Source organism: Chroicocephalus ridibundus, chromosome 5 (assembly GCF_963924245.1).
Source record: "Chroicocephalus ridibundus chromosome 5, bChrRid1.1, whole genome shotgun sequence".
Taxonomy (NCBI): Eukaryota; Metazoa; Chordata; class Aves; order Charadriiformes; family Laridae; genus Chroicocephalus; species Chroicocephalus ridibundus.
In genome coordinates, this window is record NC_086288.1 from 76,879,943 (window position 1) to 76,952,031 (window position 72,089).

The window sequence follows — 72,089 nt, forward strand, 5'->3', positions numbered from 1 at the left end:
TGTTTTCCCGTAAAAGCTGCTAAGTCAACGGTGCTGCAGGACCTGTGCAGGGTGATGGCAGCAGGTTCGCATTGCGTTGCCCGGCGGAAGAAAAGCTTCCTCATTTAACTTCACTACAATAGATCAAGGCTTAAGTCACATACACATCCATGGAACAGCTTTTAAACCAACAAATTTGCAATTGCACTACAAACACGTCGGCATCCCAGAGTAATGGGAGGATTAAAAACAGGCTTCTACACACGGCAAGCCAACTAAGCTGCTCTTAAAACTTTTATTCTTGCTGAGGTATTTTATTTTGTTCCTTATATTATTACTGTTGAGCATTGAATGGGTATACTTCTAATAACTGTTATAATATAAATTTATGTAAAATGTATTCAAGGAAAATAGCTCTCTCCGTAACTGAAGAATTCCATTAAAATGTATTTGATTCTTATGGCTTCAGATAAAAATGGTCTTTATAGATTTTCTACAATTATTTTTTACTGCATCGTAAATTACTTTGAGGCTTCTTGATTTTAAGTTTGATTTAAATCATGCCAGTTTTACCACTGTTACGGGTCACAAATACCTCCTTTTCTTGGAAATTTCAAACCAAGTGCCTGTGCTTTTCTGTGTCCTAACTGTATTTTGAAAGAGCAACTTCCCCCTTAAATTATCTGATGATACATAAGCAAGGTAAAAAATAATTAGCAGTTTTGTGGGTTCAGTTTACCCGAAGCTTTTGGAGGACACCTCAAGGTATCTGTGGCATTAAAAATTCAGCAGACTTGGTGAGCACATTGTTCCCAAATCTGAATGCAACCTGACCGGTGATCGGCTTGGAGTTGCCACAAAATGGGCCAAGCGTTTAACAAGCATTTCCAAGAGGTAGTACATGGCTGTTAGAGCCTGAAGAATCATTTGGTGGAGTCTCCATCTCTGGAGACATTCCAAACCCGCCTGGACGCGTTCCTGTGCAACCTGTTCTGAGTGACCCTGCTCTGGCAGAGGGTTGGACTGGGTGATCTCCAGAGGGCCCTTCCAACCCCAACCCCGACCATTCTGTGATTCTGTGGTTTAGATTCTGCCAACAGGGAAAACTGCCCATAGGCACTTTCCTCAGAACCGACCTCTGTGATCATTTGCGGATCACCAGGCAATTTTAGTGAGGCCCAAGCATTTATCACTGGATATTTCTTTTCATAATGGGATACAATACAGAAACATCAGCTCCAGCCCTGCTGGGGAGCCACTTTGTACCCCTCTCACAGCTGGTAGCCGCAGGGACATACTATAGCTCCTCACTGAAAGCACAGGAGAGTGGTGAGAAATACAGGATTTCCTACAGGAACGACAGACGTTTCTTACCTCCAGGACTTTGGCAACACCCAGGCAAAGCCTCCATGTAGTTCATACCTGGATTTGGCCAGCCTTTGGGTGAGGGGTTGTACTGGACTGAAATTACGTCAGCCCAAAGATTTTCATACGTTAAAGATCTTGGCATTTAAGCAGGTACATACAGGACACTGCTTTGACTGGCCTTTAGATGTGCAAAGCGGTACCACCAGAGAGTATCAGAACAGGTTGTGTCTCGTTACGTCCTTCAGCTTTTTCTCTTTGATCCTCATTGTGCCCTGGTAATTTCTTTTTGAGCTGTGGTCCCTGCTCCAGTCAAACCTGTTGTGTCCAGGCACCATCCGCTATTTTAGCAAATGTTATTGGCTCTAATGAAGTCGTCCTCTGTAATGTAAACACTTCAATGCTTAGAAGGCACACAAGTCTTCTGCTCCTTTAATAAAATGCTCTTTAAAAACCCCGCAAAACAGCCTGCAGCCTTTTTTTTTTTTTTTTTTTCCTAAATTTCTGACTTTGCCCTTCTGCCTGCTGCTTTTTCTTCAGCGTGCCGAAGTCTGCCCTTTAAAAGTTCACTGCACGTCACTGCTGGAAGAGGCACGGGCAGCTGTTACTAGGAGACTAAGCTTAACTGTGCAGCGGGCAGTGTCGGCTGAAGACACGCAGACGTTCACCTCATCTAGAGGTGCCCATCCTTTGATATTCACGTGGGCTGAAGACATGACTACGCCACTGTGTTTATGGTTTTCTCACTGACTACAGGATGCGCCTCAAATTTTTTGGTCTTGTTGTGGCTGCCTTTTTACGGATTATCATCGTCCTTTACAATACCGTCTACACTGCAAAAGGAATGTACCTAGAAGTGTTAGAGAAGCCCTCACAATGCAGAAGGAGGGGATAAAACAATGCATGAATAATTTAGAAAACAATACTTATTGAGAAATGAGTGCCAGAGAGACTACGGTTTGTGGTGGTACAATGTTAGATAGCACAACCCGCAGCATTCCTGCAAAACATTGTCCAGCTCCCCCTCATCTCCTGGTGCCATCTCTATTTGCGCTATACTGTCCCTTCAAGGCCCCAGTGGAGGTAGGGGTCATGCTATGAAATACGTGGCACAGAGGTATAATATGGCAAAAACGTATTTTATGAGGACATAAAGGAACCCAAGCAGTATTCCCAGAAGACTTCGGGATTCTGAGACGTCGCAGCATCTTTGCAAGGTGGGAGAGGAACTTCTACTGCCTGGAAAATAGGCCAAATGAATTGATTAGATGCTTTACCTTTGATAAAGCCTGTAACAGAGCTAGGAAATGAACCCCCAATTTCCAAATCATAGTTTTATGCTTCATCACCAAATAATCCTTTCTTCCAATGCTACTCCAAAGCCTGTTTACATGGAGAGGCTGATATTTGCGAGGTTAATCAACCCCATCCTCTCATTCCCCAGCAAACACTGCAATGCCCAAGCCAGCTGTAAAGACACTGTTAACCTGCATCCTTCAATTACTCTTAAGGGTGGCAATAACTGCAAGCTATATAACAAGAGATTATCGCTCTCCTTGCTGTTTTATGTATCTGTGTATCCAACAGATAGACATGTTAATTAAACCTTACTACTTTCTCTCTGACCATGAATATTTCAGCATAACTCACTGTAAACAAATACTTTAGAGGTTAGACCAGTCATGCTAAAGTAGTAACTTATATCTTAGTAGACACCATACTAAGATTCACGTAAGGAACATTTCATATCAAGACCCACATATCTGTGTCTGATCTTCTACAATAAATATTTACACTTAAATTATTTCCAATTATTTAGTCACCTATTTATTTCCTGCGATGTGTGATGCTTTGCCCTTCAGATATTGGGGGTAAAGGTTAGAGTCTTTTATTTTTTTCTTTCTTTTAGTTGTCTAACTGTAAGATGTGCTAGTGCAGGAGGAATATGTGCATTAGGCGCTCAGCTCCCTGAGCAGCTGCAGGTCAGTTTGCCAAATGTAGACTCCCTGACACCTACTGTCTGTACATGTATATTAAAGTACATGCCTGGCAGCAAACATAAATCAGCGTTTAAGTAATTTTTATAGAGTTGAAAATGCTTTTACTAGTCAGATAGTGACCATACAATCTTTCAAAGAAATAAGGATATGCCTACATATATGTACACTAACATCAGTTGTACAGTTTGGTCAGTGGAAATGCTAGTATTATTCCAGGTTCACCTCTAATCCTTTGGTTTAGTTCTGTGCTATCTATACTCAAGGCAGTTGTTTCAGAATTGCCTTTGCTACAGTAGGTACGTGACACCGACCTTTCCTACACAGTTGAGGAAGAGACATCACTGGCTCATGGGCAACCAGGCACAACATCAGTACTGGCTTTGTGCATCTTTATTATAAAAAAACGTATAAAAATGTACTGCCTCTCAAGAAGACATAACACCACGGATACAAGGCAGGGGTTCAGCAAGAGCTGATTTACGTCCTGCAGAGTGGGAGTTACCAAAACGTTGGTATGTGAGTGACCATGCGGACTTGCCTACTGAAGTTACCAGTGCCAGAGCAGTTCACACAGTAGATGACAGATGTCACATAAACACGGAGCATTAAAAAGAGGAAATGTTATCAAATGAGCAAACCCCCTTTACTTTGCAGGGTTCTACGGGAACAAGAACGGGCAACTCTGCACGCACAAACAGGTCTTCAGTTAAACATTTTATGAAGAGTGAGGAATAAAGATGCTATTCCAGAATGAGAGAGGATAGGAGAATGTATCAACATGGTGTGGTATGTCACATCTAAACTAGAAATGGTTTACGAGAACCTGAAGTGAGAACCTCAACCTGTGTTAGAGAGGTTAAGCAGCTAGAATGACATGCTGAAAGTGTAAGTCTCACCAGGGTAGTCCCCATCCTTGAGGTCTACTGGACACTAAGACGACAGCTTTGAATTTGTCCTTGCAGTTTCCTACTTGAGAAGGCCAATGAGTTGAAGGACCATGTCAGGAATGGCAGCAAATGTTAATAGCAGGGCCTTAATGGCACCAAATGTGCTATTACGCACAGTTGCAGTAAAGCAACTGTGAGCAGCTTCACGTAGGCTAGTTCAAAGTTCCTAATTTGCAAAATCTCTTAAAACCACTTCAGTCCTCTCCTAACCTGATTACCATCCATTATGCCATCTCATTAAAGCCTACAATTCATGCCTTAAATATAGTCTGTTAAGTCTTAAGTGTAATTTCGGTCTACATTCTCATTGCAATTAGACAGCAATGGCAAAGCTGCCAGCTGGAAACTGCTTGTTATTTATGAATTCAGAGTTAGAAATTCTCTTTATATCCCAGTGATGGCAAGAATATCGAGTATTATGTTTGCTACACTTGTTTGTTGAGGGGTGGTGGGAAGAAATAAAGAGAGAGAGTAAGAGCCTACTGGCCAACAAATGACAGGTATTTTATAAAAAGTAGTCACAGTAATGGCACAAATACAAAACAGAAGTGTAGAAGTACGTACCTCGACAACGGCACTCCATTTTGAAACTTCCAAGTGGCTTTAGGTGTAAGAATGAGGTCCGGTGGTGTGGGCGCTGTCAAATTGTCAGTACAGCCTACGGCACAAAACATGAATTCTTTGTGAATTAACAATGTCACCTTCTTTCCAAAAGAGGTGTGGGTGGACATTCAATCACTTGGAAAGTGAGAACAGTGGGTTGCATGGAGTGCAGCATTTGATCTATTTCTAAACTGTTATAAATACTCTTTTTCCACGGCCATTGCACAATTTCTAAGGAGGCCTTTTCCTCAAAGGAACTATGTGATCAGAACAAGGATAGCACAAGCCCTTCCAGAAATTCTGCAGTCTTGGCTCTGCATTTAGGCATACTGTGAATACATGTCGAAATGTCATTTTGAAAGAGAAAATACAAATTTATGCCACCTCTGGAGACAGAATCAATTTTGGTGCACTGTTTGTAGGGGGGCTGATTCTCTTCCCTATTTCCCCTATAACTAGTGTTATACAAGTTCTTCTGTTTTGTTGACTTTGGTCTATATTTTAGCAGATCACTAATCCTTCACAGATGTAATAGGAGCTTAATATGAGAAATTTTTTAAGACTTATTTCAACAAATTTGTTCTACTTGTAAACAAAGGATTGAAAACTAATTACAGTATGCAGATTCTTAGTTCTAAAAGAATCTAATATCAGCCTAGGCAGACGTCTTTCACTCAATAATTTAAGAACTACTAGACAGATGAAAGACTCTCCCTTTCATAATGTATCAGTGGAAACTTCTAATATTAAAACTAGTATTTTTTTTCCAACCAAAATATTAAAATAGGTCAATTATTTTTCCAGTGGTTGTAGTCCTCAAACCAAAAAGTCACGTCATTCTAAGGGCTGTGTTCTAATCCAGCCACAAGCTAATGAGTGAATATTTTTTTTTTGCCCTGGATTACTGTCTTAATGGTCCATTCCATTCTTTCTTCACAATCTCTAAGAAAAAATGATGAAATGGGTCCAGTTTCTGCCTGCATCGTTTATTCTAAAACCATAATAACTCTCAAATTTAAAATTTCATATTGCAGTTTCTCCCACACTTCTATTTTGCAATAGAAGCAGCAGTCAAGACTTCAACTGATTGTCAATGTAAAACCCTGCTGACAGTACTAGGACCATACGTGGTTGCACTTGGTAACTCCAGGTCTGTCCAAGGGATGTTAAACTAATAGATGCGTTGGAGAAATTTAAGAAATAACTAGTTTCTGCTATGAACGATAGAAAAAAGCATATCAAATTAACAACTAATCAATAAAGAAATTGGCAAGAGTCAGACAGGTGGCAAGATTACATTCAGGTGAATGTGAAGGAAAATTCAGGTTTAGCTTTTCAGAAACTGAACAGAAACAATAAAAGAGCTAGAAAAGGCTTGTTAATATTGCCAAGGTAGAAAACTAGTAAATACTGCCTTAGTTGTGGGTGTTAGATCTGCTTCTCAATAGATGGTCTAAGTCTCAAAATCAGGTCCGGATTCAGACCTTGAAATCTCACTCATTGCAATGTATAACGCACCACCATGTATTGTAATGGCTGGTCAGAGTATATTCCCCTCTCTCCGACACCCTTATTATTTATTAATAAAAAAGTTTATCATCTCCTGAAATAAATTTTCTTATAAAGTATTCTTTGAAGTAAGGTAGTCATTATTATTCCAAATTTCAAATGCTACAAAGATCACCCCAAAACACCATTAATGTGTTGCATCATATTATCTAGATTTTGGCAGTGTCATTACAGATAGATCACAGAAATTGAATTATGTTAAGAATTTTAAATGGATTTTTCATAAGATAGACTTGTCAAGTTTAAATTCTCCCTTACCGTGATTATACAGCTCATAATTATTTTTTTATTTTCACTTTTTTCACTGTTTTCACAAGAATCGCAGCCCCACTCCATCTAATTTACCTGCAGTCGACAGTTTAGCTTTGTAACAGTATCATCAAATCACATCAGGAAGAGTAAAAATTTGAATACATACCATGCTCTGCTGTGCACTATTTCCAAAGAAAACTGTTACTGCTAATTCTTCAGCTAAACAGCATAGTTACTATCAAAAACGATAAATTTTGGCAGCAGGAAGTCTCTGTACTTTTATACAGTTTACATTTCCAAGGGAGAAAAGAGGACAAAAAAAATATTAAAAATGCTTGCAAACAAGTATCTTTTAAATAATTCATATATAAATGAAACTATCTTTGCAAAATCTATTCTTTATATTGCTTTTTATTTCTTCCCACCATTCTGTGGCTCATCAATAGACCTTCAAAATTGCCAGCTGCCTTTCAAATAATTTATAGATGCTGTGATGAGAATCATGCAGGCGGTCAGAGCTAGCTTAATTCTCTGCACAATGGCTTTACTATAACATCATATCTGCAGTTATACAATTTTTTAAAATATCTTAATTTTTTTGCTTATATAAGTCCTTTTTACCAGACACATATATATGTATATTTCATAGCTGCAAGTACAGTAATGGATTGACAGGGGGTTTTTTTGTCTCTTTTCCATTCGAAAGAATTCCCCTCCATCTAACCCGGAGGTTATACCTTGGCAATATTCAGCTGGCAATACAACCACAATGGGTAATCGTAAGTACAGACTGAATAATGAAGTAAACTAAACTGTTTCCAGAAATTAACTCTCCAGGAATGCTTACTAGAAGCTCTTCCACAGCACTCAACAAACGACTGATTCATCCCCTAAGAACTATCCTTACGCTAACTTAACACTTCACTTAGTAGTGGAATTCCGGTGATAGTTTGCCTGTATGTACAAAGAGCTCCCAGTTCATACACTTAAATCAAAAAGGTCACTATGTTCAAAACCTCCAATAACTTGTTATTTGACTCACACACTCATGGAAATGAGCCAGGGGCCAAGACATCCTATCCGTGGTCATCCCTCCTCTTCTTGAAACTATCTAATCATAGAATCTTCATGGGTGGAAAGGACCTTTGAGATCATCGAGTCCAACCATACACACACACACAAAAAAAACCAAACCCCTACAATCTCTGCCACTGGAGCATGCCCTGAAGTGCCACATCTAGATGTTTCTTAAACACCTCTAGGGATGGTGACCCAACCACCTCCCTGGGCAGGCTGTTCCAGTGCCTGACCACTCTTGCAGTAAAGTAATTCTTCCTAATATCTAATCTAAACCTCCCCTGCCGCAATTTCAGACCATTTCCTCTGGTCCTGTCATTATTCACCTGGGAGAAGAGGCCAACACTCACCTCTCTCCAGCCTCCTTTCAGGTAGTTGTAGAGGGCAATGAGGTCTCCCCTCAGCCTCCTCTTCTCCAAGCTCAACATGCCCAGCTCCCTCAGCCTCTCCTCATGTGACCTGGTCTCCAGACCCCTCACCAGCCTGGTAGCTCTCCTCTGGACACGCTCCAGCACCTCAATGTCCCTCTTGGACAGGGGGGCCCAGAACTGAACACGGTACTCGAGGTGAGGCCTCACCAGTGCCGAGTACAGAGGCACCATCACTTCCCTGCTCCTGCTGGTCACGCTATTCCTGGTACAAGCCAGGATGCTGTTGGCCTTCTTGGCCACCTGGGCACACTGCTGGCTCATGTTAAGCTGGCCGGCCACCAGCACCCCCAGGTCCTGTCCTGCCGGGCAGCTTTCCAGCCACTCTGCCCCAGGCCTGTAGCGTTGCTTGGGGTTGTTGTGACCGAAATGCAGGACCCGGCCCTTGGCCTTATTAAACCTCATACAGTTGGCCTTGGCCCATTGATCCAAGCATTAGGATAAGAGTGATGGAGCCCTCCTTCTCCTCCCCTTGGCCAAGGAAATTTTAATTATAAAATGCAAAGGTCAACAGGAAAGATAATATATTTAAATGCCTGATAGGTGTGCGTGTAATTTAGATATGTGATAAATTTAAGATGGGTGCATTAGTCATTTACCCAAGATCATGGGAGGGGTCGTCATCAAGCCTGGTGGCTAGGCTGTCCTGATGTTCTACAAAACAATGTTAACATGGCATGAAAAAAACAGGCTGAAATCTCACAAGCAAAGAAAAGATTCAGTTTTTTTTGACAGATAGCTATTTCTGCCTGTATTTGTTTTACAATAATCCAACAAATACATTTCAGAACCTGAGCTCAGATATTAACCTACCAGTGTACAAACGATTCAGTATGAGCTTCTGTAACCTCAACCTAGCCTGAGAGCATACCAAAAAATATGAAGCTCTTTTGAAATTCCACTTCCCTTCAGTCGTTCCGGAGATAGAAGAACATGGGGACAAATGTTGCAGGACACTTGTGAGCCAGTTTTGCAAATTCACTTCCTAAAGATGAAGGAAATATATATGGGTAAACTGATTTGGGAACCTGTGTCCACAGCAGAGATAATTTACTGAGAACATGTACCCATACACACAAATACTTTCAATCACAAAACTCACTATGAACTTTTGGATGAGCTTGAGGAAAGCTATTTAACTGACAAGGTAGCATAATTCCCAAACACTACATTAATAGATGGGGTTTTAAGAAAAACCAAAAAACTATGATTTTCTAACATTATGTGTGCTAAATCCCCTTCTCTTGGAAGACTTTTTTTTTTTTTTAAAGGGATTTTTCAAGGATACTGCAAGACCGAACCAATTAATGGAACTATTCTTTCTAACTTGCTGATGGCGAGTTAGAGGAGCCATGTTAGAGTCATACCTGTCCCGCAATAAAACCCTGCTCCCTGGGCAACACAAGATGTAACAGAACCCATCTCCTAGCCCTGAGATCACAATATTTTTACTTTTAAGAAAAAAAAAAAAAGTGTGTTTAAACACCCTACGTATTTACATATTATTTTACAGTGTGGAGTTGAAGTTTACTGAGGAGCTTCAGGCAAAGAGATTTGATTTTGGGAACCTTAATGACTTGTCTACATAAAAAGCATCAGTCTGAGCCCCCAGACTAAAAACTAACCTCGTATCCTACCTCTGAAAGCAAGGAATAGAAGTTGTTTTAGGGAAATGGTATTAGAAACAGGCCACGCACATTCTCTTCCATATTTTCCCCCATCCCCCCCAAGGTATGGCAACCACAGTTTAGGTACTTTGTGAGTCATCCTCCCTACTGACACATCTATTTATATATCTTTTATAATTTTATATCTTTTATAATTTTGACCTGTATAAACTGAGAAATTACTTAAGACTTCTATTTCTGCACTGTGCTGCAGAAAAAGTGCTGCTTTCCCTTCTAAACCTTCTGCTCTTTGACAACCGCAACCTCCTGTGCTACAAGCAGGTAAATTAATAATTCCCTATTGATTTTCTTCCCATGGTACAAAATTATATACAAGCGTATCGTTCTTCTTCTGCATTCCTCCCCTTTGAAGGCTGTGTGTCTTACTCAGTCTAGCTTACCTGATGTGGAAGTTTTTCTCTATTTCTGACCGTCCTTCTTAAAATTCCCTGTACCTCACCTAGTTGTACCGCACCTTTTTGAGAAAGGACGCCCAAAAATTAATTCAGCATTCAAGCTACGAAGGCATTATGAATTCACAGTGTCATTCTCACGTCTTCTGTTTAGCATTCTCTTTCCATCTAATTCCCGAGTGCTTTTTTGGACTGCTGCTACGCACCAAGTTGATGTCCTCAGACAGCTAACCACAGTGACTCTGAGATCTTGTTCCTGATTGTTTACCGCTTCCACCCAACCTCCTGGGCATTTGCCATCTTTAAATTTCAACTGAAATTTCTCATTCACTCTGTTGAGCTTTTCAAGACAGTTTGGCAACTGCTTACACCCTGAGCAATCTGCTGTTATCGGGAAATGATGGAACCTTACTTGAAATGATGTAATTTATGATATCAAGATTTATTGCATGATACAGACCCCCCTCCATTGGGAAATATGTCGATTCAATCCTTGTCTTTGTTTCTTACCAACTGGTACCCAGCGAGAAATCCAGCACTGTTATTTCTTGCCAGTTTAAAAGTCGTTGGTTAATAGCCTTTTCCAAAGCTTTTTGGAAGGACTTATCAAATGGATCACACTCAATCACATGCTTGTATGCTTAGTGGCTCCTTTGCATTTCTTTTATCAATTTTATGCAGTATAATAGCTCAAGTCTGGATCATTAATTGCACCTTAAGCATGACAAAATGAGGCGCTGGCAGCCTGTACAAGCAGTTTATGCAGTTGGTCAGATTTATACATGCTGAAAGTATATTTTTTACTTACATTTGGTACAAAAGGAGGCACTGGATATTTTAATCTCACGTCTCTCTGGTACTTGTACCCAAATATCATCTTTAAAGATGAATCAATTAGCCATAGGAGTGGCTAAAAGTCTAATTGTCTCTCATAGCCCTTGCTCAAGCATAAAAGAAACCCACAGCCCCTTGTTTGCTGTTCAGAAATAGCTATAATGAGGGGCCCAGCCTAGCCTTAGATTATCCTAAACAGGGTTCATCTGGGCAAGAAACATATTTGCCATATAATGCCTACAGTAAAGTAATGATATTGAATTTTAAAATGAAACATTTTGGGATTTTCTATATACAGACTATAATTACTCAATACATGTAGTGGAATTAAATTGTGTTAATCAAACAAAAAAAAAATGTTATTGCAGACTGCAAATAACACAGCTGTTACCACATTTAAAAGTATCATTTTAACAGAAGAAACAACGATATAAGGACGGAAAACGCATGGTAAGAGCGAGAGAGGACATGAACTGCTTTTAACCCTTTAAATATCTGCACCAACCAGCCCTTCACGCCCACAGACCGTATTGCAGGTGGGAAGAGCAGAGATTTTAGGCCATTGTTTAGCAGTGCCTGTTGATTTTCCATAGTTAACGTAAAGAAAGAACTGATTACTCTTTCCTTCCTTTTTTAGTGATGGCTCATCTCTTGCACTTTACCTTTGAGCAGGTCTGTGATGTTGTGAGTCTGCATAATGAGTGCACGTGAGATCCAGCAGTAGCTCCTGACAGTGCATCCTAAGACATAAGCCTGGTCAAGGCTCATTTTTGTGGCCCTTTGCACCAGAGAATAGAGTTTATGACACAATATGAAAGATGTTGGCGGAATATGCAGAGCTGGGAGCACCATCTGGTTGCCTTGTTTGTCTAACCTCATGGGTTCCTCACTCCAGCTGCTAATTGCATTATGATATTTTCAAGATAGATCACTTCAGATGACATGTGTGTCATAATACTGTCATAATACTCAATAATACTGTCTTAAATTTGAAGTTTGGGCTTTCAGTGCTATATTTACGTCTTCAAATGGAGAAGCATTAGATGTGAAGCAAGGGCCGTGGCTTAGTGTAACCGGCTTTAGGTTGCTGTCTTATTATCTGAAAACTCTATAAAGTGGTAAGTGTGAGACTTACAGAATTTATTTGATGTAACGGCTACCATTCTCCAGCACACTCTGAGCTGCCTCAGAAATACTAAACTGGGGGGGAGGGGGGGATCTGTTTATAAAAAAAATGCCTTGAGCTTGATTAAGGAATTCTTCAGAAGCATTAAAAGAACAAAATGAGATTTTCTATTTATTTTCAGACCATTTATGAAGGTTTCTAAAGTTTGAAGCCACATTCTGCTCTCACAGTAGAGTAAGAGGGATTAACTTTGCAAAAGGTTTGGACTGAAAGCACTGTGAAAAAATATGATAGACATGAATCAGTCCCTCCCTGAGATTTAGAAAAAAAAAACCAAAAAAAAAAACCAAAAAAACCCAAAACAAACAAACAAAAAAAACAAACCCTTGGGTTTTTTTTGAAAGACTATACGTGACTAGAACGTCGCCATAGAACCTTGGGCCAAAAAGCAGAAGCCTGACCTCCAAAGCCTGAAGGGATTTAGGAGGAGGTTTTTACTTAATTATTCAGTAAAAAATAAACAATAATATTGCTGTAATCTTTAAATAACACCCCACTATAGGCCTTGTAAAGGTCAAAATTATTGGATTATTGTCACGCTCTGCAGTTATTTACACGGGAACTGGAAGGACAGTTCAGACCAAGAAATCCAAAAGTTCAGGCGGAAAAGTCTTTGCTCACAATTCACAAAACAGCTTTTTAATTGTGAAGTTAGGTTGCTTTGAATTACCTCTATTAAATGTCAGCTGCATGAATTCTAGTCGGGCATGAACTAAGAAATGATTCTGATTCTCCCTTTCACAACCTCGTGTAGTGAAGATGTAACATGTCACATCAGGTTGCGTCTCTGCTTGGCCCCAGGGCACCGTACTGGGCTCAGGAGAGCTACAGTCAATGGCTGGCTTAGACATTGCCTTATTGTGGAAGCTTGGTTAAATCTCTTAGTCAATTTTCTGGGAATTAAGCACCTGAATGCTTTTCAAAATCTGATCCTCTCTGTAAAATAAGAAGTAAAGAAATTCATAGAATCATAGAATGTGTTGGGTTGGAAGGGACCTCTAAAGGCCATCTAGTCCAACCCCCTGCAGTCAGCAGGGACATCTGCAACTAGATCAGGTTGCTCAGAGCCTCATCCAGCCTGGCCTTGAATGTCTCCAGGGATGGGGCCTCCACCACCTCTTCAGGCAACCTGTGCCAGTGTCTCACCACCCTCAGTGTAAAGAACTTCTTCCTAATGTCTGATCTAAACCTGCCCTGCTCTAGTTTAAACCATTACCCCTCGTCCTATCGCTGCCTGCCCTTGCAAACAGCCCCTCCCCAGCTTTCCTGTAGGCCCCCTTCAGGGACTGGAAGGGGCTCTAATGTCTCCCTGGAGCCTTCTCTTCTCCAGGCTGAACACCCCCAACTCTCTCAGCCTGTCCTCATAGCAGAGGGGCTCCAGCCCTCGGATCATCTTCGTGGCCCTCCTCTGAAACCGCTCCAACAGGTCCATGTCCTTGTGCTGAGGGCTCCAGAGCTGGACACAGTACTCCAGGTGGGGTCTCAGGAGAACAGAGTAGAGAGGAAGAATCAGCTCTCTGGATCTGCTGGCCACGGTTCTTTTGATGCAGCCCAGGATGCGATTGGCCGTCTGGGCTGTGAGTGCACATTGTCGGCTCATGTCCAGCTTTTCATCCACCGGTACCCCCAAGTTCTTTTCCGCAGGGCTACTCTCCATCCCTTCATCTCCCAGCCTGTACTGATAATGAGGATTGTCCCAACCCAAGTGTAGGACCTTGCACTTGGCCTTGTGTAACATATTCTCATAGAACCTGCAAAGTTAAGAATCCGTCAACATTTATGAGATGCCAGAAGACAGTGACCACAAAAAATCCAAACCAAAAAATAAACCAAACAAACCAAAACCCCAGAGCCAAAAAACAAACAGGGAGAAACAAATGTTTTGTTAGAAAGAGATGGGAATAATTGTCAGATTCAGATGCTCTACACCAAGCCTAAATTTCCAACTCTCTTCTTTGCCAGCTGAATGCGCTTTGGAAGTGATTTCACTGGACTTGGCCTCAGCTTTCCCATCTGGAAAATATTATCAATGTCTTTTTTAAAGCATTTGGAGACACTGTAAGAAAACAGCGTAATAACAGATTTGGTTGCTGTTCTCACTGAACCCAAACCTGAAGACGACATATAAGCTACTCGGCAGGAACAGCAAAAAGGGTATTTTTTTCCTGAGTTGCTAGTAAGTACAATGTGTAGGGGCTTTTGTACTATTGAAGTAGCATGGATAAATCCACAGATCCCAATCGTTAGCATCCATCCTCAGATACCATCAGTAAAAATAGGTGCCTACATACATCTCTCAGAAGGAGAATTTTTGATTTTTGCCTCTTCTGATATAGTGGATTTCACAGAATGTCTTCCCAAAGCACAGGTTGATGTGGGATGCCCATTTCATTCTTGCTGATTATGACTTAGTTGCCAGGCTGGAAAACGTATCTAAAAAACAACCTGTCCTTCTAAATGAAGATACATTCTAGCTCTCTTTACTTCTAATTTATGATCTCCAACTCCCAACAAATATATCTGAGCTGAAATTCTGGCCCCAGGGAAGCCAGTGTCAGATCTTCTGTTGACATTAATAGACCATCATGAGCCACAGTAAACAAGCGAAATATGCCAGTCAATCTCTCTCACCTGCTTCAGAATTCATAAAGGCACACTCCAGTTTATATCTACTTAAGGTTCAGACTTACAATTGACTTAAATTTCTCTCTTTCAGTGATAATGTTCTTTGTACCATCCCCAGAATTGTTCATTTTTTTTATTATTATTATTTTGGACAGCTATTACCTGTTCAAAGACACTGTTTTATTGACATTCTGTGGATAGCTTAATTAAAATGTTGTGCTGTTTCACGCATGACGGAAACACTACGGGCTTAAAGTCGAAACAATTCGAAGTAGAGACTTGATTCTCATTCACACGAGTATAATTTAATCAAGTGAGATGCAACTCATTTATTCAGTATATTAACACAAAGAAGAGACTCATGTCATCTTCTTTTGTGAATTATTTTCTTATTCCTCCCCATTTCTGGCATACCATTGTTGGTGTTTCTAAGTCGTAAATTGAAGTATGCAAATTTTTTTCAGCGTGCAAATGTCTAGATGCAGGTGTTTAACTCCGCTCCCAGAATAGCAGGCTGTCATACCAAAGAGGGAACGGCAATTTCAACTGACTATTGTTTTCCCAACTGAACCATAGATAGAAACGCATCATTTTAAAATGCTAGCAAGAAGCCAATGAGATCATGAAGGAATCTCAAACACCAGATTAAAACAATTACCAGGGGGGAAAAAACCTAGTAGAAAGCCACTGACGCTTCTGCTATGAATAGATTCGCACAGAGAGGAATACACGTGGTTGCTTTCAAAAAATTATACAGGGGGGGATCTAGACTGCAAAGAACAAAGAGGAGAAGAAGCTTCTTTATCATTCATAAAGGACAAATTCCACTTTTGCTCACATGGATTACAGGAAACAGAGCTTCAGCTCTGCACCCCTTTCCATTTAAGCATAAATTGAATACGCTGTGTATTTCCACTGTGCCTGAGTATGGAGCTAGAAAACCAGTACTGCCTCGGCATACAGAAAAGCTTCCTGGGTACTAGTGCTTCCTCTAGATCAAGTGCTGCATATCGCTGCACTTGAACTCTCTTTATTATGCCAAAATAACAGATTGTCCCCATCAGCAAGAATGTTTGGGTGTGGGGTTTTTAATTTGTTTCAAATTAAGATTCATTTACTCCGCCTGAGATCTAAAAGAAACCAGGAGAAAATAATATCCACCTGCCTTCTAATACTTACTCATTTACAAATGATAATACAAATGACCATTCTGAAGAAGTTCTTCATCTTTATAAACATGCCACTCTTTCCTGTGCAGTATCAACAGCCTTTGGAGTCACACAGAGGAAATGACACTTAATTCAGAGCATCTGACTCAACTGATTTGTCCAGGAAACAATTGCTTTTATTTACTACACGTCACCTTCCACTTTGAATGGGAGGTCTCTGATTTACCACAGCCCAGATCACAAAGGGTCTGTAAAACGCTGCGTATGCGTGGACCAACTTGCTCTCTTATGCGATGACCGTCGCTGTTAAAGCAAAGGATGAAGTAAATTCAAACCAGCCCGAGCCTGACCTACCGGGCTTTCATAACTGACTGGCACCCGCATCCAACAACTCAGACTGGTGTAGGAGCATCTATTTTGAAGAGAGGTGTTTTTTTTCCACTATAAGGAATCATTTAGTTTTTTGCTACATGGTCGGGGAACCATTACCGTGTTTGTATTTAGTTTTAAGGTCTGTAGTTGTAATAAACGTATATGCGATATAAATGTTCAAGATAAGTAGCTCAGCAGGCAGCAGAGAATTTAGTCTTTTAGGAGTGAGGCACTTTTGAATCTGCCATGTCCACCTGAATGGATGCCTGCAGGAGCTTTGGATCACACTGACTTCAGAGAGTCCAGCCCACAGCCTCTTAAACCTACGTTTTTTTCAAAACTGTACTCCCTGCATGGCTTCTAGAGGTGGGGGGGAGAAAAAAAAGTGACCATAAATGTCAAATAGTGCATTGTGAGAAATCAACCTTAAATGTTTTCATCTTTTTTAAACATAAAAGGGGCTGTTGCTATCTCTCACTAATGCAAGACTAGAGGAATTGAAGCTTGAATATTTTATAGAATAAGACTTTAAAAGTACCAGAAATAACAGAAGTTATTTTACAATGTACCAGCATGAGCAGAAATATTTCCTTTTAATTAGCCCTTCTGGAGAGACGAACGGAGCAAAGCACTCACAGGAATAAGGTTATTAAACTGTAGACTAGAAGTGAAGCATCCGCCTGAGCTCAGGAGTGTATGAAGAGGCTGAACTTGGTGACAGAAGAATTCTGCAAGGAACAAATAGTCTTCTTTTGAGTTAAATATGCTGGAATAACCAGGCCTGATGTCATGATGTGTGGATTATGGAAAAGACGACCAGGAGAGGGATCAGCTTTTGTCTCACAGGGCAGAGTACCAAACCCAATTGTGCTCGTCTGAGCTATTATCTCTACAGAAATAAAAGAGAGTAAGAAAAAATAAATTCACTGGGAAAAAAAAACAAACCTGGAGCTAGATAGTATTGTGTCCTTGACATTTCTAGATGAGCACACCTACTGTCTCAAGCTGGCTGCTCCTGCAGACACCTGCGCTCCACCATGGGACTGCTCTCGGTTCACCTCCTGAATAACACTATATCCCAACGTCTCCTAGCTTTGTTCCATCTGCCACTCTTTCAAAAGTTGAAGTTAAATTCTTACAAATCTAAATATTAACACAAAATGTTGTCTGTAAAGAGTCCAAGATACCTCGTCTATGAAAGAAACACAGACAAAAATAAAAAATTCCATTCAGGTGTCTCTTGGGCATCCCAAGTTAGCAACCCGGGAACCTGACCTACTAATCTGTGAAAAAGCCATCATCTTTTTCTTCCCTATTGATGGAGATACATGTCACACACCATGGAAACAGGTCTCCCTCGCTGTTATGCCAACTGATGAAAACAGTTTAAAAAGCTATGTGTAAGCTGTGGACCCTGAAGCTTCCCCATCTACTTGGAGCTCGGTGCCTTGGTCAGCTGTATCACAACCAGAGGCTTGTGAAGAAAGAAAAGAGTGAGTGGGTAACAGTACATAGAAAAGAAATACAGGGAAGAAACACAACAGGTGGGTCAGACAGAAATATTGGTGGACAGACCTGAATGAGAATGATATAAACCAAAAATGGATTGTAATTAATGATGGGGACTTATTATTTGTTCTTTTTTATCGCTGCCTTTGGGAAAAAGAGTACAATCTTGCACCTTGCTCCTCCTGTATCTAAACAACAGAACAAATTCCTGTAGTCCCAAAGCATCTGATACTCTGTAAGCTTTCAACATAGACCAGAAGCACTCTTCTGTTAAAATTAAGTGTAATAAGAAAAAGCAATCAAAATTTCAGATGATGCATTTAAAAAAAAAAAAAAAAACAAAACACAAAAAACCCAGAACATATCATGGACCAGATGCGAAATAAGCATGGAAAGTATGTCTAAAAGTATCAATGAAGAGCATTTACTGAAAAATTTTCAATATCCTGACCTTCTTTTAGAAACTGCCAGTTTCCCAGGACGAGAAATTGTCGCAGAAAAATTCTAACATTCATTAACGTTTTGTTAAATCTCTTGGTTCCAGTAAGGAATTCCTGGTTGACCGTCAGAAACAGAACGGCACCCAGAGCAGCTGTTCTCTGAAGGAAAGGTTACTTACTTCTCCATACCAGCCTTGGTCGGGGTAGCTCACAGGCACGCTGCTTCCTAGTCTCACCTGATACGGAATCTAACAGTTTCACCGCACGAAACGACGCATCCTGAAGTAGGGACAGATATAGTTGCATGCCTAGAGACTAAAGACAGAAAACAGCTTGTCAGCAAGTTGCATCCAGTCCACATCTTCATAGAATCATAGAATTGTTGAGGTTGGAAGGGACCTTTAAGATCATCGAGTCCAATCATCTTAATCATTAACAACATGTAAGAGTAGGCCTAGACTTAGTAATTCGCTTGAAACTAATCCGACGAGCTCTGTGCAAACAATGTGTCTCCACAGAGCAAGGGCAAGATTCAAATTTGAGGGCGAAAGCCATACAGCCCAGAGACTGCGTCTTCCAGTCACAAAGCTGCCTCGCGGAACAGCCTCCACCTACCCTGAGTGAGCATCCCCTGCATTTATATTTTGTCAGTGGACTCCCAAATTCTTTAAAAGGCAGTAACACAAAAAAATAACTACTTTTTAAAAAGTCTAAAAAAATCTGGCCACTGGTAATGTTTCTGTTTCAGATTTGCCCGGGAAACATATAAGTAACGCTCGTTAAATAATTTATTTATATCCTGGAATCATGCTAGATGTAGTAGAAGAGCTGGGAAGATCTCTACAGTGATTACTAATTCTATCAGAAAACACCAGACAATCTAAAGCCCAGCAAACTTTTACCCATTAGGTAAAATATATAAAAATACATATACGTAAGTATAAAATACTTGTGCAATTTTAAAATTCAGGCCCATTAAACCAGAGCATACATGTCAAGGCAAGAGAAGACTATTTAGATTAAAATATAGGTTCTAAATGAGACCTTCTTGTTCAATGAATGGTATTATTACAGGTTATATTTGACTCTAGTTAAGAAAACTGAAATGAAAACCACTTAGCATAGCAAATAGTGAATGAGAGCAGTGAAACAATTTCACTTCTCGTTTCTTTCCTTTAGTGAAATGTGATGTGATTCGATCATACGTAGAACTACATACAACAGAGCTTCAGATACAGCGAGAGCCCCCCTTTTACAGGAGATAGGATACACATGCACATAGTTATACAGTTGTACCTCGGTTCTTAAAAGTCTTATAATTCTATGTATGAGGTGTGCCTTTTCTGACCCAAGTAGTGAAAAAGGCAGATCAATTTACGTTGTAATTAGTGAAAGCGAAGTTGCATCTTTAAGAACATAATTCAGAGATCACGCTTAAAAAAATATTTGCCTCCTTAATTTTTTTTTTTTTATTATTATTATTATTGTATTTTCAGCGCAGCTCTGTGTCTCTGCTTCTCTATTCTGGTACTTGCATTAACAGCTTATAGAAAAGAAATAGAATGCTAGATGCACGCAGAAAGACTAGTAGGTGCTGGCTTTCACCAATGGGAATATTTAGCTTTTCCATACAAGTTGTTCATCTCAGAACTGTCACACAAGAGAGAAAAAGCACCAGAAAATCCACCTCAGAATCCTGAATGAACTGACACGTGCAACTGCAGAAAAGCCGGGCTATTTAGTTCGGGCATGGCATCATGCTAAGCCATCAGATTCTAGAAAACAATATTGGAAAAGAGCTCCAAAGTAACTGAGCCTACTCTTCTTCCAAGGCTCAAATATAACAGTGATAATTACAGAAAGTCAGACGGACATTTGGTCACCTGTTACGGTTCCTTGGCACAATTCACACTGCAATATTTTTAATAAGTGCATAAGAAGTTCAGTGCATTGAAAAAAATAATTCAGTCATCAGATCCACTTTTAAAGTGATGCTCCAGAGCATACTAAACCCAACAATTTTTTAAAAGAGATAATCTCTAAATTTTATTAGAAAAAGGGTCTGTCTGAATTTTCTCTCAATGTGATGGACAAGTCTGTCAGGAGAAGTCTGGAGGAGGCTAGTAAAGAATGTGAACCCCCTGCCCTTACAATTCAGAATTTTTGTACCGAAATCCTACACCTAAATATCTTCTATATAGGTCCATTTGTGTCAGTTGCTTGTGGGATAGAGGTGAGAAGACAAGAAGAATACTTCCTAAATCATCAAATGGAGAGGGGAGGAGGGGGCGAGAAGGGCTGTCCTAAAGATGGAGCACAAATTGCTCGGAGCCATGCAGCACGCGGGATGTCGAACAACACTGCCGGTACCTGCTCATGGACTGGGAGAATTGGCAGGGGCCCAACCGCTCCCCATTGCACAGTCTGGGATTGTGGAGTTGAATGTCTGACTTACTTTCTTGTACTGTATTCCTCCACGGGTTTGCTGATAAAAGCAGTGACACTTTCTTGTACATATTCTTAAATAACAGGTCGTAAAAACAGGGGAGCCTGGAGAGAGATCAGAGCCCTCCGGAATTTGTCACAACAAATCTCTCTCCTGAGGCAGTCAGTCAATATACAGCAACGTGGCCTGAATCCAGATCCCCCATCGTGTATCAGAATTTTACCTTTAAATGAAATTAAAGCAGTCTCTTACTAAACAATTTGTATTTAAAAGGGATTTTGGTGTAAAAAATCTACTCTTTTCTGTCTTTTTACAGAGGTCCCCAAACAGAATGTTGAAGACCATTAATTACAGTTTGAACAAGTAATATGGCCTATTTATCAAATCATTATTTTTTAGAAGTAAAGTGTAACTCTAATAATGTTTTAAGCTACAGGTTCTAGGGCATTAAGAAGATTGCATCTAAGGATGTTGGCCAAGTTGTCCTCAATGATTTCACCTCCATGACACAGTCCAGAACACCTGAGTCAAGAGAAGTCCAGCCTGGGACAAATCACACTCCCTTTGCTGTTTTCCAGCCCTTCAAGCTCTGTTCCTCAGGCACTCTTTCATCATCGAGAGGAACAGGGCAGAGGGGAGGCAAGGAAAAGCATTACCAAGTTTTCCCTTTACATTTTCACAGAGAATCAATCACTGTCTCGGTCAAAAGAGACTCTGAACTCTGCAGAATGGTGAATACCGTGTATGGGGCAAGGGACGTCATAAGCAAGTTCTTCACTCATACGTTGGTGCCAAGGTGAAGCGAAAGGATTTTTCAAGTCATTCAGCAGTCACACAGCATGTGTTGGTATTTATGCTCACCTCCAGGAGGAATATTTGCCCTTGTTAGTGCAGCTGCACAGCATGAAATGAGCCCTCCTTGCACTTCTCTGCAGAGGTGCGCCGTTTTCAGCTTCCATAAACCAGGACTTCTCGTACCCTTGACTGTGTGTGCTCTAACAGCCTTTCATGTCTAAGGTGTAAGTACTGTAAGAGCAAGGCAGGTATTGCTGATTGAAAATGAAAGGATGCTCAGTTATTTAAAAATACCTTTGTTAAAAAAAAAAAAATAAAAAAAAGGTTTTAAGGCACTTCTGTTTGCAGCAATGGCAAAAAGCCCTCAAAATTTGGGCTGAAAATGCGCTCTCTTCCCCTCATTTCTTACACGCACGATCCACGTGCAAGCACCTTTTCTCTTTTTCTCCTCCCATTGGCAAATAAAAAACAGGGGAGATGGTGAAAGAAAGAGACTGAATCAACTGTTTCCCCATTCACGAAAGTGGTCTGTTTTTAAGAAACCTGCTTTCAAGTTTTCATTCTAAGAATTGCTACGAGTTCTAGTCGCCACCTAGAATTTACAGCGTCACACATTTTTTAGTGACATTTGGGTGTCCTCATAAATGACATCTTCACCTCGTCATCCCACTTTTTAGGAAAGATTAAAGTCCAGGGTGTTACATAATTATTCCACAAGACTATAACCAAAGTAACCAAATTGTCTGGACATTTTTGGGTGCTTGAAGATAAAGTGGTTTTACCCACATTCCATTTATGATCTTTGTGGCAGCCACCACCTTTTCACAGGGTTCATTAAGGTATATACACCTCCAGACCACCTAGTTCACTACAGGAAATCAGTCAGGCAAATACATTATTTCTTCCCGTTCTCTCAAGTCTTCTTTTTGCTGTTATATTTTATAAAACGTTAAAAACTTTAAATAACCCAAAACCTAAGCTTTAATACCTAAACCAGCTAATAATCTGACAACCTGTGGTGATTATGGCAGTGACTTTATGATATCAGATAAAGTGTGAATATTAATTCAATTCCTATTTTTGTCTCATAATCAAGATAAAGTCCCCAACACGACAGATTCATAAAGATGCATCAAGCTACGGATAAAAATAAGTCTATCCACATTGATAAACATCTACACCATTCTGTAATGCATTGGTCCATGTTCTCAGGTTATTTGAAGTTAATCAAGTCCATCAGAGGATACAGATATGGCTCCTTTGTGTTTTTTTTAATTGTCTTTTTCTATCATGAATTAAATAAAAAAAAAACCTTGAGGTGTGCAACATTCAAGGAATAAGCAAAACCATCCGATAACATTATCTTTTCTACAATGGGATTCCTTGGGGTTTTTCAATATTAAAAAAAAATCACTACTTTTCCAGTTAAATGATGGAATATTCACCCTGGTAACAGCAGCATTCTATCACACAGAGAGCACCATATGGTAAGTATTTACACAAAATATTCATCCAGATGCACACCGACATTCACTAATAAAAGCTAAATTAACACAGCATCTGATGAGACTTTTGCCCAGCATGCCAGGCTTATGCCAGGCGGAATCTGAGATAGTACTGGAGCATCCAAGTTGATCTACCATTTACCCAGCCACCTCCTGGTCTCCCAGCTTTCAAAAGAACAATACGGTGAAACTGCACCTACCACCAAGGACCCAGGGGCACGTTAAAAGCTGCTGTGGTCTGATATCACAGGCAAGAAAAACAGTCAAGACCCACGTCTGCACTAGCAAAGCTGCTGAAAACAAGGTATGGCGTAGGTCACTGTTGTTCAAAAGTTATGTTCCCTCCTATAAATGGAGAGGATGTTGATAATTAAGCCTTGACTAGGTACGTCAAAATTTCTATCACAAAAACATCAGCAAAAATGTAAAAATGTTGGAAGAAGTCTGATGAGATTTATTTTTTTTTCCATGAAAGACAGGAAGAATGAGCTTTTGATACTGACAGTCTCAGAAAAAACAACCCACTGAATTCAAGGGAGCAGACGTGGTGCTTTGACCTATAAGGATTTTTACCATGTTTTTGGTAAAATTTTAAATCTGAAATGATTTTTTAGTTCATAAAGATCTCCTACAACCTCATTTATCATCTTTATCAGGGAGTGTTGTGATAGGATGAGGGGTTTTAAACTGGAAAATGAGAGATTTAGATGAGATATTAGGAAGAAATTCTTTCCTGTGAGGGTGGTGAGCCCCTGGCCCAGGTTGCCCAGAGAAGCTGTGGCTGCCCCATCCCTGGAGGGGTTCAAGGCCAGGCTGGACGGGGCTTGGAGCAACCTGGTCTGGTGGGAGGTGTCCCTGCCCAGGGCAGGGGGGTGGAACTAGGTGGTCTTTAAGGTCCCTTCCAACCCAAATCATTCTACGATTCTATAATCGGGCATTATCTACCCTTGGCTTTCCTAACATCAAACTTTACATCCCTATATAGGCAGGGTTTGTAAATTCCTTTATATTGCTGTTTAGTCACACAGGTCTCCTGATAAATCTAACTTGTTTGCTTGAGTATCAGGATTGAACTATTCTTGAGGTTGAAGGAAGCTGCCCTCATAGGTCTGCCACCTTTTCCTCACTCCTTTGCCCTTCAAATGTGCCTCTCATGGGATCTCACCAAATCACTGAAAAAGCTAAAGTTTGTTATCCTGAAATCCAGGGTCTGTACATTGCTACCCTCCTTCCTCATTCCCCTCAGGATCTTGGACTCCACTATTTCATGGTCAATACAACCAAGGCTAGCATTGATCATCCCCATCAGGTTGTTAATTTTTAGTGAATAGTACATCAAGACATGCATCAGCCCTGGCTGGTCCAAGAGATACCAAGAGCAAACAGCCATCCCAGCAGCATCCTCCGTTCCCTGCTTATTCCCTACCTCATGAACCACCCTGTGACCTGCCAATACCCAATTGCACAACATGCTCCTGCAGCTTCAGGTCACAGCAGTCATGAGGCCCAGGTAAAGAGCAAACAGAAGCCATGCAGAAGATGGGTCCCTTCTCGCAAGCCCACGAGCCTGCCTGAACGCTTCCCAAGCATGAGTCACTTCGCACATGAGCACCGTCCACTTCACCCTCACAGCAAAACCACTTCATTAAAACACAGAGGGAGGCTGTACCACCATCTCTGTGAGAAGGGCTATGAAGTTTGCAAAAGCATTCTCAGTAGATGTCACATCTGGCATCCCAGAGTCACAGGGATGTCCTCACATAGATTAGCTATAAAGCTGCACCCTTCTAAAACGAAGTGTAAAGGAACAGAAGGGTACGAGCCTTATCTATGTTTGAACACTGCAGACCATTTTTTGGGAGGGGGTGAAGAGAAACCCAGTGAATGACCAGTACCTATCTAGTTATCTGTCCAGGTTTATAACAACAGGTACAGCTTGCAGTTCTCTGCCTTTGCCAAATTCAGTTAAGTAATAAAAATAATTCATTTAAGACTGCTACCATGATCTGGAGTATCTTGTAGTCTTGACTTTCCCTTTTTCTCTTTAATTTCATGTTGACTCTTGAAAACTACTTCCTTAGGGAGGCACCTTCATGGGCTGTGCCTTTGAGGAGTAGCCAAGTTTTGTTACCATTAATTAGCTACCTACATGTCCCAAAACATGCACATTCCGCTTCCAAACGCTTCTCTGCTATTCTGAATGTTAATCCTCTATGCCTTCTCTCAGGGAAGGTAAACGCAAACACATCACCACATCTTGCTAAAGTCCCAGTTTGCATTCTGATTTTGCAGATAGACACCATATTCAGCACAGATCTTTCTGTAGTTCCCAGCTACCTGTATTCCTGTCCACAAAATAAAGGAACAACAGATATATGGTGCTCAGAACCTTCAAGGGACACAAAGAAGGACAACATTTTTCCTCAGGGAAGGGAAGAATACTCACTGCTAAAAGGGGACCAAAGGGAAAAATATATTAAAAGTTTTGTGCTAGGAAACGATGTAGGGGTAAGGGAATATTCTTGGAGAAAGAAAGATTTGCAATTTGATTTTCAATTCTTAACTTCTACTGCGTGCATTATAATTTTAGTTAAACAAATTAAAAAGAAGGCATATGAAGCCGTGAGAATAGAAGGAAACAGTCCGAGCAGAAGTGCCATTTTAAGCATTGAAGCCTAGTTTCATACTGTACAAGTTAAACTTCGCACAGCAACTGGTCTGAAATTCAGCTATTTTATCACATTAGTAAACTAGATCATCAAAATCACGCTGATAAATTCAGGGCTTTGCTTTATTTTAAATAATAGGGATATGATCTAGTTTACAATAAATTGGTTAACTCAACAAACATTCCCATATCTAGTCAGCTAAACAGCAATAACTGTGAAGTCTCACAGCAATCTGTTTGTCTTATAAAGGTTGGATTCTGACGTGGATAAAAATACACAAAACTCTCCTTTGAGCAGGAACTGAAATGCAGACTAGTCTGCTCTGAATCAACAAAAGAAATAGTAAATTGAGAAAAATCTCCCAAAATGTGAAAGGAATTCTTTACGGAGGGATCCCCAAAGCAGCAAAAAATCCATTATCGACAAGGCTTGCTGGGAATAAAGCTCTATGAAACACCTGAGGACAACTTATTCTCCAGGAAGCACAGGGGATCCATAGTCTCTGGGGTTCTGCTGCTGGAACCAGCACAAGCTGGGGAGACGGGACTTTAAACAGCAGGACAGCAGAGAGGCAGAGGAGCGAAAAGAAAAGGAGACAATGAGCTTCTGGCTGGCCATCGACAGGTACAAAACCCGAGAGGTAAATCCCTGGGATTTGTTCGGAAGACTTCTGCAGCCCCCAGCGTCCTTTCTGTCTGAAAAAAAAAAAAGAACACTTTTTACTACATTCTGAAGCAAAAGATTTGGGTCACTTCTGAGAGACTTGTTTGTTTGGGGGAAGCAAGTGAACCATTTATGGCTTCTCCGGTAAGAAAAGGAAAAAAGTATTTCCTGAAGACTCTCTTTCTAGACTTAATAAATACCCTGAACCAGCAAGCCTTAGACTAGTCTTTTGTGCAACTTAGAAATGAAAGAAAAGATAATCATAGTCTAAACGACATAAGATTATTTTTTTTTTATATTAACCTTTTGGTTATTTTAATTACATGAACAGCAGCTTTTAGATAAAAGTTTTCTCGTTAGCAGTACCTTTACTCTATGCTCCAGCGTCAGCGCAAACTACCCCTGCAAGCGCTTTTCAACGTAGTACTTGCTCACACTGTACCTTGCTGGTGAAAAATGAGAAAGAAAGTCTTTGAGTGTTCTAAAAGCAATTGCTGAAGTTTTTACTTTGTATGGCGAACACCAGATGAATCAGTCTGATTGCAATCATACAGCACCTACAGGCCTAGATCAATTACAGAATTTCATCAAAAGCTGCACTTCATGATCTACCACCCAGACTATTTTAGAAACACGCAAGTATTCCTTTACTATGGTCATCGTCACATTAGAAGAACCAAAAACTTTGCAGAAACGTATATGGAATGGTAGTGGGTGTAGAAAAACAAACAACTTCTGACCACGACACCCTTAATAATTATTTCTATGTATTTAGGGCTTCTTTTCCAAGCCACCATGTACCAACTTGGAAGAACTTGTTTTCCAATCAGCTTTACTGTACAGCATTTCCTGGGATCATGCCTGTTTCTGGAACAGTGAAACCAGGAGGACGAGATTTTTGCCGTGAACCGTCGCACACATCCGAAATTGAATCTCCTCTCTCTCCTGACAACGTACCATTTTCTTTGACAGGATATTTGCACTTTTATTTGTCTTGTGTTAAACCAGTTGTAAAGCTTGTATGCGCAACAGTATTTCCAGGTGATGATCACAGAAGTAGCTGTGATGGTTTAGGACCTCCAGCCTTTCGTTCATAACAATCTCCTCGTTGTTAGTTTCTGATCTGACAAGAGAGGCAGTGGAACAAGGTCTTGACTGTCTTCAGGGTGAGGTTAGCCAGCCTACGGAAAGCTGCGCAAGCTAGCTGGTTGACGCTGCATGGAGATAGGTGGGGACCTGCACATACACTCTGCAGTTTAGTCACGCAGGACTCCGCTCACCAGCATTTCCATCCCTTTCTCTAATAATAATGTCTGACCAAAGCTTCACTCATTTTCAAGCACAGAACTGAGAACTGAAATTCAATATCCTACTTTCACATATAAAAAAAGTAATTTAATTTCTTGTCACTATTCATATGAGACTGACGCAAAGCAAGGAACAAACACAACCTGAATGTTGAAGAAGCTCAGTTCCTAAAACCATGGCTTCTTACTTCCAGAAGTCATCTTCTTTCATAGCGTTAAAGTTCAAAATTAAACTGAGGCCCTCCCCTCATAGTAATATTAATACAAAAATATATTCTACTGTGTCTGTCTCAGCAGAATTAATTTTCTTCATAGTACCCTGTGCGGTGTACTCTTTTGGATTTGTTGATAAAACACCAGCATTTTGGCTATTGCCGAGCAGTGCTTGCACCCATTACACATACACAAAATGCTTTAGGCTCGGACAGGAGCCTTTAGGCTCGTTGCCCAAAATGTCTTGGAATCTGCCAAGACAACTAGCGTACTTTTACAAAAACCAAAGATATCTGTAGCAATCATTCTCCTTCAGACACATCCTGAAATCACTCCAAAAGGATGCTGGTTACACTGCTGGTTCATTCCTCAGATGGCAAAATGTTATTAACCTGCTTCTCATTAGAGCAGAAGCAAGGAAAAAGAAAACCTAAACGGATTACATATCCATTTTAAATTTCTCTTGCTCCAAAGTAGCAAAGATTAATCAACTTATTCTTTCTGCATTTCTATTCTCATGAATAATTATGAAAACTTTGAAATTATGATTCACCCATAACAACAAGAGGATGTATTAATTGCTTGAATAGTTTTAAACTTTGGATGTTTATCAAGTGATTATGTGTCTTTCCCAAATCTATGCTATGTCAAAAGTCTCTTTTCAAGTTGTTTGAAACATCATAGCTTTACAGAAAGATGAGATTTACTTCTCTCCTTTTAAGATAGCTTCATTAAGAAAAGGATTTTTGAGCAGGTCAGTATTATCCGTCCTGATGAACTCACAATTTTGACTAGTAGGATAAATTACACAGAAAGAAGGACTTCAGAAGTTTATAAATAAAATTTCAGTTCCCAAAAGAAAATCCTTCTTTTGAATATAGCTAAGAACTCTTACCCCTCTTCCTCCCACCCAATTCAATTAATTCTGCACTTTGCAGCGTATTATCATTTCCTTTCTTTTACTGAAGTTTTCAGAATCCTTGCTGTTTCTACTGTCTAACCCATAAAATTTATCATACTGTGCATCTGGAGTGTTGATTTTTTGGTCTGCTTAGGGGATGAAACAGAATAAGAGATGCAACTTATATCAGCTGAAATACAAGTACCCAAACAGTCCTCTTGACAGCTACATTAAGAAAATTATCAAGAAAAAATTAGGGGGTGTAGAACATTTATGTCTGTCACATTCAATGACTTAGATATTGTGAGGTAGTCATGATTAAATTAAGCATCAGACTTGCTTTCTATGCTTAAGCACTCAGCAAAGATGTAAGGGAACCAAAAATAAAGAGGAAGAATCCATAACAAAATACAATATCTTTTAGATCTGTATTTCTTGTTTCACATGTACTCTGGTTAACAAGTATTCAACTTACAAATCCATGGCTGTTTGGGACTTACTGTCAGGTAACTTATGACCCAATTTCAGGTTTTGTATGGGCACCAACATTTAGAGACAAAGGAGGCTTTAATTTTCTGCAGTGTCACAGCAATCAGAAGGGAGAGAACGTGACGTGACATAAGGAGGAGGAGGCACAACCAAAGCTCAGGTGATAATAAATTTAACTAATAATAATATTAGTTATTAAATTTCATTTAATAAATTTAATTTTAATTTAATAAATTTAACTAAACCGCATTTTTCACACTGGGATATATCACACGTCAAAATCAAAGTACTCGGAAAAAAATAAAACATTCCTCAATTAGCTACACCTAAAGCAATAATTTTGGGTTTTTTACTACAATTACGTTGGCCAACAGTTCTGATGTTTAGCTCTTCTGGTGAGGTTTAGCTTAGTTTTAGGAAAACATTTTGTAGCATTGCTTAAGATAAACATTTTATGTTCAGTCTTCTGCCCTATGTGCTCACTTTCATTTCAGTTAACACAGGAAAAAAAAAATCAAAACATCAGCACCTTTCTATTTTTAACTTTGAGCACTCTAGATTTTTACTTAATACATTGAGTCTAAAAATTACACATATATATCTTCTCTGCAGCTCCTGAAATGATGGGTTATCCCTCATATAGCTAGACGAAAAGTAAAGGATGTGATCTTAATGCCAATGCAGGGAGGCTTTGTTACTCAGCTGAATATACAGACATCTGCCAACAGTTGTTGTAAAGGCTCAAGTTAGATCTGAGGAAGGTGTTACTGCATGAAATTTTACGGTTCTTGCTGTAAAGCAGGTCAGACCAGAGAATCAGGAAGGTCAGTTCCTAATTTAGACATTTATGAAGATAGGAACAATTCCTTCATTTCAGACACGTTTACCTGCATCCGCTGAAGGGAGTCGATTGGGTGCAAGAGGATAGAGAATATCTTTGCTCCTGTGTCAGGACTGCAATGTCATCAGAGCAGTGAAGTTGTTCCTAAACACAAATAATATCCATTAATTTGACATAATGATATTGGGAGACCCTGTTGCCAGACTTACAAAAAATCACATGTGAACAAAAGCTCATCTTTCTCATGTTTTTTTCCACTTGGATCCTAATAAAAAGACTCTGATATAAACCCTTGGGCCAAAATACATATAAACACTACACTACACTCCTGAAATGCATAGAATTTAAAACAGATGTAGGGAGAGGGGGTGTCTCTGAAATAGTCAAACTATTTTCTTAGGGGAAGTGGTCCTACATAGAATGTTTCCGCAGAACACGGGCTTATAGTTTTGTTTAAAATTTAGCTGAAAAATAAGTAACAGCTATGGTTCTGACAAATTCAGCATACCAAACACGAGATTGAGCCCATATTTTGTGTGTTTATTTTTATATTTCAATTAATCACACTCAGCTCAGTTTTCCATCACCAAAGCAAAATGTTTAGTGTCCACTTAACTAATTTGCCTACAGTTCATCTTCTATTCAAAGGAAAGAAAAGAGATAGAGAATGGAGAAGACAGTAACGATACCAGCATTGCCAAGCGCAAGGGTCAAAAAGTCACATACTTAGGCCTAAGGGTGATGAGATGACAGATGCTCTCCCCCACCTCTCACTCCAAGGAGAGGAATGAGAGAGATAAAGAGATTTATGAGTTTAGAAAGAAACTAAACTACTTTAATGAAATATTAATAATAAAATAAAAAAAAAGAAATAACGAAAGAGATAAAATATACATAAAAAACCGTATCAAGTTCCCAGGAAGATGTCATCAGCAGGCACCGGGGAAGTTCCAGATTGGACTCAGCAACGGATGGGAACTGGGTTGCAGATCTGGCTTCAAGAACACATGGATCAGGAAAAAAAGCAGAGAAACAGACAGAGTCCTCCTCAGATGTCAGTCACTGAAAAGAGCCATTAAAGAAGAGCTGCCCTCTCCGTGCCCCAGCTTTTATACTGAGCATGGCAGATAGGACGGGACACCCTATTGGTCAGTTTGGGTCACCTGACCTGTCCCCTCGTCCCCACAGGTGCAACCCCTCCACAGGGTAAACACCCTGGTCAGCTGACCCTGGTTGCCACGGCAACAAGTGTACGCAAGAGCCTCTTGGACAGGACATGTGGTCACCTAATTAATGATCATTGGTCTCCTCAAATATAATGAGTAGCACTACAATTTCTAAAGAAGTTATCACTTTGTATAGCAGTTCCTCGCTCCCAGAGGAATTAGAGTAATTCACTGTTTTCCATTCAAATACATCCAGAACTAATTAATTAAAAACTAGCTCTAATAGTATGTGCTTTATCAATTAATCTAATAAGATCCTTTTTGTTTCCAGGTATCGTCTTTTTTCAGAGGAAATATTAAACCGCCTTGATTTATCTGATAGAATCATAGAATCACAGAATGGTTTGGGTTGGAAGGGACCTTAAAGATCATCCAGTTCCAACCCCCTGCCCTGGGCAGGGACACCTTCCACCAGACCAGGTTGCTCCAAGCCCCGTCCAGCCTGGCCTTGGACACCTCCAGGGATGGGGCAGCCACAGCTTCTCTGGGCAACCTGGGCCAGGGCCTCACCGTTCTCATAGTCAAAAATTTCTTTCTGATATCTAATTTAAATCCCCACTCTTTCTGTTTAAAACCATTACACCTCGTCCTGTCACTCCCCTCCCTGATCCAGAGTCCCTCCCCAGCTTTCCTGGAGCCCCTTTAGGGACTGGAAGGGGCTCTAAGGTCTCCCCGGAGCCTTCTCTTCTCCAGGCTATGGAGTGGAGGAATTTTGATCATCAGATTTTAATTTATATACATATAAGCTTCTTAAGTCTTAGCAGTTCCTAAATTAGCAAGCAAACATGAATAAGAGTGTATACAGTGATGAATCCATTTACTTTAATAAAAGTTTAAACAACACCAAACCACCAAGGATAATGAAATGTCCTTTTAATAATTTTAAATAGCTATTCAGATCTTAAATAACTACCAAATTGGGCCTGAGATGACTCTGTGAACAGGCAAGGAGACCGCTGCTCAGAAGCAACAAATTTTAATGTTTTTTATTTTATGATTCTTCCAAGATAAATCTTTTCCGAGACACAATAATTTACCATGTAAAGCTTGGTACATATTGATTTCTGCTTCAGTTAAAAAACAAACCCTGTAAGTAGAAAATGCATAGTTTTATATATTGTAGGAGGATATTGATTTTTTTTTCAATTATCATACTATAACAGAAGCCTAATAAAAGAAAAATAAAATTACATCGCAACACAGAAATAACTAAATTGCCTCCACAGCTGCGAATTCCTCAATTTATTACACGTACATCCTAGGAGCATCTCTTAGCAATGGAGTTGAATGAAAATATCATTTGCCACTAAAAAAAGTACAGCTGCTAAATGTGTCCACCCACAAAATTCCTATAAAAATTTATTGAAATATCAGACAAAATGTAGTAAGTACAAAGACACAAAGTAGGACTTTTAGCAGGAGTTTAACTGCCAGCTTATTTGAAGAGCTGCAAAGCACAGAAATACCAAATGGTGACTTGGGAACAATGGTTTGGGGTATTTGGTGTGTGAGCCTCTCATAAGAAATACTAAGAACTTGCTATTTTCTTGTAAAATTAGTATCAGTTACTGCTTTAGCAAAAAGGTACCTGCATTCATTTTACAAAGAGAAAAACTAAACTAAACAAAATAAAGGAAGGAAGGTAAAAGACACAGTATGAGCAATGACTCACGCAAATTCCAGAATTTAAGGGACATTTGCATTAACTTGACAGGGCTCAGATTAACTGGATCAGCTCAGGAAAAAAGTCTATTTTTATTAAAACTACTAAAGCAATAAGCGAGTGATGCGTAAGGGGAAAAAACATAGGTTTGTTCACCAAACTTTAGCCATCAAAAAGTTTTGGTTTACATGAAGCTAATCAAGTTGTTAGGACTCCTTCTGCAGCCATAAGGGAAGACAGGCACCTCCAGGGCAAAATTCACCTCATGTTGTCCAAGGGCTATCAGCTGTCCATTAAGTTAAGGTGTGAAACCAGCTTTTCATTTTTAAAGTTGCTTAAGATGAATGTCATCTTATGGGGTAGCAATAAAGGTTTTTGAAATATTGATTAAAAAAATCATGAAATCTTGCTTATGAAATTCAATTTCTTGAGATGTGCAGCTAGACAGATAGAGAACCAACGCAAAATAAATGCTACAAAATCAGAACGCTAAGTAATTATCCAGTGAGATATTTCCGGAATAGCCAATATGTCTTGAACTCTGCTCCACATAATCCTATATTGCACGTGAAAGCAGGGATCTAGAGCACTGGCATTACTCTTGTCTGAATTGTGATAGGGAGTGAAGGTGAGCAAAAAAATATATACGTCTACGTCATATTTATAGAGAGAGAAGTAAGTTTCCATCTCTTTGTGGTGGTAACACGGGATTTGTTATGTGGTTCAGCAAGAAAAAAAATATCTCTAGGGTTAGGAAAGAGAAATTAGAACTAGAATATTTTAACTTTTCTTTTTTTTTTTTTTCCTTTCTTAACCAGAGGCAAGCTGTTGACTCAAGTCCCAAAGGCTAGGAGCAACTTCAAACATTACTTACATAATTAAAGAAGGTCTGCTGCAAAGACATTTGGAAAATATAAAGGCATATATGTAAGGGCACTTTATAGAGTGTTTTGACTACCGAGCAATAATATAGTACAAAAATAATGAGTCAACTTACTGAGTGTTTGTTGATGTACAATTACTATATCAAAACCGTGGTGTAACATAGACGTGTTGCAGCTGGAGAAAGAAATATAGTGTCCGGGCCACTTCATTTACAGCAATGATGCTAATTTCTCCAGTTGTATCATTCACCCTGTTAATCACTTACAGTATTCTCAAGTATGGTTGTGTTTACATGTTTTAAATTTGCTTGCTGTGATATTCACATTAAAATTAATTGAATGACAGGAATCTTTTCCCAAAACATTGACTTTAAGGGAAATTTTGGGAGGATGTGGAAACAAATTTTTACATGCAAAATAATCAGCTTTGGCAATAAATCATTGTCAGTGATAATTTGAGCTAATACGGTATTTCATCTTTGGGAAGTCGTGGAGATCGGGGGACATCCCAGAAGACTGAACGAAGGCTAATGTCACCCCCATCGACAAGAAGGGCTGAGAGGAGGATCCAGGAAATTATAGGCCCATCAATCTAACTTCAGCCCCTGGGAAAGTTATGGAATGAATCCTCCCGGGGGCTACCAAAAGTCAAACGAAGCACGTGATTGGGAAAAACCAGCAGGGATTCACCGCAGGCAAATCGTGCTTGACAAACCTGATCGCCTCCTACAATCAATTTGTAAAAACACAGGTGAGAGAGACTGCTTTGATGAGACCTTTGTCTGGAGTGGTAAAATTCAGATAATTTGGCTTCAGATGAGGAGGAAGTTACTCATGAGGGAACAGGCACCTGATATAAATATGAAAAGAAGTTATAATTCACCCCTACAAAGCGTTTTGTTTAAGAGCGTCATACTTAATCTTTGTGAAATACAGGCATAATCCTGGCATCCCAGGAGTCAGACTTGCCGTCTACGTTGGTACTGGGCTTACAAAAAATGTAAGGCCCTGTTCAAGCAGGAAATAGCAACTCTTCACAGGCATTACCATATCTAGAAAAGCTAAAAGGAGGCTGATCCGTGGCTTACTCTGCGGGAACGGAGAGGAGAGAAGGGAAGAGAAAAGGAGGTAGAAATAAACAGTGGGCAGCTTCTGGCCATGACACCAAGGGAGAAGGCAAATACCTGTTCCCAATCTCTCCTGGCTTGCCTCACCCCTTCCTGAAAGACAGGGATGAAAACACAAGAGGGAATTTCCCAGCTCCAATTCTTTCATTTATCACTGGCTATCTTTCTCATTCCCTGCCCGTTCACATGGCTGCCTCCTAATTCAAACATTTTCTTGCTTGAAGCCAGATTTCCTTTCTCCCCAGGGTTCATCTCATCTCCTTTCCTTCAGTCTCAGTTGCCCTAGGCCTATGACTTGGTTTTCTACCTCAAACTGAAGCAAAATCTTCCCTGTCCCCATCTGTGACGCATTTCTCCAGCCAGTCCCAGCCTCCCCTTTATTGCTGTTCCAGTTGCTTAGCTCTAGTCAGGAACTTTTTGGGTCAGCATTTCCCTAATTTGAAAGCCAACTTTTGAAATGTTTGCACAGGAAGAGGTAAATGCCTATCCCTGGCACAAAAGGCTGACTGTGCGAAGAAATTCAATCCATGCAGCTGAAGTTTGACAGAATTACAAGTTTGTTAAGTAGGGCCATAAAACAGGAAATTTCAGATGTTCTTACTTACAAACTAGAGCATGCGGAAAAGGGGGAAAGGAAAGAGGCAGTGTCAGCCCTGCCTGTGGTATCCAGAGCTTTATCCTCAGTGTCTATTAACTGTGAACTTTCAATGAAATATCCTTGTATAAAGTACGATGGCAGTCTGTGAAGCAGGCGTGAGGTTTCAGGCTTCCCTACTGCTTCAAACTAGGCTTACTCTGACTCTCTTCTGAACCTAGTGAAGTCTTTGTAGTGTGTGTCTGCTTCAGCAGGGAGGGCTGCAAGTTACTCCATTTGCTCCAATTTCAAATAGCTTTGGATGTTCTGCAGAGAGAGGCGGTGGTTTGAGTCTCCTCAGGTGGAGAAAATTGAGCCCAGACCGCACACATTTAGGGGGAGCGTCCTAACAACAAAGCTGGAGGAGATGTGCCTTTAAAGAAAAGCATACCTCCTGCTCCTCTGCGCGCTCTTTGCAAAAAATTAATTTTCTGTGAGTGGAGAGACCTTGCTACAATGTGCCAGACACCAAACGAGAGACACCCAACCCCAGTTACGTTGGGACAACCATGTGAATTCTTTTACCCACTCATTCATCCTCAAATTCCCCACCAGCTTAGTCCAACTGGCTCCTCTCTAGCATACCAATCTTTCCGGTGGCTAACAACGTGGTTTGGGTTTCATTCTTCTAACAAGAGGCTGAAATATTAGATATGGAAAATGTTCTTCAGTCTCACTGAGTACCATATTCACCAGTGAAATTAGGACTGAAACAGATTTGCTTAGCTATTGCCCGAGATTGTATTCGTCTAGCCTACATTACACCTGCATGCCTGTGCCAAGAGGCAGGCTCCGAGCATCAGATATACTTATCCATTAAGTAATACTGGGCTCAAAGACTTAGCAGGAATGGGGTAAACACTGCTTTCAACGCATTTGCTCAAAAAAAGCCTCGTATAATCGTCAGGCTTTTCAAAGAAAAAAAAGTAAGCATTGTAAAGACCTGCTGTAAGTAATTTCTGTGAAATTTAACTCCTCTTCATACGATGGATATTTTCTGTTGCTTGAAAACTCTTCCACATTTTCCCTGGCTTTATTCCCTTTGAAAATTATAAAAGTATCTTTTATCCTACTCAGTAGATCAGCTAAACTTTCTAGCTATTTATTTGACCTTATTTTCTTAGACCAGCCTTGAAGTTACATTTTCCTTTTTTGCGATATTAGTATGTAGTGATTATCAAGTCATCCAACACTGCATTAATGTATTCCATTATCATACCAATACATTCCCTTTGGATTAATTAAAAAAGAAATATGAACTTTGCATTGTATAGCACTACTATTCAACCTTGGTTTTAAAAAGAGAGAACACTGACAAAATTGTTGATCCATTAACTTTACAATTCCTTCATCAAGATAAATACAACTGTGGCAAGATAGGATTGTTTTCTTACAAAATCTATATCAAGATCAAGATATCAGCCTGAAAGGAAACAATAAAAAAAAAAACCACTAGGGACTTCGCCAGACTGGATCCCACTAGTCAATTGTGGTTAAGAAAGAAAATGATTATGACTTCATCTAAAATCAAATGTGATTTGATGAGAAGCATGTGAAGCCCAGCATAACCATATCTGAATACCGAATGGTTTAATGAACACTGTAATTCAGGTCCCTTGTTCTTCTCTCTCATGGTTCACTGTGCTCATCTTTTTGACCAGCCCACACGATGCATCATAAAAGATGAGGTCCAAAGGAAGCAAAAGTTTTGTTTCCTTAGGACAAGGACAAATAGAACTGTAAGGAAGACAAGTTTCTATGGATTCTTTACGTGTGATCAAGTAATTTCACGTTTTAAGAAGTGAAAGATCTAAGATATAAATATCCGTAGATGCAAGCTAGGTCTACTCATTAACTACCTGCACAGGCAGAGTGGAACCATATGGCAATTATTGTAGTCAGAAATTAAAAAACATCAGCAGACACCAAGGTCCTCAAAAGCTTTTTCTGAATCAAGTGTTTTCCAAGCAAAACAGACCTTGTGTTAGAAGAACGACATAGGCATCACCAAAAGTACCAAACAGCTAAATTCCATACGCAATCTCCCATCACGGGTGTTTAAAACAGGTTCAAAGAGGTGATAGATGTGATCTTTGTATAAATGGAGTATCACTAAAAGCACAGAAACTTCTTTAAGTTCCCTTGTTCAGTGACCAGATTTGAGAGATCTCTAGTCACAATAACTTTCCCCTATTAATTTCCCACTGAAAAAATACTATACTATTTGAATATAATCAAGAAAGCAAATACAAATCATCTAAATACATATATTTCTGAAAAAAGGGATGAAGCATGAAAGATCTCTCTGCCTTTTCAACTTAAGACATCCACTTTGTAGAAGTTTTGAAAGAAAGCAGAATAACTTTACACTTGCAGTGGGTAGCACAACTTACATGGTACATAGGCATGGGCCCAATACAAGAAAATAAGCAGCAGGACACAGATAACTCCAAAACACAATATAAGATCCTGGATAATATGTTATAGTTTGGTTAATTTCTAATCTGCACCTAGACTTTTACTTACAGCACAAATGAGAGTCAGAGACCCATTCTTCATTTTGTATTCAACATCATGAAAATTATTCTTGACCTGCTGCACACCTATCAGAAATAAATTGTTAGTAAACTGAACAGTGCTCAAAAATATATTTGACTGTGTTGCTCCTATTATGTCTCCTTAACGATATTATACTGAGCAATAAAAGATTGAAATGCATATCTGTAATAGGATTGAAATACAGTTCATATGCCAAGTCAGGTCTTGTTTTTCTTGATCTTATTGCTTATGAATAAAATCTTAGCATCATATTAATATAATCATCATATTAAAACGGCAGTTGCATTACACATAAATATTAAAAATTCTAACACTGCAAAGTCAAACATTAAAATCCTGGAAAAAGACAGAGGGAGTGATACCTGTGCAATAAACTACATTATGGAATTACGCAACACTTTTTAGAAAAGGATCAGTATTCACTATGCTGCATTTAAATGAAAAAAAAAAAAGTTAAAAAAAGAGTCCATACAAGGAAGTTAAGAGTTACACTGACATTTCAAAGTTGTCATCTGGACTAGCTGATGACTATGACTGAGTGAATTTATATTAAAATGTAAAAGCCATGGCTCCAATCAAGGGCTCACATTCTAATTAACTCCAGTACATCAGGGAGAAGAGATTAAGAGTTACATTGTGTTATGAGGGTTACATGAGGTTCAAAATGGGCTTCCGCCGTTCGTACAATTGTCAGGAACAACCACTGATTCCTGTGGCCAGGGGAATGCAGAAATTGCTTGTTCAATTAATCAATTTTCTGAAGAGCAGAGGGCCAGAAAGGATTACAGCCTCTGACGGTGATACCAGCGCTCAGTGGCCTGGGAAACTCTGAGGTAGGAGGATGTAACACAGGAACAGACTGGAGAGAATAATGGTCGCCAAGCGTCAAATTAGCTCCAGGGAGAAACTAGCTGTTCATGCCAGAGATTGGTATGTAAATTTATGGATCTGTGTCAGGAATTTATTAGCTAATAAGACAAAGTCTGTTGAGGAGAAGGGGATGGAGCCGAGGAAGAGAGGAAGGCAAGAGAAAGATTATTGGGTGGAAGAGAATGAAGTGAAAATATAAACGAAACTTGGAGAAAGTCTGCAGAGGAGAAAAGACTTTTCAGAGTGAAGCCTCTGGAACCTAGTTTGGTATCACCACTTGAGTCTGACAAGCCTCTGCCCAAATCGCCTCAGGTCCTGAGGGGCTCAGCTACAAAATAAAGAAGAGGGATGCTTTTATCTGCCAAACAGGTTCAATGCACTCGCATTTCTGTTGCCTCTTGGGAATCCACCACTTGTGGGTGGTGCCCACAAGTTCCTGCAGCCCTACACGAGACAGAAAATTCCCAGGGAGTTTTAAGGTTACGATTTCAGCATAGAGAGGCTCCGTGACCACTTTCAATGCAAATGTTTCAAGGACATTCAGAAGAGTTTAGAGAATGACAGCTTGCGTAGGTCTGTCCACCAGGAGGAAAAGAGTACAGGACAGCTAAGCCTACGTTAGAAGAACAAGCAACACAAAATTCAGATATTGGATTCGTCTTCTTGTCATATGTGACTAGACATGTACATTATAGAAATTAAATAAGCAAATTGCCAAAGGTGTGGAACAAGGATTAAAGACAAAACTACAGACATGTCCAGTTAAAACAAACAAGAACAAACAAACGACAAAAAAAACCAAACAAAAATAAATTTGCTAAAATATTTGATTCCTGAGATTTTAGTAGTTTTCAGCTGAAAACTGTGTGAAGAGAAAGGAAGGGAGAGAGAGAGAGAGAGAGAGATTGAGATCTGGAATTTGCACATTCAAAAGGAAAGACCTTAGCATCCTCCACACCTTCAGCACCAGGCTGCCCAGAAAACCCCTCTGTCAGCATTAACTCAAGGATGACGATCCATTTAGATAGAACAGCTAAAGCAGATGCTGCCTTTGGTTCCTGGTCCTAGCCTTTTTCTGAAGGTCCTCACTCCCAAAGCAGAGATGGCTGAAAGAGGAAGGTGTCCGCTCCTGAACTGCCACAGCCAACATCCAAATATTTTAACGTAACCTGAGATCAGTCATCCGACCAATTTTGGCTCAGCTGTAGAAAGTAAGTGGAAGATTAAGCAGAATTCAGGCCTCACTGATGACAGACCATCAGCCCTCAGATTCCTACCACCTGGCATGTCTGCCTGTACCACCTCCCATAAATCAGCCCAAGGTACATTCCTTGCACTGTTTGAACACAAAAGTGAGCGTACAGCACCTCAGCTTTCAAGCTGTTTTTTCTGAAAGCTTTTCCTGCAGGTCCTGTATCCCTCTTTAGCTTTTCATCTAGGCCCAGTCAGAATGAAATCCTGATGAATTTCTCACGTGAAATTCTCGCAGCCTCAGTTTTGTTGCCGGGCACAAGATGCACAGGCATTGACTTGGAGCCTGCGCTACAGTGAGCGAGGAAATCCTTACTGGGATCTTTCTCAGAGTCCATTTTGACCCAGTTTTCCTTTCCACAAAAACTAGGACATGGAAGACGGCTGGCGTGTGGATTGGGATGCGTCCAAGGCAGGCACTCAGGTCCTGGCTTCCACAGTTCAGGCATATACATAAGCAGCCTGGTTGCTCTTTCAGTGAAACATAAAAATATAAAGCTGTTTTAAAAGTTAAAGAAGAAGAGTGCAAAACTTAACTCAAACTCCAGTGTGGGATAATGATAGGTTTTTCATTCTTGGTACAACATCAGAGCTTCCATTGGATGTGGATTAAGGGTATAAAATAAGGCATATTTAATTTTGTTTTGTTTAATTTTTAATAACCGTGGGGAAAAATACATGCTGGAAATATTCAATAATTTTCACTTAAAAATATTTTTTAAATATATCAAAATTTATTTTAATTGAAAAAAAATTTGATTTTTCTTATCTTAGTACAGCTTTGCAATGATAAGAAATTTCAATCTTTTTTCTTTAATGAGTTTTATTGGTCATGCTAGCAAACATTACTTAACCAAGAAATTGATTTTCTGCAGTGGAATTGGGTCGTAGTCAAACATTCCTAGACTATTTAATTTTCTGCCCCTATTGATGTTCAGCTATGGAGTTTTCAAAAATGTCTTGCTTACGCTGCGTAAGCAAAACAGATACAATAATTATTGGTGCTTTCCCAATGTGTTCAGAGTAACAAAGAGGTAAAGACTTTTTTTTTTTGGTCTGTTTTTATAGGGTAGACTTACTGTATTCTTTATGATCTTGGAAACCAGCTTTTCCCCACATTGTTCCAAATAAAGGCCATGTACATGGGTGACCAGAGCTATAAATAGTAGCCCAGCGTAGCTTTACTGCTATCTTATACACTGACAATGGTAATTGCCATTACGGGCTGAAGTTTTACCATAGCGTGAAAAATTGAAAGCCTAAGTATTATTTCGCTTGTCCATCAGAAACAATGTGGCATTTGAGAATGTGACTAATAGAGGCTAACTAACAGAATAATGATTTGGCTCTCTAGTCCATAAAAGGACTAATAAAAGTCTCGGGAGGACCTCTGTGTACTCAGTGACAAGAATGTGCAGATCAAGTGTAAGATAATGTCTTAAAGGATCCATAACATGAACGGAACACAGTGCTGCTAATGACTGCAGCTTGCATGTGTATTTAATGCACAGGTAAAGGGCTGACCAAGCAAATTATTTTTCAAAAAGTGATTTTCAGAGTTTTTGCCATAGAACACAATACAAAATAAGGAATTCTTAAATGTATGTAAAGGGGAGTCATGTCTCAGTCTCATGCTGCTGAACACATCTGTGTGCTATCTCATCACTATATGTAGATACTTAGATATACTTATGCCTGCCAAAATAAGGAATATTCATGGCAAATACAGTATTGAGCTGATGTGGTGGTAAAGAAACAGGGCAAAGCATCAGTGGGGCATTGCAGTTGCTATTGGCTGTAGGCAAGGAAAACGTGATAGTGGCTTGGGTCCCTGCAGACCCTGTACTAGCAGACCTCTGGGAAAAAAAAAAGTGGTCAGTTCTTCCTACTAAAAATATTTTTTCTCATATATCTAGGCTCATATTTGCCGTCTTAGAGCTTCATTATACTCATGACTTACATTCATCCTGGTATTGTTTAATATAGTCAAAGCTTCCACTGACACTTTCAATCTTCAGTCCCAAAACCGCATCAAAAATTAATGTTATTAATTCCTAAATGCATGAATTTACACTATAAAACACTTATCTTTCTTGTTTTATTAATTCTGGGGCAGTGACCATCATTTATACTTCAAGTCAACAGAAATATGCCAAAAAGACAAAACCCAAAATAATCCATCACTATATCTGGCTAGAAATGGCAAAAGAAAGTAAACAGTATAATTTTTCAAAAATACAGTGGTTTGGCTTATGGCTGATCTTCTGAAGCCCGTAGTTATTGCATGGATGACTAACAAAACTATCTCAAAATGGTTTTGTAAATACGTACTCACATATCCATATGTCTTAAGTCTTAAAATAGTCTAACTACAAGTTATACACAGTTGGTGCACTTTTAAACTCATAAAGATTATCAACTTGCATTCAAGAGGCTGCCTTGAAGTTAAAAAACGTTGTTCCAAGCCAGATTTGAATCATCTATTCAAAGGGAAATCTGTATTCCCCTACGTCACTGTGTGAATCATTTGTGATAAGGAAGAAGCTTCAGAAATTTCTCTTTGATGCTAAATCTCAGTGACCAGTTCTACAAAGCACAAGAACCGCAGAACACAAGGGGCCGACTCTGTCTGAAATTCCTTCTGCTGCGCCTTTTTTCCCCCTCCCAAACACTGACAACAGCAAGACTCTGGAGAGAGGCTTAATCCCTGGGGCCAAAAGATGCACTTCCCGTCACCTCCGTGCCTACACAGACACATGTGCGTGCGCACAGACTCACAGAGACCAAATGAAGAAAGTATCCCTCTCAAAACTGCAACGTAAAATTAATCGGAACGCATTTTCCCATTGAAAAATTAAGAACAATGGAATGAAGAGTTACATTGTTCGAGTTTTTATGACCATTTCAGTAATCATTTTTTTTGAAGACCAAAGAAAGAAATGAGCTAATATTGATTTTAATATTGATTATGGTGTTCAGACAAAAGTTCTCTAACTGGCATGTGTTATCGAACCAGCAGAGTAATCTTTTCTCTTTTTCCTTTTTATGCAGGGTTTTTATATGATATGGATAGCTGCGAGGTCATAAGTGTAAAATGACTCATAAGAAGAATTATTAATGCTGGTAAATTGGATAATACTCCATAGGATATGGCAAAGTAATTACTTTCTCAAGAACTCCCCACTCACCTCAATACGCGCTGATAATATGCTCTGTACATTTATTTATGAAGTCTGTGCTTTAACAGATGGATGCTTCAGATTTTTCTTTTCAAATGCAGGTACCACCCTGTATAAATACTCCATTTTCCTTCCCACGCAGAAACGCATTTTTCTTACTGCATGAATGTGAAAGATTTATAAATAAATAGGGAGATGAAAGAACATTTATAAATAAGCGCGGAGATCTCTCCTCTGCACGCCGACAAATACGAGATCAGACATTTCTCAGTGGAAGCAGTGGATTATTTGACAGTCGGTTGCAAAGGATGAAAATGGTGGAGATCCGAGGTAGGTCACAGATGCACCGGCTGCAAACACCGATGGCTTTTCCATTGCATACTATTAGTTTAATTCTCCTCCTTTACTGCTTATTAATATTTTAAAATATATTGTCTTTCTAATTTTATCTATTTCCTCCTTGAGGCCTGTTTCTCCCCTTTACTATCTGTAAAGTGTCCTTAAGCATTTAACAAGCTATATGTTCTGTGGTTCATGTTTTACCGACAAAAAATACACCTCATAAACACAGAATTTCCTAGGTTCTATTGCTAGATACCCTCATGGTGTGTCATAATTCTGAATTAAACTGCAGATAGACAGGAGCCTCCATTTAGTGAGCAAAATTGACATTTGCCTAGTGGGTTTTTTTCAGTCTTCTCCCTCTTCTGTGTTGAACACAGCTCATACAGATAGACGACACCGAACTTCTCCACCTGTTTCACGGGGCCGTAAGAAAGACCCAGACTCAACTATAATGAAAGAGTCATTGGCTACACGGAGAAAGGAGAAAACAAAAATGGTAGTTGTGAAACTCACGCTGGTATGGACACAGTTTGTTCCTACCCCATCTCATCCATCTCCTTTCCTCCTCTCCAGTCAGCCTTATGCTCCAAGGAATGCTAGTGAGAACTGAAAAGAATGCAACAGCAGTTTTGGTTGTCAGCATTTTTGAGGGTAGATTAGATCCACAGAAGCAATAAAATGGAAAATAAGTGAGAAAAATGTGCTGGTTTTGAAGGCCGATCATGTTCATGGGCTTAATACAACACATACACATACAAGGTGTTTAAAACCCAGAACGGCAATGAAAGGAAAGAAACTGTTAAAAATCAGTGAAAGGGACACTAGGGACCATGCATTCCAGAAAGGAAGCACTAGGAAGGTAAGAACTCTCAAAAACCATGAACAATAAAATTGGTTTCCTACAGTAAAAAAAAAAATAAATATTAGTTTAGAATATTTTCTGCAGATCTTGGATCCAAATGCAAACAGCAGCTGTTTTTACTAACATACAAATAGAGATTTCACACATAGAGAAACTGAGGCACAGAAAAAGAAAGCATCTGCCTCAGCTCATCTACTGTTTCAGCAGAAAATCCAGGAACTGTAGTTCAAGAGATCTGAGCTCTGATGCAGACACTAGAGAGACTCTACTTTAGGTACACAGAGTGTACTATCACTAAAGAAGTTTGCATTTTGAATTTAGAGCGTGAGACTTCTGGTTTAGAGACCAAACAGGTCTCTAATGCTTTTGGCTACATCCTTAAAAAAAAAAAGGAAAATGAAATGGTATACAAAAATCTAGCTATGGCAATATTCATAGGCTAACCTATAGTTCAAGGAAAAATGTTAATTGTGCCCTAAAGGAAGCACATGTGGCCTCAAAGGAGCAGGAATACCCACACATAAATATCAGAATATAAACAGTAAGTGGAATTTTACAGAAAATGCAAAAAGCAAAACTAAAATCTGTCCGAACCAGAATAAGGTCAACAGCAAAGCCGCTAGTGTGAGGGCAGAATATGTCCGTTTGTTAAAAGCATCAGGCAATTAGAAAAAAAAAAATAATTAAATAATTGCAGGTGCTGACATTTAATGCATCACATGAAAAATGTCTTAACGTCCCTCTGTAAGAGAATTTCGACAACATTTAAAAAACTGCAAACCAGCAGGATGAGTAACGAAATATTCTCAAATATTCTAAATCTGACGTACAAAATCGGCACGACACTACGCACAAAAGTTGCAAAGTGTTTCTGAACAGGGCAAGGGGCCCTTCGATGCTTTAAGAAGTCTAGACGGAACTGAAATCCTAATATGTAGACAGCCTGTCAGCCAGGGGTTACTGGGAATAACTACCGAGATACAAAGAAAAGCAGCAGGAGAAGAGGTTGGGACTGAGCTAATTTGGATGGAAAGTGCTGGGTCTTGGCAAGAGCAACATGCTCCAGTAAAGCAGCAATGGCCCAGTAAGGCAGAAAGAGTAACTAAAGAGAGAAATGTTTCATTTGAAACATTTTCAAGTGGAAGTTTTTCACTGATTTTTTTTTCTCTTCACATACTGTTTTGATAGAAAGCAACATTTTTTATTTTTTTTTTGCATTTTTAAAATTTCCTCTCTCTCCCCAACTTTTTCCCTGGGCACAGGGAAAAAGTTTTTCTTTTTCCCACACAAGAGACACTTCATGTAACAAACCCGGGGACAGGAAGGGAGAAAACCAAAGGGGAAAAAATCACAATTACAGACAACAAAAAGGGAAAAAAAAAAAAAAAAAGCGTGACACATTCTGACTTTTTAAAGATATGCTTCATTTGTAATAAAGCAGAGAAAAATCAACATTTGTTTAAAAAAATACTAGGTGTGAAAGCTCTTCATGAAACTGATCTGTTTCATGTTAATTTTTCAGTCCTTCAATTAAAAGTTTGGTTAAAAAGCTGAATCTTCAGGCAAACAAGAGTGAGTGGCCTGTTGGGTAAGAACAAAGGAGTGCATGGGATAAATGCTGGCATTAGCTGTGTTTTTACATTATTCCAGATTACAGTTTCTTAAATAACTTAGAAAATACAGTGAATACAAAGCATCATAGGGTAAGTGCACAACTGAACAAAAAAAGAATCTGCAGAGCCCGTTAAACATGATTTACTGACAGAGCGGGTTAAGCTTTTCAAAGGGAATCTTCAGGTCTATCCTGGTTTGACTCTACTCAGTGTTTTTCTTAGAGATTTGAACGATGAAATAGCAGAAGTCTTGCAAGTATTTTGTCACAGATTTCAAGACTATAAGGAAGGGGACATGACAGCAGCTAATGAAACCCCAGCAACAGTTGCAGAAGGTGCTAGAGATCACCATAAATTATTTCACACAAAGCCCGAAATTCAAACAAAGTCAATTCTCAGTTTCAAAACATTGTAACAGTACGCTTAAAAAAAGAAGTTGCCTGCCGATTCCAGCTTTGAAGAATTCCTGAACAATAAGAATCAAAACACCCCGAAAAGAAAAGCGACTGCAAGACTTCTCATCAGATTTCAGCAGACCAGGAGAAGCACAACAGCAGCACAGGAGGAGAACTGCTCCTCACCTGCCCCTTGCCGGGACGAGGTGGAACCCGAAGCCACGGCTGTCACACACGCTGGCCTTGGCACAAAACTGCTGAACAGTGGAAAAGTTTGGAACTTGCCCTCGGGGCAGGTCTAGAGGCTGTTCTTGCAAGAAGAGCAAGTCAGAAAGGGGTTTGATCCACTCAGCGGGTTAATTTGTTTAATAATAGAGAACGGAAGGGTGGTATTTGAGAGGGCAAGCTTAAATTGAAAACTGAATATTGAGACACAGTCTGTGTTACGCTATGTGATATAACAGTTCCTCACTCACTGGCACACACACACGCCCACAGAAACCAGCAGCAGACACGGGGACTAACGGCAGTGGGCCAGTAGCACCAGAAGCACGTAGACTTCTATGTTACTTAGAGAAACAAAACACCTCTACTACTTCAATACTGAAACTAGAAAGGCCATTTGGGTCTGTATCACACACACAGAGCATACACAGGTTGCAAGGGCTGAATTTTAAAGAGGTCATAATAGAATATAAGTCGTATCATAGCATATGGGTGTGTTATTTACACTGCTTCTCTAATCCCATGCTGTTTTTAAATGAAACAGGTCAGACTTGCTACGAATCCTGCACAGGGTCACTGAAATCAATTAAGATGTATTAGCTGACTTCTGCTGATGTTTAAGACGCGTCAAGTAAAGCCTCCAAAGGCTCTCCTCTTTGGAGTCCTTTCTTGACTCCAAAGACTTGACTTTCTAGACTTAGTCTAGGAGCCACAGATAGCAACAAAAACACTTTCTGGCAGAGAATCTTTAAGCATACATAATGCACTATGTACGCTTCACAGGTTCTATCAGCTTTTTGCAGGACTTTTCCCTGAGAACGCCCACCATTCAGGCCCTCGGCTAGCTCTGCAGAGAGGGACTGGGTTAATGAAAGTAATTATGGAATCCATTCTTCTGGTACTCTCATACGTAGGTCGTTTTTGTCATTAAAAACTTATATTCAAAGCTCATAGCAATTAATAATGAGCTCATTTACATTTATATAGAGTCCTCATCACTGTAGCTGTTGGCAACTTGTAGTGCTACGTTCTTCCCAGCAAACTAGGTCCTATTGGAAGCGTCCTGTGCTTCCACTTACTTGCAAGAAAAACTTTTTTCTTTTTAAATCTGAAAAAAATCTTAGTTTTCAAGTTGTCCCTGGTTGGATTCCAAATGTGTAGACAAATAGGTATTGTTTCAGCAAATACGTGTGCTCTTTCAGCATTGTGAAAGAAGTCTTGTACACACACTGTAATCGGTAAAACATCTGAAAGCCACATTCTCTGGGACTGTCTTTTGCACCGCGTATGTTCTTCATTCCTCTCACAGCTCCGACTGTGCAATGGCCCTCATAGCAGAATGACCCAGTTCTGCTGTAGCCCAGTGTTGCTCCTATCAAACAGGAGTTTCCGCAACAGCAGGCTGAAGTCCATGCTCTCCGCGTGTGTGTGCCCTCAGCTCTGTGGATAGAAATATCCTGCCCCACTTACATCAGGATGAGGGAAGACAAAGTCAGGGGTGCAGACAGAACAACAAAAGGGAAAACAGAAGTCAGAAAGAAAAGTCAGACAAAAGCAGGAACAGAAAAAGAAGGAACAGACTATTTTTTTATAAAAACCACTTGAGTAAAAGCTTTTCAAGAAACTCAGTTTGAACCAGGACACCTGAGATTCCACATTCCTCCTTAGCCAAGCAGAAATCTGTAGCTTGGGGCTAAAACATATGCTTGTGTGCGTCAGAACGGAAGCACAGGCCTAGACCAAACCAAAACCCATGCATCTTATACAGACAGAAAAGCAATAATGCACCCAGTCCAAACAGTTCTGCTGGGCCAGCAAACAGAAGTCCAGGAAAACCAAAATGGCTAAAAAATTTGCAATCTCCAGTGCTCCTCACAACACCCCAGGCAAGTAGCTTCCAGCTGCTGAGATAAATTTTTCAGATATCCTGGCCACAACGGAGCAGAAGGGGGTCCTAAATCTCATTCACTGACACTTGGGTTTGTATTGCTGGCATTGCAGATGGAAAATTTGGTAAGAAACATCTGTAGCTTTGTGAAACCACGTTAGGCTTTGAGCAGAGCATGTGGAAGAACAGGCAAACCCTCTCTCTGACAGTTCAGAAAAACTCTGGACACTGTGCACACCCTTCTGCTCTGCAGCAGCACCCTGCAGACCCCTACAGAGATTAAGGCTCGATCTCAGTAAAAAGGCTTGTCAACAATTTGAGCAGCACCATGTCATTAATGTCTACAGAGATGGATTCAGCCTGACTGCAGAGTACTTTATACCCCATAAGAAGTCAGAAAGCAATTTAATATCCTTCAGAATACAGAGCACAAGCATCTACAGTGGCCACTACCTCTGAAGTGGCTAATCAGAGTGATTTCAATTAAATCACTTTGCCAAAATTTATGAGGGAACCCCGCTGCTGATGCTTTCTCCATCTCTCCACATTTCCCACTTGCCAGTCATCTCTAGTCCTTGATCCCCATAAACATGCACGTGCTCTAAGAACAATATGAGTAAGGCACATGAAATTATGAATGGCTTGAAGGAGGTGAATGGCGAAAAACATTTACTGTTTCTTACCCCCTAACACACCGATCCAACATGAACCAACCCAAAATCCAATGCTTAAATTAATGGAAGAGTAATCCACTAAGAACTAAACACACTTGTGGATACAACCTCACAATCAGGACCACCAACAAATTGTCTAGGGATGGATCATGTTCAAGATGAACTGTACGTGTCCTTAGTCCTACTGTTGTAACCTTGTCCAAAGTATCCTTTATCACACACCCGCACAAAGAGCACAGACAGGCTGCCAAGCTAAGCTGTTGTGCGGTTTCACCTAGTACAGTAGTGCTTTTCATGTACCGCTGTCTCCTACGCCCTCCTATTTGCCGACCTGAGTCCCTTAAGCTCTTGCCACCAGCCAGATTTAACTCTTTAGGGAGGACACGTCCCTGGGTGGGAGCCAGCGGTCTGTATGGCACAACAGGAAGATGCCAGTATTGTATTTCAGAGCACTGCCGATGAGCAGAATCATAGAATCATAGCATCATTTAGGTTGGAAAAGACCCTTGGGATCATCGAGTCCAACCATCAACCCCACTCTACAAAGTTCTCCCTTACACCATATCCCTTAACACCACATCTAAACCAGTCTTAAACACATCCAGGGATGGTGACTCCACCACCTCCCTGGGCAGCCTATTCCAGTGTCTCACCACTCTTTCTGGGAAGAATTTTTTCCCTAATGTCCAGCCTAAACCTACCCTGCTGCAGCTTGAACCCATTCCCTCTTGTTCTATCGCTGATTACCTGTGAGAAGAGACCAGCACCAACCTCTCTACAATGTCCTTTCAAGTAGTTGTAGAGAGCGATGAGGTCTCCCCTCAGCCTCCTCTTCCTTAAACTAAACAGTCCCAGCTCCTTCAATCACTCCTCATCAGATTTATTCTCCAGGCCCTTCACCATCTTCGTTGCCCTCCTCTGCACTCGCTCCAGCACCTTGAGATCTCTCTCGTATTGAGGTGCCCAGAACGGGACACAATACTCCAGGTGTGGCCTCACCAGTGCTGAGTACAGGGGGACAATCACCTCCCTCCTTCTGCTGGTTGCACTATTTCTAATACAAGCCTGGATGCCATTGGCTTTCTTGGCCACCTGGGCACACTGCTGGCTCAGTACATCAAACCCCATTCCAAATAAACTTGCAGCCAATGCACAGCCCTGCTTAACTCCATTTATAGTAAGCATGTGGTAATCACACGTACCTAGACTACCTGGGTGCATTCATCACCATTCCTGAAAGGTCGGGATGTTTAGTAGCTCATCATTTCAGCTAAGGAAGAGAGGCCTATAAACTAGTTTCACCCACAAAATTAGAAAAGTAAAACCTAGTATCTCCCAAGGAGCTCAGGGTGCAGCCCTGTAGCTCTCCTCTGTCTGACAGGTAAATAAAGACCAACTTCAACACCAAGAATTCCTTCATTGTCACAGCTCTACGTGTTTGCACAGAGGGGACCGAGGCTAAAGGACAGCTTTGTAGCTGTCTTCAGTCCCTGAAGGAACAGAATTGTTCTGTCTCCGAGTGTTTGCAAACTGTCCCTAGAAATTAATCCTCTTTTAGAAACCACGCAACAAGAAGCAGCAACTTAAGCGGTAAAGATGAAGTGGGATCTCACTGAAAAAATCCCATAACTGCAAGTGACTATAAGTAAGCAATGTCTGAAAACTGCCACTGAAAAGGCTGTTTATATTTTCATTCCTTGCATGGCAATGTAGGTGCAGCACACAGGGGATACACAAACACAGCCTAAACCATACAACTTTGCATTTCATAATTGTCGGTACAAGGGGGTACGTAATACATTATGTATTTGATTCCAGGGTATAGTAGACATTAAATAATGTTTTCAAGTTACTCTTTTTTTCCTAAGTCATTTAGTAAAGTAAGTTCTGCACACACATACATACATGCATGATCTAAATAACACTCAGGCTTGTCTAAATTCAGAAGCGGATTACTGATAATAAAATGTATGTCAGATTAAACTATATAAACTATTAATTTAAAACAAATTCCAGTGAAAAAGTTTGCTTTGATACAAAGCTGTCATTGGCAAGTGCATGTGTCATCCTATCCTCAAGCAACCTGATACCAGAATAGTATTTCTAATGATAAAATACTCTCCCTGCTTTCCAAATCAGCGCAGAAACATCTCTTTCCTTTCATAGTACAAGATGCAGGGAAAGCTGTCCTCATTATGGTTGCCTACCTCCATCTAGTGACCAGAAAACGTATATAAATTAACTATACAACAATCCAATAATTAATTGTTTGACATTGGTGGATAAAACTTAGAAATCAAAATACTCTGTTCGTATTCATTTTCAAGTGGTGAAGGAAGTTTATCTTCTCCCCAGAAAACAGAACATGTTGTCTCCAGCATGCTCAAAGAAATGCCAGTCTAATTGTGCAATGCATGCAGGACTTGCGTCTCTTAGAGAGGCCTGGACAGGCTGGAAGGGTGGGCCAGCAAGAACTGTATGAAGTTTAACAAAGAAAAGTTCAAGGTCCTGCACCTGGGACAAAATAACCCAAGAGCCCAGTACAGGCTCAGACCTGCGTGGCTGGGGAGCAGCCTCGCTGAAAGGGACCCTGGGGTCCTGGTGGACAACAAGGTGAACACGGGTCAGCAGTGCGTCTCTGCAGCAATCGTCGAATCATAGTATAGAATCACTGAATGGTTTTGCTTGGAAGGGACCTTTAAAGGCCATCTAGTCCAACCCCCCCTGCAATGAGCAGGGACATCGTCAACTAGACCAGGTTGCTCAGAGCCCTGTCCAGCCTGGCCTTGAATGTTTCCAGGGATGGGGCATCTACCAGTTCTCTGGGCAACCTGGGCCAGTGCCTCACCACCCTCACTGTAAAAAATTTCTTCCTTATAACTAGTCTAAATCTATCCTCTCTTAGTTTAAAACCATTACCCCTAGCAATGAAGGCAAATTGGATTCTTCGCTGCATCTCCAGGGGCATTACTAGCAGATAGACACACGATCATCCCACTCTTTCAGCATTGTCAGGCCACACCTGGAGTACTATGTCCAGCTCTGGTCCCCACAATTCAAAAAAGACACAGATAGGCTAGAGAGGGTCTACAGGAGATAATCAAAGGGCTAGAGAAGCTGCCCTATGAGGAAAGACTGAAGGAACTCGGTCTTTTCTCCCTGGAGAAAAGAAGGCTCAGGGTGGAATCTCATCACAATTTTCCAGTACTTAAAGGGAGGCTACAAAGAGGATGGAGCCACATGGAGAGGACAGGGGCTGCAAGTTGCATCGGGGGATGCTTCATCTTGATATAAGAAAGACATTTTTCACAGTGAGAACAACTGATCACTGGAGCAACCTCCCCACGGACGTGGTGGAGTTCCCATCACCAGAGGTTTTCCAGACACAACAGGACAGAGTGTTAGACAATCTCATCTAAGCTTCCTTTCCCTCTAAAGGTTGGACCAGATCCCTTTCTGTGGAAACCAGTGACATTGAGCCAAGAAAGCACAGGCAGAATTCAGCCTTCTGCGGTTGGTTCTGCAGCCGGCGAGAAAGGAGGTGTAGGAGCTTTAGAAAAAAAGGAGGTAAGAAGAGATAGATCGGATTAATAACATGAGTTGTATTTAAAAGAAGAAAAACAACCACTCCTTTGGAGCCAGGAGTAGTGTTCTAGAAACAGACAACTATTTCAGCACCTAAAATGTTACAGGGAACTTCCTTGTTTAGGCAGACTGCACATGGTAGGCACAAATGTCACAAATGTCATTCAAGCAATCAGCCTCGATGGAATACGATACTCCTCTCCTGCTGGCGACATGGAAAATGAAAATAACTTTTACTCAACACATAAGCACAAATACTATTCAAGACACAAACCCTTTAAGATAGTGGGCTTTTATTTCTCCTCAAGTGTTTCTTTATTTACAACCAATAACAGCAGATTTTTGATGAACGGCATGACATGCTGAGAACTCTATCCTATTCCTTTTGTTGTACAGTAAAATTTTATGTCCATGAAGCTCTTAATTTAGTTCTCTGTAGCTATTATTTAGAGATTTCTGCATAAATTATACTTTACCCACACCTTTCCTTTTTACTTCTGCCATCTGGAAATGCTTATAACTTCCTTTAACATCCACTCGTGTTTAGCAGAGATGCAGAAAGACCATTAGGGCACAGAGAAGACTGCGAAATAAGTTTGTTCTTCAGGGAAAAAGAAAAATTAAAAAAAAAAAAAAAAGAGGGTAGGGAAAGAAATACATCATCAACTCTGACTTTTCCCTCTTGGTCTGTATCCTTAAACTAAAATCACCCCTTAAACATACAGCCTGAGCACCTTCAGTGGGCATGCAGGCAGTCTTTGAGAGAGAAAATGTATTTCATTTGCACAGCATGGACCGGCAGCAGAGCCCTTTCACTGCTGCGACAGCATCCAAGGGGTTAGGGTAGTTCCCTGTGCAAGAAATGGAGGGGAAAAGACATTCCCCTACAGAACATGCCCCAAAGCTTGTCTAGCGCACAGCATGCAAGGAAAGCCCCAGAAAAGCTGCAAACACAGCAAGGCTGATAACTACGTTCTATATTTAGCCCTGTGGTCTTCTGCTTTGCATAAACTGCGCTACGCTAAGAGAACCCTGGGAAGCCCTGTGACTCAGATATAGCTGACTGATAAAGCTCCTTGTCAATATTCCTTACTTTTAGAAGCATACTGCTTAATTTGGCATGCAGTTGCAACGGCTACACAGGGCAGATGAACAGAGCAAAAACTACAGATTTCACCCCTTCTTCTTCCTTCCCTATGGCATTCACAGTCCGCTTTCAGAGCAGCAACCTCGCGATTAGGAGGAGTAATTAAATCAAGATAAAACGGTGCATTTGGAAATTATTTCCTCTTGTCCCCATGCAGACTCACATAAAGCTACACTCAGATCTGGCCCCTAGCTAAAATCTGTGCCTGAAGGTCTTGACTGATCCCCTCGCAAGAAGATTTGATTCATTACTGGATTAAGATCTTGTTTTTACTGATAAGAATTTAACAACACACCTTCCTCTGGTCTTTCTCTGCAGGAACTCAGATAAGCGCCCCTCTCCATAGATTTCATTAATTTAAGAGACCAAAAGGTAAGCTCTTTCCAAACCTGTGTGACAGTATAGCATGTAACACAACGTCATTTATAGAAAGCTACTGGAATCAGCTACTTCTGGAGTTTTTACCATCAAGGTGAACTCCTCCCGGCCTGCTCCAGATGCAACATAAGTCCTACCCCTCACTTAACCAATGTAAAACCAGGTCAAGGGAAGAGAGTGAATGCTCACAGCTATATTTTTCCTTTACCATGATTTGCTCTCTGTGAAGTCTTACAATATGGTTGAAAGTGCAGAAAGACAGACAACAAATACCGGGATCCCATTTCTTCACAGCAAAAACCTCTTTTAGAGTGTGCATTCAGAGGGGTTTTGCTAATGGATCAACCCTACCCACGTTACAAAAGAGGACATCAACAAGCATCTACCCTTTTTGCTTTCCATTTTCCTTTAGAACAGCCAGATACTCTATTCAAGGTACATGCTTGTTTATTCATCACAGAAAAGTCCTTTTTAATCAACATTCTCAAAATAATTCCACCAGTCACTTACCACTCATTTATGCCACGTGAACGATTTAACCATTTAAGCCCACATTAGGCTGGTTCTTCTTCTGCACACACCAAAATAAAGGAGTGGCTGAACTAATCTCCTGGGACCACTTTCTGCCTACAGAGACTCCTGCAGCTAGCTCAGCAAAACTCTGGGCCACTGCTTACCTCCTCCAGGGAGGCAGGATGGTTATCTATCCGTAAATCCTCACAGCCAAGCTCCAGCTTTGGGTACCATCCATAGCTAATTGTCTTTCTCCTTCTCCCATACCTCATCACCCTCTTCACATGTACCTTTGGAGCCCTAACCATGCTTCCGTCACCTTAGCCTGCTGAACTCAGGAATTTCCAGAGTTCTGGTACCTTTTTTGGAAGTGTGGGACTTTGGACCCAGATGTCCATCTCTGTAACTTCATACTACAGGTTTCATGTTGAGATATCTGAAGAGAAGAAGAATAAAGTTGCGCATCAGCACTGCTTATCAAGGTTTTGAAAAAGGGGAATAGGCAGAGGAGAGACCAAACAGATTAAATACCAGGTCTCTCTGGTGCCTCAAGCTCACTTTGAAAGTGCCTGTGTTACCTTCAATCTATTATAGAATCATGCAATAGAATGGTTTGGGTTGGAAGGGACCTTTAAAGGCCATCTAGTCCAACCCGCCTGCAATGAGCAGGGACACCTTCAACTAGACCAGGTTGCTCAGAGCCCCGTCCAACCTGACCTGGAATGTTTCCAGGGATGGGGCCTCCACCACCTCTCTGGGCAACCTGGGCCAGTGTCTCACCACCCTCAGCGTAAACAATTTCTTCCTTATAACTAGTCTAAATCTTATTGTGGCCCAGGGCTAGCTCTAATGTTCATACAAAGAGGTGCAACAGAGTGCCTTCAGTAGAATGCATATTGTGAATAAAAACACTGATCTTAAAATAAAATTTTCTGGGTATTTCTTGAGACATTAAAATAAGTGCAACACTAGTTAAAGCACCGCAATGCTGGGGAAATGTTACTATTTGGCACAAAGGATGACAAATTGTCAAAGCTGATGGTTTTGCAATCAATTTCAAATTATCATATGATTAATGCTGATGAATTGCAACACTTAAACATTTACTACTTCTAATTGACTTTGGTGAATTAATCACAGTTACATTGATCTAACCAGTCACCGGATGATGCCTTGCTTAATCCTTGCTTTCTTATTCTCTGTTACTGGAACAGGTTTGTGTTTCTATCATGCACAACTGTCATGGAGGGAGCCTTTAACAATAGATTTATAATTTTTCACCTTATTTGCCTTACTTTTTCTTTAAAAATTGCTGTGTATAACTTCTTTTTTCCCCTATTTCTGCCGATTTATCTTTTGTGCTATTAAAAATAGAGAATTTTAAACAGAATAAGGATGACATATTTTCCTCCTGCTCTTCTTACCAAATGATTTTTAAATTAGATTTCCGTGTTATACAAAAACTACAGGCAACTTAGATGAAAATCTCTGGAAGAAAAATGCAAGATTTAAACTGTTTTATTAGTTGAAAAATGTCAAGAATTAAAATTGGCTTATCCTACTCTTACCTATACTGCACATTATTTCTCAGATACCCCTTAAAAATCATGGCATAGGTGTCCTTATTGAATTTAACATTAAACAACAGAATCATAAAAATTAGTGCACTTGCATGAAAATCCTAAAAGTTAATCAAGATCGATGTTCCAAAATGGAAATAAATATTCATGTGATTAATAGTCTTAACCACTGAAAAACATATCCTTTAGTATTCTGAGTTGTTGTTTACATCTAAGTTTCCTTTGATGGAGACAGAAAATCCTAAAATCAATTCAGACTATACTTGCAACCAAATTGCAGTTAGAACCATCCACTTCTTGGGACGTGAAGGGTCGCAGACATCCCAAGAAGGACGAACTCCAGGGTCGCGGGATTCTTGAACACTCTGCGTTTTAGCCACAAAGTTATGTTAGAGATCTGCTGGAGAGATCAGACTTAGCAAAATCCGCAGCAAGAGACTGAGATCTGGAGGCCCACCATTACCACAACTACAGTCTTAATCATCCAAGCCAACAAGTCATATTGAACTCTGTCCTACAAGGTGCTAAGATATTTAATCAAGCAGTCACAAATGTCTCCCTTTAAACTTTCATATCAAACTACTTAAAAATAATCAATCTCACTTAACGTTTTTCTACCAGCTGCATTTACAACGACCGTGTTCTACCCCAGACAGGTTGCTACATCTCTACTTCTTCTCGGCAGCTTGCCAGGGCCTTGTCTTTCAGTTGCTATTTATAACAGATGCCCAGATGTAACTTCTTTCTTTTCCTCTTAAGGAAGTTGGTTGTTCTTCCACACTTAATGAAAATCAATCAAACTGTTACCTCTTTCATGTACATAGAAAGCAGTTCTTCAGCTTAAAAAAAATAATAATAATGGGGAAAATGATCTGCCAGCTCTTAAAACACATTTCCTAGAAAAATCAAATACTCTGATTTGACCTCCTTTCCCAAGTATAAAAGTAGCTGCTTCAAAGCACCGATCCCTTACTAAAGAATTTCTGCTATGAAAACAGCACCCAGTGAAAACTGTTCTTGCTCTTAACAGTCAACATAAGGCAGAAGCAGGCCTGTGGTAAGATGCTGAAGCTGATTGTGGCATGTTTTGACATCAGTTTTCATTCTGAGTAATTTCATAAGATAATATGTTCATAGCAAGGACTGAGCCTCTCTAGTTTTAGCATCGTTTTCTGCCCAGGGGTGTGTTTTAAGGCAGGGGAAAGAGGAAAGGGGGAGTGTGATTAAAATCAAAATACTTTTCTTCTCCTTAAAAACATTTTCATTTTTTTTCTTTTGATGGCTCGGTCTAAAGGAAGGAAAAAACCAAGCGTGTGCCTGCTGTTGCCTTTGTTATCCCCACAGTCGCTGCCATAATTGCACTTTCCACGTCCATGCCTGCCTCCACTGCTGGCACTAGGAGGAGAATAATCATAGCACCATTGACTCTACTGCCCTTTATTTCCAGCTTTGTTTGTGACATGCATTTAAAGTGTTTTATTTTACCTGCTTCCAGGCAAGACCAGGCACTTCCCTGTAGGGGAATAAGAGGCTCAAGCCAGCTCTTGCTTTCTTCGTAGAACGGCCAGCCTGAGCGAGGAGCAAGGCAAGGAAGAGGCGCCACCTATAAGCCTGTCTTCTTCTCTGCTTATGGACCGGGCAGGGCACAGCTGAGACAACTCATTCAATCGCCAGTTACTGCTGATTGTGATGGAGAAACTGCTCTGCAGAGCAAGGAGGAAGTCAAGGATTAACCTCAGATTCACCATGTGATGAATTGCTGGGCAAAGCACAATACCATCACTTTTCACTTAGGTTGTGCAACGTCAAAGGTCTGCTTGGACCCATGTGGTGCAGAGAAATACGAATATCAGCAGCCAATGGCACCGTGGGGAATTATGTCACTGGAAATATATCCAGCTTTCTCTGGCTCCTCAGTACAGGTGTGACTTCATCTCTGTGCCAGACAGTGATAGCCTTGGGTATACATCCTAAGAAAAGATTAAAGTTGTATTTAACTCTTAAACAAGAGATCCCTAATCCTCTGTTAGGAACCGTCATCAAAAACACAGGTATAACTCACTTACATTTACAATATGTAAATATGAGTTACATTTGCTCTTCCAAAATTCACACCTCTTAGACTTCTTCCAGTATGACTGAAAACGCATACGAGAAAGAGTGAAATTTCTCTACTTTGCCTTATTTGAATTAATAGTAAGGGACCCATGAAACAGAACAACTTGGTTATTAGCATCACATAAACAGGTAATCACAAATTTGTGCCATTTTGCAGTCAGTGAAACGTGGAAATTAATGAAATTGGCAGTTTGATGTGAAAATACCTGAAAAGGCCTACTAATTTGTTAATGTTCTGACACTTGCTTAGAACAACAAACAGCAATTACCTAACGTAATTTGGGGTGTTTTGAAGACTATTTCATTTGATATTTGAAAGAGTTACATCTAAATAATATTAGCACACTTCAACATTCGCATAGCTCAGTTTTCACCTTGCCCACAAAGAACAACAACAAAAAAAAGAATAGTTTTGTATACAAAATCTTATAATTCTGAGATTGAGACGGTGATTTGACTTTTGATGTGTAGAGACCATTGGGTTTTTTGTTTGGTTTTCTTTGTTGGTTTTTTTTTTTTGCCAAAGCAAAGAAAAGGCATTTTTTTTCCAGAAAGTGGAAATGCAAAGTATTCCATGCAGTACATATGCCTGTAAATTTTAATTTATACATAAGTTTTAAGGAAGCCTCTATTCACTTTTTTTTTTCTCCTGAGAAGAAGGCAAAGAAGTTACTGATGTATGTAAGCAACGGAAAAGAATGAAAGCTCAGGAAATTACACTCATCAATGCAAAAGTGAAGGAAGAGTTATGGTTCCCGCATTCAGATTAATTCAAGGGTCAGTGACTTCTTCCAGCTGCCTTTTGATCGTATTTCCCCTTAAAGTGTCCAGGAAAAGTGGAACTGTGTAAAGCTGTCTCCCCAGATATAAACCAGACGGTGGAGGTGGAGTACGAGCAAGCTGCCATCATGAGGGCTAGAAGTTTCCACAGTCCGCTTGAAAGCTGAGGCAAACATGGAAAGGCGATCTTTTGAGCACCTCCAGCAGCTCTCATACACTGCACTTCAGGGTGTTGCTAAAATCACAGTGTAGAGTTTATAAAACTTAACTGATAACACTTTAAAGCCTGTGGATTAAAACTCTCAGACCTTCTGACAGTGGCATCTCTTATGACAGGATTAGGGCATCGAAAATGCAGAAAAAGCTATGCTTTCAAAGCTGTTTTCCTCCATTAAAAAAAAAAAAAAACAAACCAAAAAAAACCCCGAAACCACCGTTATACTTTGTGATGCTTCCAATGGTAGGCCTCCATTTCTTTTTTTTTTTGCCACATTCACTGTTACTGCAATACCAACACATTACTGCCATTATTCCCATGGACATCCGGGGAATTTTTATGAAAAAATTTAGTTCACTGTTGTTCTCCTTTATGTCTCCCCAGGAGGTCCATTCCCGCTCATTTTAAAGGAATTATTTATGCTTCAAACATGGATCAGTTAAAAATAATTCTCACATACATACAATGATGGAATAAAGCGTTCTATCGATGAACAACGCATACAAATCCTTTTTTTTTCTTGCACATTACCATTTTTTCTTGTGTGTTTCAACCTATACAGCCACCTATTTGTCTCTCAAGCTACATGTTTCTAGACAGAGTTTGAACCTTTCTATTTCATTCCAAGCATGTCTTCCAAGAGAAAATATCTCAACAGCACAGAGAAATTCTAACCACTGCAAGAGCAGTACGTCTGTAAAGGTCATCATACACAAGTCATCATCTGCTAAGAAACAATAATCTTTGTACGTAATGTTACATGGGAGACCACTTATACTATTTTTCGTAAGAACAGCTAGTAGTAAAGCTATACAAACCGTTCAGAAACATATGGCTGTGTTTTCTGCTCTTTCGCTCATTCTTTGCTCCAGTTCCCCAGGCACCAGCTTTTTTACTAACTTGCGCCAACAGGGACTGCCCGGTTGCTTAGACTGAGGGAGGCATGAGTCACCGTGTATTCAGCTTTGCTACGAGTTCATAGAATAATATTTGAAATACACGAAAATTTACAGCAAAGAACATAAACTACAGTAAGAAATGACATCTTCTTCCAAACTTCTCTGAGTATTTTACTTGCTTTTCCTTTTCTTTTTTTTTTCCCCAGACGTTAAAAGTACCTGTTAAGAATTTGCCATACCTCATTGCTCTTAGCACTACCCAGAATTTTCAGACCATCTCATTACTCATCGATTTCTGGGACACGGGCGCTCTCCTGATCAATGTTAAATAATAAAGGTTGCCATAGTTCCATCTCAGCTGACATGAAAATGACTAATGATTTCATTAATAAGATAGATTAAAGGTAGTGATAATCAGTGACAGCTTATTCTGTAGTGGCATCTGTATTGATGCGTCTCTGGTGTCTGAAACACTAGACAATTTTCTTTTATTAAATGGACTTAAAAGAGGTTGGCAATATCCTCTTTCCCTGGGTATGTTCCAGGGAGCTCCTTCTAACGCTGTAAGTAGCATGTCAAACCCAATTCTGTTTTCCTAATCAAATGCTATTAACACTAAGTGTTTCAGTGGTAGAGTACAGCAAGATGTCTGAAGGGCTGTACTGTCTATTTTAGGTTCAATTTCATTTGCCATTTATAATGATAATATAAAACATAGCCAAAGCTTTTCTTTACCTTGAAGCTGATTACATCATTTGTATCTTCTAAGTATGAAATAATTCATTTTTACTTCTGAGTGAACCGCAGCAGTGTTAGGTGTAGGGCTTTGGCATGTGACTAAGAGCCACGCATACACTCAGACGGAGTGCGAAAATGAAATTAATCCAGGAAAATGAGTTCAAATGGCACCTAGGCATCTGGGATCTCGAAGGTTGAGGGCAGCAAGCACACAGGGTGAAATCTCAGCTTTCAATGAGATACACAGGCAGAACACAATATTCATAAATTCTGAGCCTGATCCCTTGCAGCATCGGATCTGACCTTCTGCTTCGGCCACCGCGGCTGTGAGTCAGTGGATTGCCTGGGCACAAGCTGGGAGCTCTGCCTTACAACACTGCAACGTTAAACAGACTTCCCTCAGCTTCTCCTCATAAATAAATGCAAATTGGAGATGTAATATACCTTGAAAAAAGAGTCAACTTAGTAATGGTAAGCACCGTTCCCTTATGTTTAACTGAATGTCAGGCTTTAAAAAAAGAGCAAGTCCTCTTGCAGTCAAATTTTAGATTAATTTTACCATTTAAAAGGCTTTGATATTCACGAGAGCCCTTACAAATGCAAAAAAATTTATAGAAATCGTACACTGAGAACTACAATAATATAACCCAATCCCTAGCAGTTTTGCTAATTCAGGGCCAACTAATTAGTTATGGATGTGAACACACAGTATTATAGTGATGTCCACTGAACGCATAACATCTCAAATTGTCATGTGTTCCTTTTTTAGAACATTATTTGGCAAGAAAAATTTGGGTTCTGCTAAAATAGTACACGCTGCTTAATATTCAGTATATCAGAAGTGATCCAATATATCGAATAAATAAATTGTGGCTAAAGTCACGGCGGACTTTGGTAGATACACGCTTATGAATTGCTAGTAAAGGCCAGCTAGAAGCATAAAAAATATGCTTCTAATTCATATTCATAAAAAAATATGAATTATTTAACATTTACCTTTAAACTTCTAGCAAATTACTCAAGGCATGTCCATTTAGTTTTCATCTGTCTTTGCCAGTTACCGCTGTAACAGAGCTATCCAGGCAAGGAGGGAAGGGCGGCAGGGAGGCTATGGGTAACCTACAAGAGATGAGAAGGTTTTCCTTTTTCTGATCCGACCTGACACCTTATGAGGAGCCCCAGCTCTGCAGCAGCATAGCCCAGTAAATGTGATTTTTGTCATTACCAGGAGAAGGCACCAACTTTGCACTGACCTGTGCAGTGGTCAGTGACTGCTGCCAGACCTGTTTTAGCTCAAGTGATGAGAAACCGCTTGCGGGAAAGGCCAAAGAGCCCCAGGGAAGCAGAGTGCAACAAACGAGAGCCCCCTGGGGTAACAGGACTGGGGGACATCTTGCAAACTTCAGCTGGGAAGCAATGAGAAAGAAGCAGCCTGTGTTAAGAAAATGTATAAAAATAATCCCAGGCAGACAGTATAGCCAGGAGGAAGAACCTCCACTCTCCATGACCTTCATACTCCCCCAGAAGGCCCTGGGATGCCGATCACTCGTTGCGTTACTGAAAGAAAATCTAGATACAATTCAGATGTGGCTGGTCTGTCTCCAAAGAGATCAGAAGAGATGAGGGCGAGACATTCAGAGCATCGGGGACTGCAGGATGCAGTGCTGTGCGCAAGAGATAAGCCCAGAAAGAGCCAGACTGACTGAAAGAAGGAATTCACTCCACGTAAAGCTTTACCTGCCCTAATAAGACAAATTGTTTGGAAAGCAATTCCCTGCTTATTGAATGGAAAGAGGCAGGCGGGTAAATCTGACTTTGTCTACTATGCGACAGCGTGAATACCTTGCCCAAGGTCACAAAAAAAGGATGAACTGAACCCACCCCTTTGAAGTCCCGTATAACCGTGTATCATTCAATGAACTTACCATCCGTGACACCACTATTCACCTTTCACTGACGCTGTAACTGCTGCTCAGAGCTGCTAGCCATCAGCTTGTGAAAATTTCCCACTGCTTTTTTTTCCTTCCTTTAGTTGAATACCGCTATGACGGTCGGCAAAACTCAGCCGTGCACAGCTGTGAAACCCTCGTCTCTGAATAAACTAGAGAATACTCAAATGAGCAGAAGCCTGTAGTAAAGTAATCCTTCATTCTGAATCTCTGCTGAAAGCTCTTCTCAGTTTCATCTTATTCGCGAAAAGATCCCAGCCAACATATTGTACCATGGGTTGGTTTTCTTAACATCTCTGCATACGCGTGGTACAGCAGATTTGACAGGCTGGACTTATGTGATTTAATGGGGGCTGTTCTCATGTAGCTAAAATAAAATAGCTTGGCTGGAAGTTGTGCTGGAAGTCCCTGAGGTCAGCCATACCCTGGGTCTAGATTTGTCTAAGGGACAGACACGTAGCTGCCAAAAAGCAGCTAAATCCTCCTTGGCCCGAGGCTGCAATACTAGGATCAGCAGGGCTGAAATTCTTCTTCCTTCGGGCTGTGGGACTGCTGGGAAAGCTCCTCTCTAGCAGCTGGGCTGAGGCAAGAAAAGTTGAGAAAGCTACGCATATCACGCCTTTTTTAAAAACAGGTGATCATTTAGAGGAGACACTGAGAGCGTCATAAATCCCCAGGACACTCCTAGCAGGACAAACACAAAATAAAAGGTCAGGTTTTTAGACATTTTAGATGAGCTTTAGAGAAATAGCTGTTTGCACCATTCTATACCTTTACAACATACAGCCTGAAAAGCTTTTGCTTTTACTCCCTCTGTGTGCAGCAGTTTATGAATCTGAAAGATGTGTGGGCAGGAATCACGCTCATTTCAAAAAGTGGCGGAAGACAAAGCTTGAAGGATACTGAGGAAAGGACAAAACCCAAAGTTTACAGGGCTCTAACTTTGAACTTTAAGAAGCTTTACCTGCCCTAAGTAGGGCTCCACCTGCCCCAATTTGAAAACTTGCTTGGAAAGCAAAGAGACTGTATGAAACAAAGATCCGACAATAAATATAAAGAATTGAGAATAATAATAGTGAAATAAAATTTGTACAAAAAGTCCTTTCAGCTGGGTACACTTCATGACAAGGGGATTCTGGACGTGGCCAGGGCTTTGTAGTCCTACACACTCTTTTTCAAGTAAAGTAAAAATTGGATGTAGCTACAAAGGTACTTTTCGCAGCTACCCAAATAACAAGTTTCACATATTGTCTCTACCACACGTATAACCCCACTCAGCATCAAGAATTAAAATAGAGAGCGAAGAGAATTAAATGAGAACATTGTGTCAAAAGGGGACTGCAGTAAAAGTAAGTCATTTCCTTTGGAATTCACACCTACTTGAATGTGTAATTTTACACAGATGGACATTTGTTCGAGTTTAATAAAGAACAGCTCCATAACAGTGATCTCCTGAGGAACAAAAGGAAGCCAGTGTGGTTTACACGTACAGAAATTAAATCACTAAAATACTGAGCAATAAAAATCTGCATAAGCAGTGGGCTAGGACAGTTCTTTTACCATTCCTTAGGCTTTTGCGTGCTATTTCAAGTCTTCTAATCTTCCTCATTTAGACAGCCTCACATGGACAGGACATGTGAGCTTGTGGCATAAAGCATTACTGACACCAGCGAGAACAGTTGTACAGAAGAGCAGAGGAATCACGCTGAAGTTCTCGTCTTTGGCCCTGCTTCATGAAGCGACGTCCATGTGTTCTTAGGCTCCTCTCTATTCTGACCAGCATTTAAGAATGCATTTAGCTTTAAGCATATGCTTGAGCAATACTGGATTTGCAAAATTTAATTTGCACGGTCCTAAATAGAGATGATTTCCCGACTCTAGTCCCAAGTCTTTAAAATAACAAACAGCTCACAGAGGTGGGTCCGTGCAGAAGTCATGCACTGTTCGTAAGTCACACCACAAAGCCCAAGTGCGCAGGACTGTAGAGATACAAGTTCAGATTCTGTAGGCAGCAATTTCTTTTGTCTTGCTATGTTGTCACCAGTAACTAAAACTGACTTAAGTTATCTAAGGCTTTGTAAAGCCAGCCTTCCATGGACTATCCCTCTGACGCAGTTCTCTTCCAACAGCCTGATACTGCGGTTTGACTACTAGGAAGCCAGAAACCATAGATAAAACGGATCAAAACACAGCTTGGCTGTTTTGTTCCAAATATTTTTCCATACCGTTTCTTTAGAAAGCAATCAGGAAATTTTACCTTTTGGTGATGCACTTTCATCCTGGGAGGAAGAGGGGTAAGTGATGAATGCGAAAAATAACTGCATTAACAATTTGTAATTCCAACTATGAAATCAATTTAGGGGGAATTTACATGGAGAAAAAAAGTGTTCTGTTTGTCCTGAAAAGGCTCCTGGAAGCCTAAAATTCAGTTCTTGTTGATGTACAAAAAATGTCTTTCCTTCAGACCTGATTTCCTCCACTTTTTTATATGTTTATTTTGGCTTCTTCAAAGTCATGCGTGTTCACTTATGTTGCTACGTGACCAGTGTAACATATATGGTTACTAAGGCAACAGGTAATAGCACTGTGTGTATTTGTAACTTGTTAATAGCATCAACACTCTGAGAACAGCATGGGAATATAAACTATTAATTTACCTGGAAAAATTCTAGGTTTTTACTATTATTCAGCTTTTCAAATGACAGATTATTTTTTTTTTTTATGTTCAGGTGTTTTGGTAATCCCTCGACAATGAATTATTCAATTCTACAAATTTATTACTGCAAATTGCCAGTGCCATTTTTGGGTTAGCTAGTTGCATCTTTCAGTAAGCTCTGCTGTCAGTAATAGAAAACCAAGTGTTTGGTTCACAGTGCAAAGCGTTCATGGAAGTTAAATTGTGACAGAGCTGAGCTAGGAGCACTTTATGAGACTAACTATTTACCTATTATGTCCCTTGAAGGACTGTTAGTCCCTATAATCCATATTTTGGAGAGAAGAAAAGCAATTGGTGAGAGCTGTTAATCTCACTATTACATTTTTCAGCCATTAAAACATTCCAAACAAACCTCTGTGCTAAAGAAACTTCAAACAAAAAGGTGAAGGTTGGTCACGACGCAAAATTTTCAAGTTTTTAGAAGTTGTAAGAATGCTTTTCCCACATCTAAACTCCATATTACGTTATACCAGCCTCGGTTATGAGATTACGTCTCACACATGATATTACCAACTAGGGTAAAAAATCAGCAATACCATTCAGTTGAAGGTGTGTATATAGAATATTATGTAGAACAGTAGTTTCACTACCCTGACTGACTAAATTCACTTTACAAATGTACCACCGCAATTTTAATTTACTGGTCGTAACCAATGGTCCTGCCTTCAGACAACGAAAGCAGAGATAACATGAGCGGGGTTAAGCCTGAGAAACAGAAGCATCGCCCCACCACTAGATTTAATTTGACCCAACACCAAAGATACTCAAGATACTCTGATAGATGTTTGATTTCAGAGTATAGGAAACAGAGTTAATCACTCCAGTAATCAGGCTCCGTTGTGCCTCATCCTGTACCCAGATTAAAAAAAACTGTAGTACAGATACAACACAGGTTATAATAAAGGACTTAGATGTGCTTATTAGCCAGGAAATTCTGTTACAACAGTAATTTTTTAAAAAACCAAAACATTGAAAATATGAAGTTGATCGAGTTGTCTCTTGATACGGCGAAGATAATGACAAATAGTACCATCCTTATGTAGTTTGTTGGTTTTGGTTTTTTTTTCACTAATAAGTACTGGCAGAACACATCTGAAATGCAGTAAGTTCTAAAATGTCCTGAATTTTATAAAAAAAAAAAAAAATTGTAATTAAATGGATTAAGAAATCAGTCTTGGAATATGCTTAGATTATTTTTCCTTCACCTGATTCTCCTGACCATGTGAAATATGTTCTTTTTAAATGATACTTAAAGTTACTGTTGAAGATCATCCAGTGAACACCAATGGACCGGTTTCCCCACAGAGCAACATGGGTAACAGTTTGTGCTTTCAGAAATGGACGATGTTTAATTTAGCACTTTCTCCTTTCTAGGGATAAACCAGCCTGGCTCGTTTGCATCAGCATGTTGAGCCTTTGCCAGTAGGAAGAGAAGACAGTGATGATCCAATTTAATAGTGCTTGTCACCAGCTCACATATCTGAGAGGTGACTGGAAAGTAGGACTGTCTTCTAGACATGGAAGGGCCCCGCAAGAGGGATTAGGCCATCCACTAAACACATTTTTCCAGGTGTAAAAACATGACATTTCTGGAAATAAACAGATCAAAACAATAGCGAAGTTTTGAGCTTTGTACAAATAGGAATATGGGAGTGGCATAACTGTGAATCACAGAATCGTAGGGTTGGAAGGGACCTCTGGAGATCATCTAGTCCAACCCCCTGCCAGAGCAGGGTCACCCAGAGCAGGTTGCACAGGAACGTGTCCAGGCGGGTTTGGAATGTCTCCAGAGACGGAGACTCCACCACCTCTCTGGGCAGCCTGTCCCAGTGCTCTGCCAGCCTCAGACACGTGGATCTGTACGTGCGTTATTGCCTCCTGTGAAATAATGATTGCCTTTGCCCTGGTTTAGAAAAAGAGGTTAATTAACAACTTTGTACAACTGCAAAATGACTGCCAGAGTCCTTGGGAAGATTCTTCAGATGCAGGAAAAGCAGAGCTGAAAGAACAGGGTGAAAACACCTTCTATCTTGAGGTAAACATGCAACGAGAGGATTGTGGAGACCCATCCACTCAGCAGACTCTTGCTAGAGGAATTTTTAAGATAATGACTAGGAAACTACTGGCAGATCATTCAGAACTGCAGAATGAAATGGGAGAGGAGGAAGAATATGATGACAGTATGGAAAATCAAAGCTATAAATGTTCTCAATGGAATGTTTATTCATTTGCAGAAGGGGCATACCTCCAATTCCCTCAATGAAAGTGTGTCCAGCAGGACTGGGGCAGTGACCATCTCCCTGTACTCGGCACTGGTGAGGCCCCACCTCAAATATTGTGTCCAGTTTTGGGTCCCTCACCACAAAAAAGACATTGAGGGGCTGGAGCGTGTCCAGAGAAGGGCACCGGAGCTAGTGAGGGGTCTGGAGCACAAGTCTGGTGAGGAGTGGCTGAGGGAGCTGGGGGTGTTTAGCCTGGAGAAGAGGAGGCTGAGGGGAGACCTTCTCGCTCTCTGCAACTCCCTGAAAGGACGGGGTAGCCAGGGGGGTCGGTCTCTTCTCCTAAGAAACAGGTGATAGGACAAGAGGAAACAGCCTCAAGTTGCGACAGAGGAGGTGTAGATCAGGTAATAAGAAAAATTTCTTCACTGAAAGGGTTGTGAAGCATTGGAACAGGCTGCCCAGGGAAGTGGTGGAATCACCATCCCTGAAGGTATTTAAAAGATGTGTAGATGTGGCGCTGAAGGACATGGTTTAGTGATGTTTTTGGCAGTGCTGGGTTAATGGTTGGACTTGGTATCTTCCAACCAAAATGTTTCTATGATTCTATTACATCAGGTCTCTTTGGTCTTATTTTTGAAAAGAGGAAAGGTATCTGACCTGGCCAGAAGTGTCTCCAAGAAAGGACTCTTAACTTGTCACTGCAGATTTGGGTTATTTACACTTTTCATTGCATACCAACAATAAAGAGTACACTCACAGAACAGAATTATGGCAGAAACGGCTGTTTGGAAAAACAGAGAATTCCAGGGAGAGCTATGAATCCTCAGAATATCTCTGAATGATGAACTGTGTATTCAATTCTAAATTATACTGGAAGTTGTGTGAAAACTCATCCAACCCGCATCTATAAATTTCAGGATTGCCTACACAAAATTTCCTTAGGCTCCAAAACATTCCTTTTGACAAAGGTATGAAATAAATCACCATCCATAAATTGGTTGTTGATCCATCTGCTCGAGGAACATGGTTTGAGGCAGCTGCACAGTCTGCTACCGGATGATATATGCCCTCTTATTTTGGAGACCGGTTTTCACGCACCTGAGAAACACGCAGATGTCTAAAGGATGGTAAAAATAGCAGATCAACAGAAAAGGACTGTTGTGAGCTCTGTCTGTAGCTCTGTGTCTGGCAGAAGCCTAAATACGTGAGTAGCATTTGACTCATTAGCACTACATTCATCGGGTACTTTAAATGCCACAGGTGGATTCAGTGCTTTCCAGTGAACATCTGAAAAATCAACACGTCTCCACAGAAACAAGCAAGCACTGGACTGTGTAATTTTACCCCCTAGATCAATTTGTGGAGATATATATATAAACAGATGGAAAGGAAGCTGTTTACAACAGTGTAGCAAAGTGATTATTATAATCAAGATAACCGGCTGATGTGACATTCACAAGAAGAACATCTTACCGAGTTTCTTTAGTAATTTAAATAAATTCAGTGTTGCTTTAAATTAACCAGGTGGCAATCTTTAAGCTGTGCTTCAGACAGGGCACCATAGAGCTCACATCAAAAACAAGGATGCGTTTCAAGTCCAATTTCTTACCTTTGGATCCCGTTTCAGTTCAGCCAGAGGAGAAAGATTTCAGAATGAATTAGCACTGTCTGCACTCATTCTTTGGTTAAATAGGAAATTACCAAGAGGACAATGTTTGAAAAGCTTTATGCGGGTTGTGAGTAAAAAACCAGAAACCACTGAGTTTCTGAAACAAAGTCCTACAGTTTCCATTTAGTTTTGTTGATGTGCTACTTCATGGTGGTTTTGGCTCTTATAGATTTCTCTTCTAAAAATGGGAAATATCACTGATTGTATCTACAGTAGTTTAACTACAAGTAGTGACACCCCACAATGCTTTATCTTATGATGAAAGACTAGCATGAGCTGTTGATATGTAAGTGAACAAATATATGACTATAATTAAGTTACAAATTCAACTAAATTATGGGGTGAACTAGGTGGAAATGAACATGTGTCCTAAAACTCCCACAGTTTAATTTATTTTAAAGTAAGCGACCATAAATACATAGAACCATTAAGTCCAGGTTTGCATTAACATAGGTGAAACATGTTTTACACTTCCTTTGCCCTCAGGCACTTTCAGACACTCCTCCTAAAATGATGGATGTGATTCCAGCTCTTCCAAGGTGGGATTTGGAAGCATAAGCATATCACTTGAAAATGTTTTCATTTTGATTTGCTGCTCTGGGTTGCAGAGATGGTGGGGGAGGCTCCTTGGGGCATGAAATGGGGGCAAAGCCCCTTGGTGTGGTCAGGGCCCGGACTGTGATTCCAAACCCCTAAAACTCACCACTGCCTGGGTGTCCCTCCTCCATTTCATGGTCTTGCATAGGAAGAGCATCAGCAGTAAGTGGTACCCGACCCTGCTGGCAGTGCAAACCAGGGAGGGAGCAGCTGAAAGACCTCCACGTTTTCACCTCTTGAATGGTCTGTCGAGGTAAAGACAAAAGTTCCCTGGGGAAGGAAAAAAATTCTTCAGCACAAACCCATATTTTCAAGGTCAGTCGTGAAGTTTCAGAATACCATTTTATGAAAACAAAGTGAAAAAGAAAGATGTAGCAACATGCACAATTCACTCGGTGTCAACAAGGACAAAACTGCTATTGAAATCTCTCACAGGGGGGTTAATAAGCTCTGCCGAATGCTAAGTACTTTTCTGTTGAATGCACCAGTTGAAACTTTCAGGGTAAAATAGCGTCCTAGAAGATGTGCCTGAAAAATTCCCGTAAGCAAGAAGTAAGGATTAAACAAAATACTCTCCGATCAGTTACTTGATGCACGGCTTGAACTACTGCACCCACCTTGTCTCCTCAGGGTTTACCCGAGCAGTAGCCAAGCACCACACAATTCTGGGCACTGGTCATTGCAGTCATATGGGGTACCTGGGTCCAACCTTATTTTGGATCCACAGTATAGGAAAAAAATGCAATAAGCCACTTCAAGTGTGCTATAGATAAGCTTCGATCAATCTATCTGCAGCTAACCAGCACAAATGGCACAATTCAAGCATTTAATCATAAATTAGACAAATTATGCAGCTATACGTTGTGATGCACAAAGTGTTGGTAGGGTTATTCTTCTCTCTGAGAATTTTTAAGTACCCTAGCCATAATGCTTAAGAGTACAGGTGGTCTGTTTTTTTTCTTAGCGATTTTTTGTTATTCAAAATATGAGAACAATCTGAGATTAAACAAGCATTCAGAGATGTTACAGAATTTACAATCAGCCATTGGAATAATCTCCCCAGGGAAGTGGTGGATTCCCCAACATTGGACACTTTCAAGATGCAACTGGACAGGGTGCTGGGCCATCTTTAGGGCAGGGCAGGTTTAGATCAGACATTAGGAAGAAGTTCTTTACACTGAGGGTGGTGAGACACTGGCACAGGTTGCCCGGAGAGGTGGTGGAGGCCCCATCCCTGGAGACATTCAAGGCCAGGATTGATGAGGTTCTGAGCAACCTGATCTAGTTGCAGATGTCCCTGCTCACTGCAGGGGGGGTTGGAC